Source organism: Salmo trutta, chromosome 23 (genome assembly GCF_901001165.1).
Source record: "Salmo trutta chromosome 23, fSalTru1.1, whole genome shotgun sequence".
In the NCBI taxonomy this organism is placed as follows: Eukaryota; Metazoa; Chordata; class Actinopteri; order Salmoniformes; family Salmonidae; genus Salmo; species Salmo trutta.
In genome coordinates, this window is record NC_042979.1 from 31,269,902 (window position 1) to 31,341,990 (window position 72,089).

Here is a 72,089-nt window from a genome sequence, read left to right on the forward strand (position 1 = left end):
GTAAATTCAATGAAAATGTTAATGGTGTACCAGCAAAATTGCAGTGGTCTGAAGGGACAGGTCCATTCTATGAAGTCTATTTCTATGATTGAAATGACACCCACCCTGTATTCAAGAGCATGTTGTGTCTCAACCGAAGGCGGGCACAACACAAAAAGTAGGGTTTGATGGTGCTTTCAAGACAACTGGGAACAAAAATGAGGTCAAATCATGATGTCAGTGATCTTCAGGTCAGAAAGTCGAACCTCTAGAAAGATGCCTGAGTTTCCGACTTGGAATTCCAAATTAGATGGCCATTCAAAACGATTTTACCCAGTCGGAAGTGTGATTTTTCCGAGTTCCCAGTTGTTTTGAAAGCAACATAAACTACAACATATGCGAATATGAAACAAATCAGAAAATATGCATTTTTAGATAATTGACATATAAGGTTAAATGTGCAAATGTTTACTTAAAAACAAAACTGTTTGTAAGCTTTTAAATTATATCAAACTCAACCGTTTATCTTTCCAGTGATGAAGACATGGATGGTCTCATGGTATGGTATGGTATGGTAGTGTCATGTCTACTTCCGCTCCTCCCCTCCAGCGTTCGACGTCACCGGTTTACTAACCACCGGTCCTGGCATTCATCATTACGCGCACCTAGCATTCATCATTACACGCACCTGGGCTTCATCATTAGGCACACCTGGACTCCATCACTTCACTGATTACCTCCCCTATATCTGTTACTCCCTTAGTTCCATTCCCCAGGCAGTATTGACTATGTGTTTCATGTCTGTATGCTATGTGTGTATGTTGTTATGGTCCAGTTCGTATTAATCTCACCACTTGCTTCCCGACTCCCAGTGTCCATGTCACAGATAGGGTATGCAAAATGGGGCAACTTTGAGCATTTTTATTATCTCCTAAATGTTTTGGCATGGCTAAATGTTTTGGCATGTTTTGGCCAAAATGTTACTTTCTGACCAATTCTTCCATGGGGGATGCTGTCAAAAAGTAATTGAATTAATATGCCTTTACCCTATTCTAATTGCTGGCGCATGCACATTTAAGTGTGCACACACAGACAAACAGAGACAGACAAATATTATGTTAGTGCATAAACTGATCCCTGCAAACTGAAATAAACAAGATTCACTACTAGAAAAATAGTTAATCATCCTCCTATAGTACAATAGACTTCAAAGATCCATTTGTGGGAAGTGAAATATTTAGGAAAAACAAATATCAAGTGAAAGAGTGCATGCTAGGATTGTAATCAACTGGATTAGAATGTGTCCTCAAGTTTAGACTGAATTGCCAGTTTAGTCAGTTAGGCTGTGTTTACACAGGCAGCACAATTCTAATCTTCAAGTTTAATTTGTCACAGATAGAAAAATGTTTCAAACTTGCAAGTCCTACACAACAGTGCAGTATTCCATATCAAAACAGTATAACTAATAAAAACAAACATGGAATAAGAGGAAGCTATGGACAGGGCCAGTACCAAATGTGCAAGGATACTGTGTGTGTGTATAGGCGTGATAGGTGGATATGCATGTAAAGAGGGCTGAAGAGTGACTGGTAGCAGGAATATATAAATATGGTAATATATACAGGTAGACAGGAGTAATAGTGACCAGTAGCAGGATAAATACAATAGATACACTGTTTAATAGAAAGACTCAAAACACCATTGTGTAGTGAAACCATGAAAAGTAGTACACCTAAGCTGAGATCTTATGTTTGAATGTAAACCCAATGTCAGTGTCATGATACACTGAATGGATTTCAAAACAGAATGGAAGTACTATGAAACACCCAATGTGGTTCTTCAATCTGAATATTGGTGTTTTTGAGAGCCTTGTGAAAACCATTGGTGTGTCAGTCGCTGTAAAAGGTAGCATTCAAACACAAAGCATGTTTTGGCAGACTGTCTCTCATATAATCAAATGGTTTTGAAATGCCAATGGTTTATAGTGTAAATATTGATTGATTTGATTTGACAATATTTGAAGCAACATTTTAAAGACACTGGGAATGTAATACTTTTCCTAGGTTAGACAATACCAGTAGTTAAAAGCTACATTTGCCAGGCCCAATTCAAATCAAATCAAATGTTATTTGTCACATGCGCCAAATACAACAGGTGTAGACCTTACAGTGAAATGCTTACTTACAAGCCCTTAACCAACAATGCAGTTTTAAGAAAATACCCCAAGAAAGTAATTAATTAATAATTAAAGAGCAGCACTAAATAACAGCAGCGGGGCTATATACAGGGGGTACTGGTACAGAATCAATGTGCGGGGGTCGGAGGCTGAGCAGTTGCCATACCAGACAGTGATGCAACACGTCAGGATGCTCTCGATGGTGCAGCTGTAAAACATTTTAAGGATCATTTGAGGACCCATGCCAAATCTGTTCAGTCTCCTGAGGGGGAATAGGTTTTGTCGTGCCCTCTTCTAGGGTTTCTGGGATAATGGTGAGCCATGACCAGCCTTTCAAAGTATTTCATGGCGACGTACAAAATTCCCAAATTGTTTAGATTAAAGGCAAAATTAGTACTTCAAACATTGAGCAACTGTACTGGTCAGAATTACCCCAGTCTGGTACATGGAGGTGGAGAGAGGGCATTTGTGTCAGGTTTGCAGGAGTTTGACCATGGTCAAATATAAACACAGGCAAGTTCAGGTCCTTCACAAACTCAGACAGGAAAGAGGACACCAAACGCTCAGGTGAAACTCTACAAAACAATCCAAAAAGGTATGCGTCTATGACAACGTGAGTGCAACATGTTATTACATTGAAACAGAAAAGGAATTCACTCAATAAGAACAGTGGTTTTGAGTAGCATTTCTGCTGCTAATGGTCACTCTATGCTTATAGTACAAGTCAAACAACCATTTTGATTCATTGATTAGTTTTCATTGATTAGTTTTCTTGATTGTTGTTTCTATTTACATATTTCCACTCATTCTATTGATACAATATGTTTAATAATTGTATATTCATGTTGCAATTTGTTAATATTAAAGCAGTTAATAACTGCATTCATGTACTATCGTTATTATTTGCTATTCATGTCTCCCTGGAGAAAAACATACATACACACTACGTTACCCACCGGCTGGCCAACCAAAGCCAATAAACACAAGGATCACAGACTAATGCCAACTAAACTGTCAACTGTCAATCATAACATCTAACTTAACTGTACTGTGAGTCAAGCCATCTGAACAACCTTCCATGTACCATCATCTGAATATTTGATAATTTGTAATTTGTAAATAAAATGTTAAGTATTTGAAGATTTATAATCATGTCTTAAAAAAGTAATTTTGTACTCATTAATTATAAACATGGACAAACGCATTAACTTGTTTTCACAAAACAAAATATTTTCTTGTGTCCTTTGTTTGAGCATAATACCATCTATTTGACCTTTTGGAATTATCAGCACATATAAGAGCAGGGAATATAAAAAAAGTTGAAGGACTCCCATCTACAGTATTTGGAAACTCCAGAAGAAGGGTTGTTATTCTGCACTAGACAGGATTTGAAACACCATCAGTGTTTAGGAGCTTTAAGGAATGGAAACAACACCAAAAGAGAAGGGATCTAATTCTGCATGAAACAGGACTCTAAACACCATTATAATGTTTTCAACCTTTAGCAAGGTGTTGCACAGCTCCTGACACTGGTGTTACAGCACACCATGTCATGTTTCAGAACACCTTAAATCTGTCTCATAAACCCTTACACCCATGTGTTTTAAAACTCCAGGAGAGTTAAGGTTTCGTCTCAATGTTGGTGGCAGCTCAGTTACCACTAGTTTTAGTGTTAAAAACACTATTTTAAGAGTGTAGATAGTAATGGTAATGTAATAGCAATCAATTAACAGCAGTGTAGTGGTAGTAACAGTGGTGTGTATTCATGGTTGCCAAGGGAAGCCAGGCTTCCCCAAAAATGGACAAAAAATGTACAAACTGGGTTCTCACGCGTGCAATACCCCATGTAAAAATGTGCCTGTGTCCTATGTGTTCATTCTCCTATATTTTACTGCAGGGGAAGCATATAGCCTACAGTCGGCAAGTTAATAATTTATTTAATCTTTCTTTGTTTCATAAAGTGCCTTAAGTTCGCAAGAGGCGGAATGTACTGTATGTCACCGGCGAAAGCAAACGAAACAGCACCTCTCTATCTCAGTATCTGTAGCGTCTCTATCTGATGCTGGCCAGAAGGAGTATGATATTGTTGCCGATCTGATCAGAAGGAGTATGATATTGTTGCCAACCATAGCATTGAATGCAAGGGAAGCCAGTGAGCATTTGGCCTCCCTTGATTATACATTTTTAAATATTTAGCCAGTCAGCGTTGAGCTAAACTGAGTGAGTTCAGCTGTGAATGGTTCTGGCACACCAACAAAAAGTGTAATGGGAAGTCAGTTTGGGTTTGGCTTCAGACCAATCACATTACAAGCCAAACATTATTGAGATAATTGTTTTATTGTTGCATCTTGTGTTGTTGTTCGGTGGCTAGCTAGCTAAAATCGGACCTTTCCTAAATTAGCCATGGATGGAGATAGGGATTTCGACTTGTGGTTTTACTTCATTCTCCTTACTGGCCAATAATTGTAATGGTGATTCTGATACTACCATTAATTCATACAATGTGCCACTGGCCTGAGAGGATGGAAGTTCAACATGTAGCTAGATGTAGTATGCTAATGTTAACTAGGTGGCCTGGCGTCTTTGCCCATGAAAGGAAGTTAGGCTAGCGAGTAAGTATTTTAGCCAGGTAGCCTAGGACAACAAACTAAAAGCTTGTACTGTATGAATGAGTCAGACTGTTAATGCGACATGAAAGAGGATGGCATAGGTGTTTCTCTACAGGTAGGGTGAGTCAACATGTTTTTCTACTTGCGTGCGCACACACGCACGCACGCACACACACACACACACACACACACACACACACACACACACACACACACACACACACACACACACACACACACACACACACACATTGACAGCCACATGCTATTTAGCTTATGTTGATTGGACTAATTAGTATTTGGTCTATTTTCACTGTATTAGACTAAGCATAGGTGATTAGATGTTGAAATGTAGAAGTTGAAATGGTGCTAGAATAGTGGCGGCAGATCTGTTTTCTTAGTGACTTGAAGTAACTCTTGGTGGTTCTAAATCAATAGTAGTTTACTAGTCTGAAAATATTGGAAACTTTACCTTGCTTGACGATGCTGTAGGTTATGTAACAACTGTTTTGTTACATGCAATATGTTTTGTGAACCAGAGGTTGCTCTCCGGTTTTGTGATGAAACAAATGTGTGGCTGAATTTATTCTGCCACTGTCTTATTGTCTTGGCCTTTAGGCCTACATATCACGGTGTCAAGGCTTATGAACTAACAGGCTATTGAGCAAACAATGCAATTATCACAACACAGGTTGTAAAATAACTTTCTCTATTGGCTTCCCCTAGTGATTTTACCCACGCACCACTACTGGGTAGTAATAAATAATCAATAATAATTTTAGCAGCAGTAAAGGTGTGAGGAGGAGTAGTAGTTAGCCATTTACAACCTTATGGCCAGGGGATAGAAGCTAATTAGGAGTCTGTTGGTCCCACATGCTGGACAGGAGCATGGAGAACAGTCCATGTCTAGGGTGGCTGGAATCTTTCTTCCACTAATTGGTCTTTTGACCAATAACATCAGATCTTTTCACATCAGATCTTTTTTTTAGTGCTGACGAATTAGTAAAAAAATATCAGAATTGGTCTGCCTGTGCAAATGCAGCATTTGTCAATTCCAATGATGACCCAATAACTTCTAAATTGGAAAGGTTATAAGTTGCTTACCTGACACTTTGATCCATCCTTGATGGCGACTGAGGGACATCTGAAACACAGGGTTGTTGTCCACGGTATCCCTTCTCAAATCCATAACGAAATCTCTTTACTACCAATAGTTATTCCCAACAGAATGGTATGACACTCCCCAACAGAACGGTATGACACTCCAGTTATCTGCTCTGTGTCCTTGTTTTACTACAATGCATGCGCGCTCTGGTACAGGACTGCAGTGCATGTGATCGCTGGACTGATTTTCACTGAGTTCCACATCATAAAGCACACCACAGATTTCACAGCAGAGCTGAGCAGCATGCACTTGCCTTGGAAGTTGTTATTGGCTTGTTCTCAAGATAAAGAGAGCTCTGATTCTGACGCATTAACGTCGATCACTCGAGGCAAATTGGCGGGCTGTTAAGGCTACTTTTAGGAGCATTTCATATTTTGTTAAACTAAACTGAACTGGATTGGCATTTATACACATTGCTAATATGTGGTGAATCTGTGTTTTAGGAAACTGTTCATCTAATCCTAACTAAGAGAGAGAGAGAGAGCGTGTGCATGTGTGTGGGTAATGTGATTGTTGACAGCTGCTCCAGTGACATTGCCAGTTTTCACTGTAAAGCTGAAGAGATATGCCCCCTGTTCTTTGTTCCCTCCACAGAGACCAATGACAGCAGCGACAACACTGTGCTAGTACCCTGACTGACATGGCAGCCTAGACTGTCCAGTCAGCGGTATGCTGTAGCCTATGCTGGGGGATATGCAAGGCACGCCTAACCAGCATGGCTACCACAGCATTCTGCAGCGATATGACATCCCATCTGGTTTGCGCTTAGTGGGACAATCATTTGTTTTTCAACAGGACAATGCCCCAACACACCTTTAGGCTGTGAAAGGGCTATTTGACCAAGAAGGAGAGTGATGGAGTGTTGCATCAGAAGACCTGGCCTCCACAATCACCCGACCTCAACCCAATTGAGATGGTTTGGGATGACTTGGACCGCAGTGAAGGAAACACAGCCAACAAGTACTCAGCATATGTGGGAACTCCTTCAAGACTGTTTGATAAGCATTCCAGGTGAAGCTGGTTGAGAGAATGCCAAGAGTGTGCAAAGCTGTCATCAAGACAAAGGGTGGCTACTTTGAAGAATATAAAATATTAAAAAAATTGTCTAACACTTTTTTAGTTCCATATGTGTTATTTCATCGTTTTAATGTCTTCACTATTATTTTACAATGTAGAAAATAGTTCAAATAAAGAAAACCCCTGAAATGAGTAGGTGTGTACAAACTTTTGACTGGTACTGTATATATAATTCATGGATTATGTTTTAAATGCTCATAATGTTGAGGTAACCATTTTCCTGTTTCAAAAATATATTGTTCAAAACAAGCTGTTCAGTTACATTCTAATCTGCTCCTCAGTGTCTCTGCTAGCATCAGCTCCACAGGCGCATAGGTGTCACGTCCTGACAAGTAAAAGGGGTTGTTTGTTATTGTAGTTTGGTCAGGGCGTGGCAGGGGGTGTTTGTTTAGTGTGTTTCGGGGTTTGTTGGGCAATGTTCTATGTTAGTCTATTTCTATGTCTGTGTCTAATTAGTCTATTTCTATGCTTAGTTTATTGGTTTGACCTTCAATTGGAGGCAGCTATTTCTCATTGCCTCTAATTGAAGGTCCTATTTAATAGGGGTGTTTTGTCCATGGGATTTGTGGGTAGTGGTTTCTCCGTGTAGTCATTTATACCTTACGGGACTGTTGTCGTCGTTGTTTTGTTATTTTGTGTTCACGTCTTTTTTCCTAAATAAAAAGGAAGATGAGTATACATATTCCCGCTGCATTTTGGTCCCATCCTTACGACGAGCGTGACAATAGGCCGTGAAACATTGCTTGGATTGTTTTGCCAGCTTTTTGCTATGAGGGGGAACTGCCCCAATGAAATCGCAGGGTTCACAGGATTTCAAAGCATAAATTATAACAGCACAAAGTAAATAGACCATCCTGTGGCGCTCAAATGTGCATTCAGTCAGAACTTCTGGGTCTGCTCTAATCTCCCTCTTAATGAGTCTCTCGCGCCAGATGGCTTACTTACCCACATGAGACTAAATCTGCTCTATCCAGTACAGATGATGCGAAAGCAAAAAGCTAATTGTGATTAACTTGTAAATAAATAATGGCCATAGGAGCCTCAGACCTGATAAACTAGATATCTACATCCAACAAGAGTCGAAGCACAGAGGGATACACTATCTAGAACCTTGTCATCGCGGATCTGGTAGGACAAAAAAGCATGACTGTGGCTGGCAAATTTGTTTCCCATGGTCTGGACTAAAACAGTGGACTAAAACAGCATAAAAACGGTTGTATCACGAAGCACAATTAAAATAATTAGCCAGCTACAGTGATTTTGAGAAACATTGATAAATAGTTTCATAGTTATTTTTTGGGGCGGGGGGTCAAATTAACCAGTTATCTACCTTTTTGATAAGCAGCTAGCTATAGCTAGGTGGTACTTTGGTAGCAAGTAAGCTCCCATGACAATTTCAAGTCTTTCTGAACTAATATGACTAACTTGGAAATTTGAAGTTATTCCAGAATTAAAGTTAACCGGCTAGCGCATCATGCTTTGTGACATTATGTAAGCTAGCTGTCTCCTGTTAGATAATGTTTTCACTTATTTCATCTGCATGCTTGTTGCATTTTCCCTGGTGCACTCGTTAGCTCGTGAGCTGGCTGCTCGTTCTAAGTATTGTAATCAAATCTGTTCAAAAGAGTGGTAGCATGTGCAGCAGTGGTCATTCAATTCCAACCACCCTGGGCCCTGGGTTTTCAGCCAATCAGCGGCCGCCACTGAGTGAATACACTAATGCTCTAGTAAAGTAAGATGATGCATTGCCAGTTGATGATATATGAAAGGCACTGGAATATGATGGGATGTATAGACATTATGGACAGTATGTAATATATCTGAAGAATATGTAGGATAGAATAGTGTATGTACAGCAATAGTTGAATAGGGTGGCCTTGACTAGAATACAGTATATACATATGAAATCAGTTAAACAGTATGTAAACATTATTAAAGTGACCAGTATTCCATGTCTCTGTATATAGGGCAGCAGCCTCTAAAGTGCAGGTTTGAGCAACTGGGTGGTAGCCGGCTAGAGACAGTGACTAAGTTCAGGGCAGGGTACTGGGTGGAGGCCTGGCTTTGTGGCCAAAGCATAAAATCGAGAAAAAAAAACACAAAAAATTGCTGTCATACTCATAAAGAGGATGAGTTGGACAATCAGCTGTCTATTTGCGTTCATATTTTTAATGCCTGGTGTATGTCCACACCATTTTGTTGTTGGGGTACGCTCACACCATTCCAACACAGAAAAGCTGCCATTTAACATACTTCATTTACATTTTTTGTAAGGAAAACTATTTCACTCATATTGTAATTACTTGTACAGTAGGTCATATTTCATAGAAATCCAGAAACCCTGGGCAGTTACTTTAAGCACTTAGAAATTCGTAACATATTGTACGAATTGGAATTCGTATCATATCATACAAATTGCAAAAAAATAAGTACACAATTCTGCACATTTTTCGAGGAAACATTTGTGCTCGTGAGCACTACTTTCAAAACTCCTGGCTGAAATAATACAAAAGCTCTGGTGCATCACTGTAATGTACAGCTATGATTTATATGTCATCACTATTTATTTGATATCACCATCAGCCTCATGAATAGTGGGTTGAGTTCCTATGAGACTAAATCACATTATTTGCCTTGTTTCAGCTTATTGTGGTGACAGGTTGCTGACTGATCATGCCTACTCCCAGTGAGCACCGTCCGACACCGACGTCCATGGACGTCTATACATTCAAGGATTTCAAATTCTGTTTTCACCATCACTGTACTGTACAGTAAGAGACAGATGGATAGATAGGCCTACTTTCCATTTTGGCTGGCTACATTTATTAAAGGATCTAGGTCTATACATGGAAAATAAAGGTGTTTTAAGTGACTTTGAATAGTTATGAAGCATTTACAGCACAACGTGGAGGATATGACTATAGGCCTAGCCTACTTGGGAAGTGTATTTTAAAAAGTAGGTAATGTTGAATAAACTATTATAATTAAACTTGAAATAATTAGACAAATGCTCTTACCCTGTCATGCTCAAACCTCTGAGATATCATTCACACCCAATGGCCAATAATAAAACCATATGACATATGGCTCAATGTTTTTTGCCTTTGTGTGTAATTAAATTCTCTTCAGGGAACCAACTAGATAACATGGCAATTAAGTAATGGCTACAACACGTCGCCTTTAGTGCGCTCCCGCTGAGTATGTTAATAAAAAGAGGATAAAAATGAACTAACAGCAATTACAATCTCTGCAGAGAAAGAGGGAACCCACTGGGTGGAAAAGCATCTAACCAAGGAGGGAGGTGTTCAATTGGCTTTTACTATTTATCAACATGTCACGTTGTGTCTACATCTGTCTTTAATAACATTTGTGGTGGTGGCCACTATACATGTAACTACTGGTGACCATTATGTCATTCATATTTGTCAGGGTTGCTGAAAAAACTCAAAGCTTCTGTTTGAAACGTACGTTCTGACAAAAAGGAAAAAGCTCAAAACCCACTGGGTCGAACAACTACATAAGAGAAAGACATGTTTACACAAGCACATATATTTATACCCTCTTTCAAGGCGGGTGCTCCTCCTTGCACATCTGTTCCTTCTCACTTCATCTGACCTGACCTCTGCCCGCATTCCTCACTCCTCCCTAACTCACGGCTGTCCTACCTTATCAGTGACTGAAACCAGACTGTTGCCCTTCTCCTCTCCATAGGATACATGACATTTAACAATAACATTTTCTAACAGAATGTAAACGTTCTGTACTCCCCTTTCTCACTCAGTATTTCCATACACCCAGTTCTAATATGGTAACATGAACAAGGATATTTCAAGTTATTTCAAGTTAGAACCCAACAAAACGTTCCTTTTACAGCCCAGTCTTTTACATACTATTTATAAGATATTCTTGTTTCCTTGCTTAATCAAAAGCACTCATACCATGTACAATGTGCATATGCATATTACAAAAGAGGAAGTGAAATAAGATGGAAATCTGTCTGTACACATATTCAAAGGAATTTCACTTTCATGTGAAGGTGTATAATGAGAGGTGGTGTTTCTAGGAAGAGGCACGAGGACCAGAAGAAAGCAAGGCAAAAGGGGGCTTAGACTCAAAACAATGTGAATATGTTTTGTACCTATGTAAATGTAAATGTAAACAACATCTTACTATCATGGCCACAGGAAGATGTTTTGGGTGGGGGAGCTGTCTCATACAGAAGTAATAAAGGCCTAGTGCACTCATTTGGTGAAATAGAAACCAATATTTATTTTTATTTTCATTTTTTATTTGTATTTGTATTTATCAGGGGGTGCTATAGCACCCTCAGCACCCCTACCATCTGCGGCTATGCTTGCTATGTATGCTTGACTTAGTCACACCTGATTTATAACACTGATTTATCAATTCTCTACTGACGTGTTTCTAAAGAGGTATCAGGAATGATGTGATTCAGTGAAGTAAAAGACCTGTGTCTGATAGTCATGTGTATTTGATTACCTGAGTATTGCTGTGTGTGTGTGTGTGTGTGTGTGTGTGTGTGTGTGTGTGTGTGTGTGTGTGTGTGTGTGTGTGTGTGTGTGTGTGTGTGTGTGTGTGTGTGTGTGTGTGTGTGTGTGGTGGGAGGAGAAAAAAGGAGTATGTAAAACACCTTCCCTGTCTCTCCCTAGCACTCAGACTGGTGCTGCTGGGTTGTGCCCGGTCAGGGAAGTGCTAAGCAGCAAACACCATCCTAGGCAGGATAGAGTTTGTACAGTGTAGGAGAACTCATAAATCTGTGAGGGGACATGCCCAGGTGGCTGGAAGGTTTGTTATTTTATCTGTCTGATATTGTGCTCTTGTGTATGTCTGAACTGTTTTCTGATTGTACTCTTGTGCTAATAAAGTGATGGCACAGCTCTATGTGAGCTTAAGTCTAATTTTGTTTATATAAAGCACGGACTGACAGCATCAAAATGGTATGGTACATACACTGTAGTTGGAGGAAACATGAGAAAGTTATGCTGCTTTGAAAGTTGATAAACTTGTAAAACCGCTCAAGGACCATACACATCTGACATTTGTTCACTTGCTGACTGTGTGGTGTTTTTTGGGGACAACCCGCCGATAGTGCCTGACTGCCAACATTTGCTAGCATTTGTAGAGACATTGGCTAGAGACATTTCTACTCTGAGCCAATCAGAGAGCATGGACCATGCGGACACTTCTGTGAGAGGAGAGTGGAATAAAGAAACAATGACAGCAACAAAATAGGGAACTTTCCGGTGCGCAATATTTAATTTAGCTAGTTTGCTAACTGGGTCATTCCACGAAATGAGTGTCTTTTGCATCCCTTTGATATTTTAAGAAGTAATTGTGCACCATTATTGCTTTTTAAAGCCTGTTACATTCAATAAAGTGCCCTTTTAATATAGACAACATGGATAATTCCATAAATCAGATTTTATACCAATAAAGACTAGCTAAAGTGCAAAAACTCTGTATTTTGAAATGTCTCTCAGTGTGCACTCTGTGACTTCTAGGAAGATTTTAGTATTTAGTATTTTATTAGGATCCCCAATTTGCCACGTCTTTCTGGGTTCCAAACAGGAAACAAAACACAACAAATTGTCACGCCCTGACCTTAAGAGATCCTTTTATGTCTCTATTTTGGTTGGCCAGGGCGTGAGTTGGGGTGGGCATTCTATGTCCTTTTTTCTATGCTTTGTGTTTCTTTGTTTTGGCCTTTTGTGGCTCTCAATCAGGGACAGCTGTACTTCGTTGTCGCTGATTGGGAGTCATACTTAGGCAGCCTGTTTTCCTTTGGGGTTTGTGGGTAGATAATTTCTGTTTAGTGTTTTGCACCTGATGGGACTGTTCGGTTGTTCTTTTGTTTTGCTTGTCGGATTTAGTGTTCAGTTTTATCATAAAAAAGGACGAACACTTACCATGCTGCATTTTGGTCTGATTTCTCTTCATCTGAGGATGACAAAGACCGTTACAGATCTACCCACCATAAGAGGACCAAGCAGCGTGGTAAAAAGGAGCAGAGGGTTCAGGATTCGTGGACTTGGGAGGAAATTCTGGACGGAAAGGGACCCTGGAGACAAGCTGGGGAATATCGCCGCCCGAAAGAAGAACTGGAGGCAGCTAAAGCTGAGAGGCGTCGATATGAGGCAAGGCAGTGCAGCAGGCACGAGAGGCAATTTTGGGGGGAACACGAGAAGTTGGCCTGAGTCAGGAAGGAATACTGAGCCAACTTCCCATGCTTACAGGAGGCATCGTAGTACTGTTCAGGCACCGTGTTATGCGGTAGAGCGCACGGTGTACCCAGTACGCGTTGAGAGCCCGGTGCGTTACATCCCAGCTCCTAACATCTGCCGGGCGAGAGTGGGCATCGAGCCAGGTCAGGTTGTGCAGGTCGTGCACTCCAGACCTCCAGTGCGTCTCAAGGACCCGGTCTATCCTGTGCCTGCGCCTAGAACCAGGCCTCCTGCATGTCTCCCCAGCCTGGTGAGTCCTGTGCCTGCACCTAGAACCAGGCCTCCTGCATGTCTCCCCAGCCTGGTGAGTCCTGAGCCTGCGCCCAGAGCCAGGCCTCCTGCATGTCTCCCCAGCCTGGTGAGTCCTGTGCCTGCACCTAGAACCAGGCCTCCTGCATGTCTCCCCAGCCTGGTGAGTCCTGTGCCTGCGCCCAGAGCCAGGCTTCCTGCATGTCTCCCCAGCCTGGTGAGTCCTGTGCCTGCGCCCAGAGCCAGGCTTCCTGCATGTCTCCCCAGCCTGGTGAGTCCTGTGCCTGCTCCCAGAGCGAGGCCTCCTGCATGTCTCCCTAACCTGGTGAGTCCTGTGCCTGCGCCCAGAGCCAGGCTTACTGAAAGGCCCGCCTGTCCGGAGCCGCCAGAGTCGCCCGCCTGTCCGGAGCCGCAAGAGTCGCCCGCCTGTCCGGAGCCGCCAGAGTCGCCCGCCTGTCCGGAGCCGCCAGAGTCGCCCGCCTGTCCGGAGCCGCCAGAGTCGCCCGCCTGTCCGGGCGCAGCCAGAGTCGCCCGCCTGTCCGGGCGCAGCCAGAGCCGCCCGCCTGTCCGGGCGCAGCCAGAGCCGCCCGCCTGTCCGGGCGCAGCCAGAGCCGCCCGCCTGTCCGGGCGCAGCCAGAGCCGCCCGCCTGTCCGGGCGCAGCCAGAGCCGCCCGCCTGTCCGGGCGCAGCCAGAGCCGCCCGCCTGTCCGGGCGCAGCCAGAGCCGCCCGCCTGTCCGGGCGCAGCCAGAGCCGCCCGCCTGTCCGGGCGCAGCCAGAGCCGCCAGCCTGTCCGGGCGCAGCCAGAGTCGCCCGCCAGTCCGGGGCCTGCTGCGAGGGTCCCCAGTCCGTGGTCGGCGGCAAGAGATCACTCTGTAGGGGAGCCATTAAAGTGGGGTGAGCCAGCGGTGGAGCGGGGTCTGCGGCCTGCTCCTGAGCCGCCACCACGGGTAGATGCCCACCCGGACCCTCCTCCATAGGTTTAGGTTTTGCGGCCAGAGTCCGCACCTTTGGGGTGGGGTACTGTCATGCCCTGACCTTAAGAGATCCTTTTATGTCTCTATTTTGGTTGGTCAGGGCGTGAGTTGGGGTGGGTATTCTATGTCCTTTTTTCTATGCTTTGTGTTTCTTTGTTTTGGCCTGGTGTGGCTCTCAATCAGGGACAGCTGTACTTCGTTGTCGCTGATTGGGAGTCATACTTAGGCAGCCTGTTTTCCTTTGGGGTTTGTGGGTAGATAATTTCTGTTTAGTGTTTTGCACCTGATGGGACTGTTCGGTTGTTCTTTTGTTTTGCTTGTCGGATTTAGTGTTCAGTTTTATCATTAAAAATGACGAACACTTACCACGCTGCATTTTGGTCTGATTTCTCTTCCCCTTCATCTGAGGACGACGAAGACCGTTACACAAATAAAATACATAACACTATATAATATAATACAATACAATATAACATGTACTTTAAACTCATTTAACCCCAAAATGTATGCAAGATTCACCATCACTGTAAAACACTAGTTATTTTGCTTTGACAAAGTCATTTCTGAAGAGTATTATTTATTTCATGTAATTAGTGATTCATAAAAAAATTAAAATAATATATACCTCATTTTAAGGTCAACCCTGTTCCGTGATCTGAACTGTGATTTTAATATGGTGAAACTACTCCTCTTAAAAACCAAAATAAAAAAAACTTTGAACTAATATCCAAATCATAGCGTAAAATCAGATGAGCTAGTTCTACCCTTTTTGGCTATTTTCTGGTGTTTTGTGCTGGAAAACTGAGTGGGTCGATAACACATCAAGCATCACAGCGTAGCATCAACGTTACCCATAGATAGACAGGCTAGAAATGTTTTAAAAATGTTTTTAGTCACTTGCATTCATTTGGCACTCCCTGATGCACACAAGTTTCCAATCCCCCTGTCACAAGAGTATTTATGTCTGGTTTAAAATGAAATCATCAACCCTGTTACTTTGTTTGGCACCATATAAATATAGCAGTTTCGTTGCTAAGCTCGGAATGAAATGTCTGTAGTTATTCAGTAACCCCATGGAATAACGTAATTGGCTGAGGTTCTGAGGAGCTGGGGAATCCTTGAACTTGGACACAGCCCTGTGAAGGCCTGTGGCATCAATGTTGTGTCCGAGGTATTCAACCAATGATTGGAAGAATGCACATTTTGTCATTGCAAACTCGCAGTCCGTAGCCTTTCAATATCTGTAAGGTCACATCCAGGTTCTGGAGGTGGTCCTCTTCATCTTTTCCAGTAATGAGGATGTCATGCAGGTAGCGTTGTACTCCTGGCAATCCATTCAAGATCTGGAACAGCGCAGTCGTTGTTGTGATTCCAAACGGTAGACGAGACTACCTGAAGAGCTCCTTGTGTGTCACAACGGTCAGTGGTTCCTTTGAATTTGCATCCATGTGCATCTGCAAGTAGGCTTGGCTTCTGAACTTTGTCCCCCAGCTAAACAACCCATGAAAAGGTAGTCGGTGTGGTAGCGGACAATGCTCAGCAGATAACACAGGGTTAACTGTGACTTTTTAAAGTCTCCACATATCCCTGGTTCCACCATCCTTCTTAAGGAATGGTATGATGGATGTAGCCCATTCACTCATGCTGACTGGCTCCAGCACTTTGTTCTTGACTAGAGCGCCCTAGTCAGCCTTGACTTTTGGTCTGATAGCATAAGGTACAGATCGTGCTATCAGAAACATTGGTTAACTGTCTGGCTTAATATTAATGTAATGTCTTTCATACTACCCAGCTCTCCATTAAAGACTTCTCTTTAAGATGGCAGGTAGATCTGTGTCTCCATGTGTAATTGTATGCACTGATGTCCAGTGTGATTTTCCCCAGCCACGAATGTCCCAGTAGTGATGGATAGTCTCCTTTCACAACGTAGAGTGGCAGCTTTTCAGTTTGCCCGTTTAACTGAACTGTGACCTCAGTGATGTCTCCCAGTGACAGATTCACCTGTATAAGTCTTTAACATGATGTGTGCTGGCTGAAGTGAAAGGTGTTTCAGTGTCTTTTTGTAGACTGTGTCTGACATAAAAGATACAGCTGCCCTGTGTCAAACTCCATACGCACCGGCTGCCTCCTAGCAAGGTGCAGCTCCCCAGCTACAGTCAATATATCCAGTGTGACTTCCTCGTCTGAGTAACTCACATCTGTGTTCTCCTGCTCAAGAGCGTGAACATGTCTCTTTTTCTTTCATTGGAATGTCTCTTTCTTGTTTTCAGTCATTTACGTTTTCTCTGAGCAATTTTGGTTTCTGCAGGCTTGTTTGATGTGGCCCTTTTACCACAGGCTCAGCAATCCATGTCCTTATACCAGCATGTAGATGCCTAATGTCCCGCTTTGCCACAGCAGAAGCATGCGCCTCGATTTCCCCGTCTCTTATTTCAGTTGCAACTCTGTGCACTCGTCCTGACAAACCCAACTGCTGAGCCTCTTTAGCAGCTAGTTCCATGGACACACTCACTTCAATAGCCTTTGCTAAGGTTAGATTACTTTCAGTCAATAGTCTTTTTTTGTGTAGCTGCACTCCATAGCCTACATTCTAGACTGTCTCTAATGGTGTCATTTAGAACATCATGAAACTCCCAGTGCTCTGATGGTTTATTTAATGCAACATCAAACATTGTCACTGATTCTCCCTCTTCCTGACTTCTTCTGTGAAACCTAAACCTTTCAGCAATAACTAGTGGTTTTGGTGAAAAGTGTCCTTTCAGTATTTCCACAACATACATCTTATTACCTGGCCTGTCTGGCTGTAGAATGCTGTGTAGAAGCCTACACAAAAAAATGTAGGCACGCTTTAGTCCTCATATGTCATTTGCAAGAACAACATTTTCAAACTGTTCTGTGGGGTGATTTCTATCTTCTGTAACCTCTTTAGACATTTACATTTACATTTAAGTCATTTAGCAGACGCTCTTATCCAGAGCGACTTACAAATTGGTGCATTCACCTTATGATATCCAGTGGAACAACCACTTTACAATAGTGCATCTAAATCTTTTTTTGGGGGGGGGGTTAGAAGGATTACTTTATCCTATCCCAGGTATTCCTTAAAGAGGTGGGGTTTCAGGTGTCTCCGGAAGGTGGTGATTGACTCCGCTGTCCTGGCGTCGTGAGGGAGCTTGTTCCACCATTGGGGTGCCAGAGCAGCGAACAGTTTTGACTGGGCTGAGCGGGAACTGTGCTTCCTCAGAGGTAGGGAGGCGAGCAGGCCAGAGGTGGATGAACGCAGTGCCCTTGTTTGGGTGTAGGGCCTGATCAGAGCCTGAAGGTACGGAGGTGCCGTTCCCCTCACAGCTCCGTAGGCAAGCACCATGGACTTGTAGCGGATGCGAGCTTCAACTGGAAGCCAGTGGAGAGAGCGGAGGAGTGGGGTGACGTGAGAGAACTTGGGAAGGTTGAACACCAGACGGGCTGCGGCGTTCTGGATGAGTTGTAGGGGTTTAATGGCACAGGCAGGGAGCCCAGCCAACAGCGAGTTGCAGTAATTCAGACGGGAGATGACAAGTGCCTGGACTAGGACCTGCGCCGCTTCCTGTGTGAGGCAGGGTTGTACTCTGCGAATGTTGTAGAGCATGAACCTACAGGATCGGGTCACCGCCTTGATGTTAGTGGAGAACGACAGGGTGTTGTCCAGGGTCAATGAATTTATGAGCGCTCAACACCGTTTGAATATGGCCAGTGTCAGATAATGTCAGCAAAAAAAGCGTAATTAAATTGTTGCCAGCAACACAGTTAGTCACCAACGCTCTAGATAATACGAAAACTGTCTATCCTGCTCTGCTAGGGCGAGTAAAATGGTCAGTGTGATCACTCTCATTTGTGTCTTGAAGTAGCTAGCAAGCTAGCAACGTTAGCTTGGGTGCTTGACTGCTGTTGTAAGGTCAGAATGCTCAAATCAACCCTACTCCTCAGCCCGAGCGTCCAGTGTGCGCTCCGAGAGCGTAACGCTCTTTACAAACGGACAATCTGACAATGCTCTGAATTTATGAGTGCACTCTGGCAACACACCGAAGTCATAAAATGTTTAACTAGTCATTTCTTTATGCTAACTAGCTAGCAAGAGGTTGCATAGCAACAGCATCAACGTCCGGTAGTTCGGCGAAGAGCTATTACGCTCAACTGAAAGGATACTGTTCCGTTTACAGTACACTAAAATGAACTAATAGTATATAGTATGTAGTATATACTCATTAAGTATGCAGTATACAATATGTTAGTACAGTTATTCAAACACAGCTCAGGGTTGAGCTCAATTCCCGGGGGCGACCAGTATGAAAAAACACAGAAATGTATTCTACTATTGTAAGTTGCTCTGGTTAAGAGCGTCTGCTAAATGACAACAAATGTAAAAATCTCTTAGGCAATATACCACTTAAACTAGAATAATGTTTCAAGTGTTAGAAGTCCAAAGTTATTAGATGTGTGTGATGAGTACCCTACAGTAGCAGTGCCCTCTAATGGTATTGCAATATTACTGCAGCATGCACTTGAAAATGTCAAAATAGTGTCTGTAGTGTCCCCCTCTAACCTACAAAACCCAGTCAGTCACTCATTCACGGACATAAATCAGTTAGGACATACTGACCCCTTCCACATCCATCTGCTGACCTTTGGGGTAAAGGGGATTATTGGTAAATCCACATGAACAAAACCTTGCTTAGCGATGTCGGCATTTCCTTTGTGAGGCCTTGACGCCAGAATTGGGGACTAACCCCCATTCTAACTTCAGTGAGGTAAGCGAGTATGGCTGCATGAAATTATAGAATGGTTTAACCAGCATTGGAATGTAAGTCTCAGAGGAAGCAAACAAAACTTCCTCTGACAATTGTACCATAATAAGTCAATCCCCCCAGACTGGGCCTGTTTGAGAAAAATGTTCAGTCAGTCAGTGTACACTATGTTCACTGTATGTGTGTCTATAAACCAGAGCTCAGTACAGTATCCAATGTAAACAGTGACCTGACTGCTTTAATGTGTTACCCAACAGTCCCTGCTTTCACCAGGCCCGGGTCCGTCTGGGACCTGAACAGCTGGACCTTTATTCTCTGTGCTCTGTGTACCCAGGGGGACGGGTTTAATCTGGACACAGCTTCCTCTCTGGATCTAAGAGCCACGGATCACTGGCTAAAGATGCATAAACACAACAAGCTACAGTATACATTGAATTTGAGTGGTAGTGCATGCTCCTAATCTCCTCTTCACGTAAGGCAAAAAAAAACTGAAAATATGGGTAGAGTATATGAATGTGGAAATATATTAAATATTTGTCTTTTAATAAACATTCTCTTTAAAAAAATATTAACTGCAAAAGCTCCTACCCCACCATCAAATTCAACGTATACAGTTGAGGTCAGAAGTTTACATACACTTAGGTTGGAGTCATTAAAACTCGTTTTTCAACTACTCCACAAAATTCTTGTTAACAAACAATAGTTTTGGCAAGTCGGTTAGGACATCAACTTTGTGCATGACACAAGTCATTTTTCCCAAAATTGTTTACAGACAGATTATTTCACTTATAATTCACCGTATCACAATTCCAGTGGGTCAGAAGTTTACAGACAGTAAGTTGACAGTGCCTTTAAACAGCTTGGAAAATTCCAGAAAATCATGTCATGGCTTTAGAAGCTTCTGATAGGCTAATTGAAGCTGTACCTGTGGATGTATTTCAAGGCCTACCTTCAAACGCAGGCCTACCTTTGCTTGACATCATGGGAAAATCTAAAGAAATCAGCCAAGACCTCAGAAAAAAATTGTAGACCTCCACAAGTCTGGTTCATCCTTGGGAGCAATTTCCAAACACCAGAAGGTACCACTTTCATCTGTACAAACAATAGTACGCAAGCATAAACATCATGGGACCACGCAGCCGTCATACCGCTCAGGAAGGAGACGCGTTCTGTCTCCTAGAGATGAACGTACTCTAGTGCGAAAAGTGCAAATCAATCCTAAAAAACAGCAAAGGACCTTGTGAAGATGCTGGAGGAAAAAGGTACAAAAGTATCTATATCCACAGTAAAACGAGTCCTATATCACATTACCTGAAAGGCCGCTCAGAAAGGAAGAAGCCACTCCCCCAAAACCGCCATAAAAAACCAGACTACGGTTTGCAACTGCACATGGGGACAAAGATCGTAGTTTTTGGAGAAATGTCCTCTGGTCTGATGGAACAAAAATAGAACTGTTTGGCAATAATGACCATCGTTATGTTTGGAAGAAAAATGGGGAGGCTTGCAAGCCGAAGTACACCATCCCAACCGTCAAGCACGGGGTGGCAGCATCATGTTGTGGGGGTGCTTTGCTGCAGGAGGGACTGGTGTACTTCACAAAATAGATGGCATCATGAGGGGGAAAAATTATGTGGAAATATTGAAGCAAAATCTCAAGACATCAGTCAGGAAGTTAAAGCTTGATCGCAAATTGGTCTTCCAGATGGACAATGACCCAAAGCATACTTAGAAAGTTTTGGCAAAATGGCTTAAGGACAACAAAGTCAAGGTATTGGAGAGGCCATCACAAAGCCCTGACCTTAATCCCATAGAAAATTTGTGGGCAGAACTGAAAAAGCGTGTGCGACCAAGGAGATCTACAAACCTGACTCAGTTACACCAGCTCTGTCAGGAGGAATGGGCCAAAATTCACCCAACTTACTGTGGAAAGCTTGTGGAAGGCTACACGAAATGCTTGACCCAAGTTAAACAATTTAAAGGCGATGCTACCAAATACTAATTGAGTTTATGTAAACTACTGTCCCACTGGGAATGTTATGAAAGAAATAAAACATGAAATGTATCATTTTCTCTACTATTATTCTGACATTTCACATGCTTAAAATAAAGTGGTGATCCTAACTGACCTAAGACAGGGAATTTTTACTACGATTAAATGTCAGGAATTGTGAAAAACGTAGTTTAAATGTATTTGGTTAAGGTGTATGTAAACTTCCGACTTAAACTGTATGTATCACCTTAAGGAAGAAGGAACGTATTTTTGTGCCATCATATATTACAAAAAGTTATCCTTAGAACACAAATCTCAAACAGTGCTCAAGATTCCCTCTCGAAATGCAGTGCAATCAACTTTTTGGTTCACAGTGAAACGGTAAACAGGGGTGCTGTGTCATCTAGAGAGAAACCAGATAAGTAAAAGGAATGTGATTTAATCTAACATGAATCTGATGTTTTAGGAATACAATGCAATATAAATAATTTTAAATAACAATACTCTAACGTAACTAATACCTTGAATCAACACTGAATATTATTATTTAATGTTTAATGTTGTTTCAAGATAACTATCTGCAGATCTGGAGCTACAAACTCTCAGGTCTGACAAACTGACAATGAACGTTACAGAGGTCATGTCAAGCTCGGAATTTCAATGGCAACAACAGGACCTGTATAAAACAGAGCTATAACAATATCAATGTCATGGTGGGAGGAGCTAAACATTTAGCATCTGTGGATCAAGTTTAAAAGCAAGAGTTTGAACTTGGAACCCCTCAAGCCAATCCAAAGTTTGCTGGTTCCCAGCCAATTCCTGTTGCCTTTCTCTCCAGTTAACCAATAGATTGGAGATTCATGTCCAATAAGATCACAAGTCATTGAGGATATTCTCCCTGATTGGTCAGTCGTCAGGAACAGCCTCATCCACCCACTTCAAATAGGGCAGGCTCCCGTCCTCCACAGGGAAACTAAGCACCTCTGGAGTCTCATAGGGATGCACAGACCTGGGGAGGAGCAACAACACATACATTATGTAGCAGGTGCCTAAGTTAGCATTGCTACTGCCTTCCTGAGACCTGAAGTACTGTTGCCCGAGACCCAACTGCTTGGGATAATTTCTATAAAAAAAACAAATGTAACTTACTTGACATAGTCTATGAGCCTTTGGGTCTTCGAGGTCCTCGTCTTCACCAACTACAATGCAGAAAAATCCTAGTTATTACTCTGGAAAGTTGGTTTCAACTCACAGTGTAATACTGAACGACCGGCCAGAGACATGAAAGCATAGCTCAACCAAATAACTTTACCATCAGAATTTCCGTCGCATCTTGAATCTCCCCTTTCCAGTAATACCTATGGGACAAAAATAAAAACCTTTGGGACATTCACAGTAGTAAACTGTACATGGGTTGTTCAATGAAACTTTGATATTTTAAGTAGAAATTGAGCGCAAATATTGAATTTTAAAAGCATGTGATATTAAATGATGTGCCCTTTAATATAGACCACATGGAACATTCAATACAATTCAGTATTTTGACATGTCCCTTTGTACATCCTCTGTGACTTCTAGGAGGATTTTAACTAACTTAACCCCAACATTTATCCAAGGTTACACCATCATTGTAGTTATTTTGTTGCTTTGACAAAGTCATTTCTGAAGATTATTATTCATTTTATGTGATTCATGTTAACTTGTTATGGATAGGGGGCATTATTTTCACGGCCGGATAAAAAACGTACCCGATTTAATCTGATTATTACTCCTGCCCAGAAACTAGAATATGCATATAATTAGTAGCTTTGGATAGAAAACACTCCAACGTTTCTAAAACTGTTTGAATGGTGTCTGTGAGTATAACAGAACTCAAATGGCAGGCCAAAACCTGAGAAGATGGCCTTCTTTGTCATCTCTATCCAAAACAGAGGATTTCTGCTGTAACTTGACACTTTCTAAGGCTCCCATAGGCTCTCAGAAGGCGCCAGAATGTTGAATGATGACTCTGCAGTCTCTGGCTGAAAAACAGTAGCGCATTTGGATAGTGGTTGATCTGAGAACAATGAGACGGGTGCGCGCTTGCACGTGAAGAGGCCATTTTACACTTTCAGTCTTTGAACGAAAACAACGACTCCGGGTCAGAATATTATCGCTATTTTACGAGAAAAATTGCATAAAAATAGATTTTAAACAGCGTTTGATCTGCTTCGAAGTACGGTAATGGAATATTTTGACATTTTTTGTCACAATATGCGCCGGCGCGTCACCCTTCGTTACCCTTCGGATAGTGTCTTGAACGCACGAACAAAACGCCGCTATTTGGATATAACTATGGATTATTTGGAACCAAACCAACATTTGTTGTTGAAGTAGAAGTCCTGGCATTCTGACGAAGAACAGCAAAGGTAATCCAATTTTTCTTATAGTAAATCTGAGTTTGGTGATTACCAAACTTGGTGGGTGTCAAAATAGCTAGCCTGTGATGGCCGGGCTATCTACTCAGAATATTGCAAAATGTGCTTTCACCAAAAAGCTATTTTAAAATCTGACACCTCGATTGCATAAAGGAGTTCTGTATCTATAATTCTTCAAATAATTGTTATGTTTTTTGTGAACGTTTATCGTGAGTAATTTCGTAAATTCACCGGAAGTGTTCGGTGAGAATGCTAGTTCTGAACGTCACATGCTAATGTAAAAAGCTGTTTTTTTATATAAATATGAACTTGATTGAACAAAACATGCATGTAGTGTATAACATTATGTCCTAGGAGTGTCATCTGATGAAGATCATCAAAGGTTAGTGCTGCATTTAGCTGTGGTTTTGGTGTTTGTGACATTATATGCTAGCTTGAAAAATGGGTGTCTGATTATGTCTGGCTGGGTACTCTCCTGACATAATCTAATGTTTTGCTTTCGTTGTAAAGCCTTTTTGAAATCGGACAGTGTGGTTAGATAAAGGAGAGTCTTGTCTTTAAAATGGTGTAAAATAGTCATATGTTTTCGTGGCTGTTTATTTACCACCACAGACAATTGCTGGCACTAAGACCACACTCAGTCAGCTGTACAAGGAAATAAGCAAACAGGAAACCACTCATCCAGAGGCGGCGCTCCTAGTGGCTGGAGACTTTAATGCAGGGGAACTTAAATCAGTTCTACCAAATTTCTATCAACATGTTAAATGTGCAACCAGAGGGAAAAATATTCTAGATAACCTGTACTCCACACACAGAGACGCATACAAAGCTCTCCCTCGCCCTCCATTTGGTAAATCCGACCACAACTCTATCCTCCTGATTCCTGCTTACAAGCAAAAATTAAAGCAGGAAGCACCAGTGACTCGGTCTATAAAAAAGTGGTCAGATGAAGCAGATGCTAAACTACAGGACTGTTTTGCTATCACAGACTGGAACATGTTCCGGGATTCTTCCGATGCCATTGAGGAGTACACCACATCAGTCACTGGCTTTATCAATAAGTGCATCGAGGACGTCGTCCCCATAGTGACTGTACGTACATACACCAACCAGAAACCATGGATTACAGGCAACATTCACACTGAGCTAAAGGGTAGAGCTGCCGCTTTCAAGGTGTGGGACTCTAACCCGGAAGCTTACAAGAAATCCCGTTGTGCCCTGCGACGAACCATCAAACATGCAAAGCATCAATACAGGGCTAAGATTGAATCATACTACACCGGCTCCAACGCTCATCTTATGTGGCAGGGCTTGCAAACTATTACAGACTACAAAGGGAAGCACAGCTGCGAGCTGCCCAGTGACACAAGACTACCAGACGAGCTAAATCACTTCTATGCTCGCTTCGAGGCAAGCAACACTGAGGCATTCATGAGAGCATCAGCTGATCCGGATGACTGTGTGATCACGCTCTCCGTAGCCGACATGAGTAAGACCTTTAAACAGATCAACATGCACAAGGCTGCGGGGCCAGACGGATTACCAGGATGTGTGCTCCGGGCATGTGCTGACCAACTGGTAGGTGTCTTCACTGCCTTTTTCAACATGTCCCTGATTGAGTCTGTAATACCAACAAGTTTCAAGCAGACCACCATAGTCCCTGCGCCCAAGAACACAAAGGCAACCAGTCTAAATGACTACAGACGCGTTGCACTCACGTCCGTAGCCATGAAGTGCTTGAAACGTTGGTAATGGCTCACATCAACACCATTATCCCAGAAACCCTAGACCCACTCCAATTTGCACACCGCCCAAACAGATCCACAGATGATGCAATCTCTATGGCACTCCACACTGCCCTTTCACACCTGGACAAAAGGAACACTTATGTGACAATGCTATTCATTGACTACAGCTCAGCGTTCAACACCATAGTACCCTCAAAGCTCATCACTAAGCTAAGGATCCGGGGACTAAACGCCTCCCTCTGCAACTGGATCCTGGACTTCCTGAGGGGCCGCCCCCAGGTGGTGAGGGTAGGTAGCAACACATCTGCCATGCTGATCCTCAACACTGGAGCTCCACAGGGGTGCGTGCTCAGTCCCCTCCTGCACTCCCTGTTCACCCACGACTGCATGGCCAGGCACGACTCCAACACCATCATTAAGTTTGCAGACGACACAACAGTGGTAGGCCTGATCAGACAACGATGAGACAGCCTATAGGGAGGAGGTCAGAGACCTGGCCATGCGGTGCCAGAATAACAACCTATCCCTCAACGTAACCAAGACTAAGGAGATGATTGTGGACTACAGGAAAAGGAGGACCGAGCACGGCCCCATTCTCATCGACGGGGCTGTAGTAGAGCAGGTTGAGAGTTTCAAGTTCCTTGGTGTCCACATCAACAACAAACTAGACTGGTCCAAACACACCAAGACAGTCGTGAAGAGGGCACGACAAAGCCTATTCCCCCTCAGGAAACTCAAAAGGTTCCACAGCTGCAACATCGAGAGCATCCTGACTGGTTGCATCATTGCCTGGTACGGCAACTGCTCGGCCTCCGATCGTAAGGCACTACAGAGGGTAGTGCGTTCGACCCAGTACATCACTGGGGCTAAGCTGCCTGCCATCCAGGACCTCTACACCAGGCAGTGTCAGAGGAAGGCCCTAAAAATTGTCAAAGACCCCAGCCACCCCAGTCATAGACTGTTCTCTCTACTACCACATGGAAAGCGGTACCGGAGTGACAAGCCTAGGACAAAAAGGCTTCTCAACAGTTTTTACCCCCAAGCCATAAGACTCCTGATCAGGTAATCAAATGGCTACCCGGACTATTTGCATTGTGTGCCCCCCCCCCAAACCCTCTTTTTATGCTGCTGCTACTCTCTGTTTATCATATATGCATAGTCACTTTAACTATACATTCATGTACATACTACCTCAGTTGGGCCGACCAACCAGTGCTCCCGCACATTGGCTAACCGGGCTATCTGCATTGTGTCCCGCCACCCACCACCCACCCCCCACCAACCCCTCTTTTACGTTACTGCTACTCTCTGTTCATCATATATGTATAGTCACTTTAACCATATCTACATGTACATACTACCTCAATCAGCCTCACTAACCGGTGTCTGTATGTAGCCTCGCTACTTTTATAGCCTCGCTACTGTATATGGCCTGTCTTTTTACTGTCGTTTTTATTTCTTCACTTACCTATTGTTCACCTAACACCTTTTTTTGCACTATTGGTTAGAGCCTGTAAGTAAGCATTTGACTGTAAGGTATACACCTGTTGTATTCGGCGCACGTGACAAATCAACTTTGATGTTATTTGATTTGATTTTTGGGAGAGATATTGGTTCTTGAAGAATTGGTTTTCTTCCATATTGTTATAGTGTTCTTAACTATGAAGATGTTAATATTCTTAGCTTTATCCTTTGAAAATAGACATGTGAAAAGATTCAGTGGGTGAGCATGTGTATCTTCAATAATTACCCATTGTTCCTCTTTAGTGCACTTAACAATAAGTCTTGGGTGGCGAGTTGATATAATTCCAAGTCTCAGTAGTTTCCTTAGCAAAGGATATCCACACTCAGGAAGGGTGTGTGTGTGTGTGTGTGAGTGTGTGGGTTGGTTCTTCTATCCTTGTGCGGACCTAAAATCCCCAAAAGTCCCCACAAGGATAGTAAAAACAAGGATAGTAAATTCTCCCTTGTGGGGAAAATTCCCACATCCCAAGAGGACAAAGGCTATTTTAAGCTTAGGGGTTAGGTTTAGGGTTAGAGTTACAGTTAGTGTTACAGTTTGGGTTAGGGTAAAGGTAAGGGGTTAGGTTTAGGGTTACAGTTAGTGTTACAGTTTGGGTTAGGGTAAAGGGTTAGGTTTAGGGTTACAGTTAGTGTTACAGTTTGGGTTAGGGTAAAGGTAAGCCCCTTACCTTTACCCTAACTCAAACTGTAACACTAACTGTAACCCTAACCCTAAACCTAACCCCTTACCTTTACCCTAACCCAAACTGTAACACTAACTGTAACCCTAAACCTAACCCTTTACCCTAACCCAAACTGTAACACGAACTGTAACCCTAAACCTAACCCCTTACCTTTACCCTAAGGTGTGTGTGTGTGTGTGTGTGTGTGTGTGTGTGTGTGTGTGTGTGTGTGTGTGTGTGTGTGTGTGTGTGTGTGTGTGTGTGTGTGTGTGTGGTGTGTGTGTGTGTGTGTGTCTCAGTTGGTAGAGAATGGTGCTTGCAATGCCAGGGTTGTGCTTGCAATGCCAGGATTAGCTTCCCTTGGGGCAACCAGTAGGGAAAATGTATGTACTCACTACTGTAAGTCGCTCTGGATAAGAGAATCTGCTAAAATTGAAAAATGTGTGTGAGCCAGACTGGCACTGGCAGTACTTACATGGTGGAGGTCCTGGGCAGAATATTGATGCATGCTGCCATCCTCCTCTCCATAATGGCTCTGTGGGAGAGAAGAGGAAGGAAGGGAGAAGAGGAGAGAGACAGCAACAATTATGATATCATTCAGTTATTTTGCAGATGTGTTGTTATTTTAAAGAATATTTGGCCTATTTAGTATATGGCCCAGGGCCGTGCACAGAGCTTTCAGTGGACACGTGCTGAAACTGTACAAATGAATATCTCAAAATTCACAGCATACCAACTGCTTCTGTAGCGAAAATGTTACCATTTTTGAGAATAGGCCTTTTTAATTCTGCAACAGCACACTCACTCATCACAAATTGTAAGCAAGCTAGTTACAGTGCCTCCTAAAGATATGATTGACATCGGGAAAAGATGGTCATTCATATTGATGATTGATTTTAAATCTGCTAGTTAGCTAGCTCAATTTGTTTTATAATTGTGATTTATCTCCAATGCTCTTAAATAATACCTTCATAATATACACTGAACAACATCCAATAATTTCAAAGATTTTACTGACTTACAGTTCATATAAGGAAATCAGTCAAGTGAAATAAATGTATTAGGCTCTAATCTATAGATTTCACATGACTGGGAATGCAGATATGCATATCTTGGTCAAAGATACCTTAAAAAAAGTAGGGGCGTGGATGAGAAAACCTTTCAGTATCTGGTGTGACCACAATTTTCTACATGCAGCACAACACATCTCCTTCGTACAGAGTTGATCAGGCTGTCGATTGTGACCTGTGGAATATTATCCCACTCCTCTTCAATGGCTGTGTGAAGTTGCTGGATATTGGCAGGAACTGGAACACGGTGCCGTACACGTCGATCCAGAGCATCCCAAACCTGCTCAATGGGTGACATGTCTGAGTACGCAGACCATGGAAAAACTTGGACATTTTCAGCTTCCAGGATTTGTGTATGGATCCTTGTGACATCGGGCCATGCATTATCATGTTGAAACAGGAGTTGATGCCGGCGGATGAATGGCAAGACCGTGGTCCTCAGGATCTCGCCACGGTATCTCTGTGCATTCAAATTTCCATTGATAAAATGCAATTGTGTTCATTGTCTGTAGCTTATGCCTGCCCATACCACAACCCCACCCTCACCATGGGACACTCTGGTCACAACTCTGACATCAGCAAACCCGTTCGCACACACGACGCCACACACACTGTATGCAATCTTCCAGGTACAGTTGACACCAAGTTTCATTTGAGAAGTGCACACTTATCCAGAGTGCCAGTGGCCATCAAAAGTGAGCATTTGCCCACTGAAGTCTGTTATGAAGCCAAACTGCATTCAGATCAAGACCCGGGTGAGGACGATGAGCACGCAGATGACCGTCCTTGAGACAGTTTGTGCAGAAATGATTTGGTTGTGCAAACCCACAGTTTCATCAGCTGTCCGGGTGGCTGGTCTCAGACGATCCCGCAGGTGAAGAAGCCGGATGTGGAGGTCCTCAGCTGGCATGGTTACATGTGATCTGAGGTTGTGAGGCCAGTTGGATGTACTGCCAACTTCTCTAAAATGGCGTTGGAGGCGGTTTATGGTAAAGAAGTGAACATTAAATTATCTGGCAACAGCTCTGGTGGACATTCCTGCATTCAGCATTCCAATTGCACCCTCCATCAAAACTTAAGACACCTGTGACATTGTGTTGTGTAACAAAACGGCACATTTTAGAGTGGAATTTATAGTCCCCAGCACAAGGTGCACCTGTGTAATGATCACGCTGTTTAATCAGCTTCTTGATATGCCACATCTGACAGGTGGATGGATTATCTTTGCAAAGGAGAAATGTTCACTAACAGGGATGTAAACAGATTTGCGCACAAAATTTGAGAGAAATAAGCTTTCCGTGGGTATGGACATTTTGGGGATCTTTTATTTCAGGCGATGAAACATGGGACCAACACTTTACATGTTATGTTTATATTTTTGTTTTGTATAAAATTACTAATCTTCTAAATCGATATACTGTATATATGGCTGGCTGGCTATCAACCTTTGTGGATATTTTAGTATATGGTGGTTAGCTAGACGACCTGTGTTGCTGCTCAATATCCTCATTTTGAAAACATTTCCTTAATACTACTGCTTTAACCTGAGAGGATGGATGGAGGGAAGAACATTTACATTTCGGAGCAGCTCGTTTGAAACCTACTCAGTGTTCTCTCCAATTAGGGCCATGTTAAAAAGAGAACAGCTCATCTACATTCACGACAGACCAGGGTTGGGCTCAATTCTAGGCAGTCAATTCAGGAAATAAACTGAAATTCCAACAAAAATTGAATTAAATGTAGATCTTACCATGAAGTGCTTACTTATGAGCTCTTTCCTAACAATTCAGATTCAAAAAGTAAGAAAAAGTAAGAGGTTGAGGTAATTGAGGTAATATGTACAGTTTACAAGTACGTAATACAAGTACAAATATGTTCCTTCTTCCTTAAGGAGATACATACAATTGAAGTCGAAGGTTTACATACACCTTCGCCGAATACATTTAATCTCAGTTCTTCACAATTCCTGACATTTAATCCAAGTAAAATTTCCCTGGTTTAGGTCAGTTAGGATCACCACTTTATTTTAAGAATGTGAAATGTCAGAATAATAGTAGAGAAAATTATTTATTTCAGCTTTTATTTCTTTCATCACATTCCCAGTGGGTCAGAAGTTTACATACACTCAATTACTATTTGGTAGCATTGCCTTTAAATTGTTTAACTTGGGTCAAACGTTTCGGGTAGCCTTCCACAAGCTTCCCACAGTAAGTTGGGTGAATTTTGGCCCATTCCTCCTGACAGAGCTGGTGTAACTGAATAAGGTTTGTCGGCCTCCTTGCTCGCACACGCTTTTTCAGTTCTGCCCACAAATGTTCTATAGGATTGAGGTCAGGGCTTTGTGATGGCCACTCCAATGCCTTGACTTTGTTGTCCTTAGGCCATTTTGCCACAACTTTGGAAGTATACTTTGGGTCATTGTCCATTTGCGACCAAGCTTTAACTTCCTGACTGATGTCTTGAGATGTTGCTTCAATATACCCACATAATGTCCTCCCTCATGATGCCATTTATTTTATGAAGTGCACTAGTCCCTCCTGCAGCAAAGCACCCCCACAACATGATGCTGCCACCCCCAGGCTTCACGGTTGGGATGGTGTTCTTCGGCTTTCAAGCCTCCCCCTTTTTCCTCCAAACATAACGATGGTCATTACGGCCAAACAGTTCTATTTTTGTTTCATCAGATCAGATGACATTTCTCCAAAAGCACAAACTTTGTCCCCATGTGCAGTTGCAAACCGTAGTCTGGCTTTTTTATGGCGGTTTTGGAGCAGTGGCTTCTTCCTTGCTGAGCGGCCTTTCAGGTTATGTCGACATAGGACTTGTTTTACTGTCAATATAGATACTTTTGTACCTGCTTCCTCCAGCATCTTCACAGGGTCCTTTGCTGTTGTTCTGGGATTGATTTGCACTTTTCGCACCAAAGTACGTTCATCTTTAGGAGACAGAATGTGTCTCCTTCCTGAGCGGTATGATTGCTGTGTGGTCCCATGGTGTTTATACTTGCATACTATTGTTTGTACAGATGAAAGTGGTATCTTCTGGCGTTTGGAAATTGCTCCCAAGGAAGAACCAGACTTGTGGAGGTCTACAATTTTTTATGAGAATTAGCCTATCAGAAGCTTCTGAAGCCATGACATAATTTTGGGGCATTTTCCAAGCTGTTTAAAGGCAAAGTCAACTTAGTGTATGTAAACTTCTGACCCACTGGAATTGTGACAGTGAATTAATTATAAGTGAAATAATCTGTTTGTAAACAATTGTTGGAAGAATTACTTGTATCATGCACAAGTAGATGTTCTAACCGACTTGCCAAAACTGTAGTTTGTTAACAAGAAATTTGTGGAGTGGTTGAAAAACGAGTTTTAATGATTCCAACCTAAGTTTATATCAGGTGTGTGCGCCCTGGTAGCGAAGTCGGGTGCAGGAGAGAAGAGATTTGTGAACAGGCGTACACTTTGAGGCAAAAGTGCAACACAGTCACAATAATTATGTTTAACAATAAACATCTTCGTGAAATACCACGGAAAAACAAACCAGTCTGGCGCGTCAACAATAAACATGTAACACAAACAATCTTTCACAAAGACATGATGGGGACAGAGGAATAAATACATGTAGATTGATTGGGGAATGAAAACCAGGTGTGCAGGGAACAAGACAAAACAAATGGATACATGAAAATTGGAGTGGCGATGGCTAGAAAGTCGGTGACGTCGACCGCTGAACGTGGAGAGGAGCCGATTTCGGCGGAAGTCGTGACAGTGTATGTAAACTTCCGACTTCAACTGTACCGTTCAAACGTTTGGGGTCACTTAGAAATGTCCTTGTTTTTTAAAGAAAATCACATTTTTTGTCTATTAAAATAACATCAAATTGATCAGAAGTACATTGTTAATGTTGTAAATGACTATTGTAGCTGGAAACAGCTGATTTTTAATGGAATATCTACATAGGCGTACAGAGGCCCATTATCAGCAATCATCACTCCTGATTTCCAATGGCACGTTGTGTTAGCTAATCCAAGTTTATAGTTTTAAAAGGTAAAATTGGTCATTAGAAAACCTTTTTGTAATTATGTTAGCACAGCTGAAAACTGTTGTTCTGATTAAAGAAGCAATAAAACTGGCCTTTAGACGAGTTGAGTATCTGGAGCATCAGCATTTGTGGGTTCGATTACAGGCTCAAAATGGCCAGAAACAAAGTCTTTCTTCTGAAAATCGTCAGTCTATTCTTGTTCTGAGAAAATGAAGGCTTTTCTGTGTGAGAAATTGCCAAGAAACTTAAGATCTTGTACAACGCTGTGTACTACTCCCTTCACAGAACAGCGCAAACTGGCTCTAAGCAGAATAGATAGAGGAGTGGGAGGCCCCGGTGCACAATTGAGCAAGAGGACAAGTATATTAGAGTGTCTAGTTTGAGAAACAGACGCCTCACAAGTCCTCAACATCAACAGTGAAGAGACGACTCCTGCTGGCCTTCTAGGCAGATTTGCAAAGAAAAAGCCATATCTCAGACATCTGACCAACATTCTGAAGGCACAGGGGGGAAAGGAGATCAAAATCCACGGCCAGTCCATTCGATTCGTCCAGGACCTGTCTGCTAGGCTTAAGAAAAACAATGCAATCAATACATTCTGATCAGACAGTCACTGGAGGGAAAAGGAATCAAATCTCAACTCTGCTTCCTGGCAATGCTGTGGGTATGGAAGGGAACGAAAAGGATGGAATTCACAAGCACTGATGAAGCTTCAACTGGCAGATTCATTGAATAGTACCGGCAAAACACCATTCAACACCATCAACAGTGAAGAGGCGACAGTCACGACCGTCGTATGAATAATTGGACAGCGTGAGTAGAGCGTGAGTAGAGTTCCACATTTTAATGATAGTGAAACTTCCAAAACAAAAAAGATATAACGATCGTGAAATACACTGCACAAAAAAATAAAGGGAACACTTAAACAACACAATGTAACTCCAAGTCAATCACACTTCTGTGAAATCAAACTGTCCACTTAGGAAGCAACACTGATTGACAATAAATTTCACATGCTGTTGTGCAAATGGAATAGACAACAGGTGGAAATTATAGGCAATTAGCAAGACACCCCCAATAAAGGAGTGGTTCTGCAGGTGGTGACCACAGACCACTTCTCAGTTCCTATGCTTCCAGGCTGATGTTTTGGTCACTTTTGAATGCTGACGGTGCTTTCACTCTAGTGGTAGCATGAGACGGAGTCTACAACCCACACAAGTGGCTCAGGTAGTGCAGGTCATCCAGGATGGTACATCAATGCGAGCTGTGGCAAGAAGGTTTGCTGTGTCTGTCAGCATAGTGTCCAGAGCATGGAGGCGCTACCAGGAGACAGGCCAGTACATCAGGAGATGTGGAGGAGGCCATAGGAGGGCAACAACCCAGCAGCAGGACCGCTACCTCTGCCTTTGTGCAAGGAGGAGCAAGAGGAGCACTGCCAGAGCCCTGCAAAATGACCTCCAGCATGTCACAAATGTGCATGTGTCTGCTCAAACGGTCAGAAACAGACTCCATGAGGGTGGTATGAGGGCCCGACGTCCACAGGTGGGGGTTGTGCTTACAGCCCAACACCGTGCAGGGCGTTTGGCATTTGCCAGAGAACACCAAGATTAGCAAATTTGCCACTGGCGCCCTGTGCTCTTCACAGATGAAAGCAGGTTCACACCGAGCACGTGACATACGTGACAGAGTCTGGAGATGCCGTGGAGAACGTTCTGCTGCCTGCAACATCTTCCAGCATGACCGGTTTGGCGGTGGGTCAGTCATGGTGTGGGGTGGCATTTCTTTGGGGGGCCGCACAGCCCTCCATGTGCTCGCCAGAGGTAGCCTGACTGCCATTAGGTACCGAGATGAGATCCTCAGACCCCTTGTGAGACCATATGCTGGTGCGGTTGGCCCTTGGTTCCTACTAATGCAAGACAATGCTAGACTTCATGTGGCTGGAGTGTGTCAGCAGTTCCTGCAAGAGGGAGGCATTGATGCTATGGACTGGCCCGCCCGTTCCCCAGACCTGAACCCAATTGAGCACATCTGGGACATCATGTCTCGCTCCATCCACCAACGCTACGTTGCAGCACAGACTGTCCAGGAGTTGGCGGATGCTTTAGTCCAGATCTGGGAGGAGATCCCTCAGGAGACCATCCGCCACCTCATCAGGAGCATGCCTAGGCGTTGTAGGGAGGTCATACAGGCACGTGGAGGCCACACACACTACTGAGCCTCATTTTGACTTGTTTTAAGGACATTACATCAAAGTTGGATCAGCCTGTAGTGTGGTTTTCCACTTTAATTTTGAGTGTGACTCCAAATCCAGACCTCCATGGGTTGATAAATTGGATTTCCATTGATTATTTTTTTGTGATTTTGTTGTCAGCACATTCAACTATGTAAAGAAAAAAGTATTTAATAAGATTATTTCATTCATTCAGATCTAGGATGTGTTATTTTAGTGTTCCCTTTATTTTTTTGAGCAGTGTATGTAGCGCACATAGGCACTCATACAAAACAATATCCCACATAGCATGTGGGAAAAAGGACACACTAAGTATGATCCCTAATTAGAGGTAACGATATTCAGAAACCTCTAATTGGGAACCATATACACACACACCAACATAGACATATAATACCTAGAAACCCCCGTAGTCACGCCCTGACCTAAAACACCATAGAGAACCCCGAGGGCTCTCTATGGTCAGGGCGTGACAGTGACTCCGGGATGCTGGCCTTCTAGGCAGAGTTGCAAAGAAAAAGCCATGTCTCTGTTCAGTGTCGGTTCTTTTGCCCATCTTGATATATCTTTTTTTATTTGCCAGTCTGAGATATGGCTTTTTCTTTGCAACTCTGCCTAGAAGGCCAGCATCCTGGAATCGCCTGTGTTTTTTACAATGGATAAAAGTAGAGACTCAGAGCTAGAAAATAGTATGTCATACAGTACAGTTAAGGAACAATGAGAAAGTAATTCTGCTTTTAAAGTTGATAAACTTGTAACCTCACCTTTGAGAAAATGGCCCTTGAATGTTTTGGTAAACCTACTGGAGTACTCTTCTTTGTTTACACACATTCAGCATCTTTCACACCCTCTTGAACCTTAGCCCCGACCCCACCCATCTCTAAGGACTCATGTGAGGCCATTTACTAAACAACCAAAGTTTCAAGACTAAAGGCTGGTTTATACTACGTCTATCGACAGTTGTCGCAGTGACATCATGAATATTATATTGTCTTCCAAAATCAAACTTGTCGTTGTCGTTATAAAAAGTGCAAACACAAAAACTACAGGCTGCATGACATCAGCAACTTGGTGGTCCAAAATAGCATAACTAGTGTATTTTAACACCAATAAACCCACCCGCTTAAAAAATGTATTTAGTATATGTCAATCTAGCAAACCAGGCAACTAAAAGCAACTTTCTTAACAATGTTTTGGTTAGTTTCTAGCTTGTTAGCTAGCTAGCTAATGTTAAGTAAACTGGCTAGCCAATTCAAATAATGATCATATCCTGTAGCTGACAACATCTTCACTTTAGCTCATTTGTCTTCATTATTACAGGAAAATAAACTTACAACAAGATCATTATTTACAAGTTTATGGAAAGCCAATTACAGAAAATTGCTTATGGTTGTGAGTGTGACAAAATAAAAGCAAGGCATTCTACCTGAGAATTTTAGGACTTGGACACTGTCTCGTTGGCCTAACATTATATACTAATTTGACTTTGTTGTGATGTTTTTCACATTACCATTTCTCGTAAACACATACTATATAAAATAAAATCAAAGTTAATGTTTTTACATGCACAGGATACAGAAGGTGTAGTGAAATGGTAACTTGCATAGTGGAGTCTTTTGTTTAGACATGTAGCTAGCTAGCTAGCTAAACAATAAACCATAATCCCAACTCATAACATTACTACCCTGAATCTGCAGATAGCTATCCAACCAGGAAAGGATTACCTACACATACTGAACAGCTCATGTTATAGACATAAGCATGCTACATGGCAGACAAACATGAACTCATCTCTCAATATGTCCAGCCCATCCATTATCTCAGCCAATCATGGCTTGCGGGAAAGTTCCTGTCTCTTTCCGTGGCTAAATCAACTAGACTCATAATTTAACAGTTTTATTCATATTTACAGATGGCATACAAGGTTGTTATTAAGGTATATGAAAGTTCACATGTTCCAGAAGGCATTTCTGCCCAAAAACGAAGTATACCTTCAAATGGCTCTCCTGAGAAGTATTAACACATGACATACACCTAGTTTCCTAAAACAAGTCCCTTTCAGGGGCATCTATTTTTAATGACTTCTCAATGACCTGAAAAAGAGAAGCTATTTATGTCAATATTTTTTATTCAAATTTAGTCTATTGCAAAAGTTATATTGAATTCTGTTTTATTGTCAATGCAACCAAATATCAACATTTGAAGGTGATGTACCTTCTGCTTGGATAGTTCCATCTGTGCCACTGACTTAGTCTGGCTTTATTTCCAGCTTGTCTACAAATATGTTGGATTCATGTCTCCATCTTAGCCAAAAATCGAATTTGAAGAATAGGGGCAATGTTGTTACATCTAATGCCTGTTTACCTGAGGCTGATGCCACTCAGGTGTTTGTACGCGTGTACACATGCATATACACACACTCTCATTCAAACGCACACACGTGCACATACACAGACACACACACACATACATACATACATACATACATACATGTAAATAGTGCCATACACGCACTCAAACGTATTCAGGGTGCCTTGCTGTTAGGATTTTTGTTGTACTTGATGTCTTTTGTTTTTTGCATTGTTGTTTTCTGTTTTTGTTAGTTTTTCTCTTTCTCTTTTGTTCCTTTTGGTGGTTGTTGGTGCATTGGGGGACGTGGGGATTGGTGCTTGGAGGGTAGGGAATGGAATGATTTTATTCTATTATGACTTTTCTTTATCTCGGGGGGTGGGACTGTGGGGGGGGGTCTCGGATAGTAGAGGGGCAGCTCTCAGGAAACTGTGGGGGGGATTTTAGAGGGCTGGTCGCCTGGCGGTTGGGAGCTTGGGCCGGTGGCTGATAGGTCACTGGTTCGGGTCCCCGTTTTTTGACCTTGTTGGAGATCTGTCAACGTGCCCTTGAGCAGGACGTTGACCCTGGTTGCTTCTGTGGGTCACTCTGGATGGGAGTCTGTTAGACGACTGAATGTAATGTTGAGCGGCTTCACTGCAAGTAAATTGTATGTTTTAACATCATTTTTTTTTTAAGTTAAAGAATAAGACTAAATCAAATCAAACTTCTGCGACGAGTGACAGATTTATTTACAGAGCAATTCAGTTGAGCATTTCCTGTTGACATATCAGTGCAACATAATGTAAAGTGTGACCTAGGTTATTCTGAATTTTGAAGCCCACATACTGTATTCTCAACAATTTGAGACCAATTTGAGACCTCTTATGGGATAGATATTTTCACACAGCCTCATCATTATTTGTTTAACAATTTCTCAATTACTTTTCTACAGTCTAGCCAAATATGGAAGGTTTATTTCAATCTGGTAATGTTAAAAATATATTTGAACTAATTTCACTTCTGCAGAAAGTGTCTCACTGCCCTCACGTTTGACCATTTCCTTATTTCTGTCCACTGAAATGGTATAATTGTTAAAGAGAGATATCCTCTTTTTAATAAGTGTCTGGTGAGTGGCAGAATGAGTCAGAAATGATGTTGTAGCTTAGCTGAGAATATCTGCTTGAGAAAAAAATGTTGTTCTGATACTCTCACTCTGAAAGTTTTAAAGATGTACTATGCAGGAATTGCTGCGCCATTTCCTGGTTGCTAAAATTCGAATAGTTCAGTTTATGTGACAAAACAAGCAAGCATAGTGTAGAGAATCATGTACCATCTATACCACTGTGAAATATATATTCCAAAACCAAAAATATAGCATTTTCAGCTGTTTGAAGCTGGTGTACAAAATCAAAAGTAAAAGATTCAAAAAAACGAAATTTAAGAATGGGACACAAAGAAAAAGCACACATTGAATAGACCTACTACTTTGTTAGATTTGCTTTCAATGAGAATGACAGATCTAAACATTTTTGTGTGAATTTGATCGGGTCGCCCACAAAGTTACGTATCGCAGCTTTATATATATATCTATAAATGTTATATTAATTCCAGTTTGTCTACAAATTAATAATTGATAAGTTGGATTTACGTCTATATCTCAACCAAAACTCAAGGTTAAAGAATAGGACTAAATGGTGATGCAACAGAACAACAACCCAAAAGACAGAAGTAAATTGTCACATCCTGACCATAGTAAGATGTGATTTTCTATGGTAGAGTAGGTCAGGGCGTGACAAGGGGTGTTTTGTGTTTTTCTATGTTTTCTATTTCTATGTTCTTAGGTTCTAGTTTTTGTGTTTCTATGTTGGCTTGTTTCGGATGATCTCCAATTGGAGGCAGCTGGTCCTCATTGTCTCTAATTGGAGATCATATTTAAGTAGGGGTTTTTCTTCCTGGGTTTTGTGGGTGATTATATTTTGAGTAGTGTTTGTTTCTCTCTGCGTCACGGTTTGTTGTTTTGTCATTTTCAGTTATTTGTGTATTGCAAAGTTTCACGGATTTAATAAAATGTGGAACCACGCTGCACTTTGGTCCGCTCCTTTCGACAGCCGTGACAGAATCACCCACCACAAAAGGACCAAGCAGCGTGCCCAGGAGCAACAGAAATGGACCTGGGAGGAAATTCTGGACGAAAAAGGACCCTGCAGGCTGGGGAGTATCGCCATCCGAGGGAGGAGATTGAGGCAGCTAAAGCGGAGCGGCGTCATTATGAGGCGCTGTACCAACAACGAGGCAAGGGCGAGAGACAGCCCCAAAAAATGTTTTGGGGGGGGCAGACGGGGATATTGGCAGAGTCAGGTTGGAGACCTGAGCCAACTCCCCGTGCTTACTGTGGGGGGCGAGTGATCGAGCAAGCACCATGTTATGCTGAGATACGCACTGTGTCGCCAGTGCGCAGCTACAGCCCGGTGCGCTCGGTGCACCTGGCCTCCAGTGACGTTCCCTAGTCCAGAACTCTCAGCGACGTTCTCTAGTCCGGTGAGACCTATTCCAGCTCCACGAAAGAAGCCTCCAGGGATAATCCATGGACTGGAGCCTCCAGTGATGATCCATGGCACAAAGCCTCCAGTGATGATCCATGGCACGGAACCTGTAGTGATGATCCATGGCACGGAGCCTGCAGCGACGGTCCCCAGTCCAGAACCTCCTGAGACGCTCCCCAGTCCGGAGCCTCCTGAGACGCTCCCCAGTCCGGAGCCTCCTGAGACGCTCCCCAGCCCGGAGCCTCCTGAGACGCTCCCCAGCCCGGAGCCTCCTGAGACTCTCCCCAGCCCGGAGCCTCCTGAGACTCTCCCCAGCCCGGAGCCTCCTGCGATGCTCCCCAGTCCGGAGCCTCCAGCGACGCTCCCTAGCCCTGAGCCTCCAGCGACGCACCGGAGCCCAGAACCTCCAGCAATGATCTACAGTCCGGTTCTTTCGATGACGATCCACGGTCAGGTGGTAATAAAGCAGAAGGATCAGCAGATGGAGCGGGGAGTACGCCCCGAACCGGAGCCGCCTCCTCTGCTGGAGGTTAAGGTTATGTGGACTGCATTTGAGCCGCAATAGACAATTGTTACCCTCCCTACCCTCCCTTTTGTTTTGTGGTTTCTTTTGTTTTAGGTGCATTCGGTTTCTTTTGTTTTAGGTGCATTCTGCACCTTTGGGGTGGGGGGGTACTGTCACGTCCTGACCATAGTAAGATGTGATTTTCTATGGTAGAGTAGGTCAGGGCGTGACAGGGGGTGTTTTGTGTTTTTCTATGTTTTCTATTTCAATGTTCTTAGGTTCTAGTTTTTGTATTTCTATGTTGGCTTGTTTGGGATGATCTCCAATTGGAGGCAGCTGGTCCTCGTTGTCTCTAATTGGAGATCATATTTAAGTAGGGGGTTTTCTTCCTGGGTTTTGTGGGTGATTATATTTTGAGTAGTGTCTGTTTCTCTCTGCGTCACGGTTTGTTGTTTTGTCATTTTCAGTTATTTGTGTATTGCAAAGTTTCACGGATTTAATAAAATGTGGAACTACAACCACGCTGCACTTTGGTCCGCTCCTTTCGACAGCCGTGACATAAATCAACAAAAGAATGGCTTGAACAGAAAAAAATGCGCCTTCTGGAGTGGCCCAGTCAGTCCTGACCTCAACCCGATTGAGATGCTGTGGCATGACCTCAAGAGAGCGGTTCACACCAGACATCCCAAGAATATTGTGGAACTGAAACAGTTTTGTAAAGAGTAATGGTCCAATATTCCTCCTGACTGTTGTGCAGGTCTGATCCGCAACTACAGAAAACGTTTGGTTGAGGTTATTGCTGCAAAAGGAGGGTCAACATGTTATTAAATCCAAAGGTTCACATAATTTTCCAACCTGCACTGTGAATGTTTACATGGTGTGTTCAATAAAGACATGAAAAATTATAATTGTTTTCGTGTTGTTAGTTTAAGCAGACTGTTTGTCTATTGTTGTGACTTAGATGAAGATCAGATGCGTGCTTCTACACCTGCATTGCTTGCTGTGTGGGGTTTTAGGCTGGGTTTCTGTACAGCACTTTGAGATATCAGCTGATGTAAGAAGGGCTTTATAAATACATTTGATCAGATAAAATGTTATGAGCAATTTATGCAGAAATCCAGGTAATTCGAAAGGGTTCACATACTTTTCATTCCCACTATATATATATTGTCTTTTTTTTGTTGAATCCTGGATTGAATTTAAATAATAGCTGTATACTTATGCTAAAATGTTTATTATATTCTATTGAGCCATTTACTTTATATTCATATTCTTATCTTTTATAATTTATTGTTGTTGCATTTTCGATAAGGAACCTGCAAGGAAGCATTTCGCTGGACTGTAATAATTACTAAATAAGTAGTAATTTTTATTAATTTATTCTTTATTCTATTTAGTGAGACATCTACAAACAGGAGAGAGCTGAAGCATTGAAGCATTGTGGGAATACTAATTACTTAGCATATATTTTGGTTAGTGGTTTGTCACATCACATGTGATATAAATAGGGCCAGGTGTTTTTCCTGACCAAGCAACCAAACCAGGAAAATCTCTGGGTCCTAGTTATGGCTTGTGCAGAATAATTGTAACTTGATCACAGGAATCTGCTGAGTGTCACGTCCTGACCAGTATAGGGGTTATTTGTTATTGTAGTTGGTCAGGACGTGGCAGAGGGTATTTGTTTTATGTGGTTCGGGGTGGTGGTTTGTTTAGAAGGGTGTTTGATTTATTATTTACGGGTTTTGGGTTATGTTTTATGTTTTTGTATTTCTATGTTCTTTCTAGTTTAGTATTTTCTATGTTAGGTAATTGGGTGTTGGACTCTCAATTGAAGGCAGGTGTTTGTAGTTGCCTTTGATTGAGAGTCCTATATATAGGGATGTGTTTTGTTTGTTAATTGTGGGTAATTGTATTCCGCACTGCTAGTTGTCGTAGCCTGTGAAACTGTCGTCTGGCGTTCTCTTTGTTTATTGTTTTTCCGTGTTCACATTTATTTAATAAATAATAATGATGAACATGCAACCCGCCGCGCCTTGGTCCTCACTTCACGAAGACAGCCGTTACACTGAGAGGAGGATGGCACATAATAATGGCTGGAATGGAACAATTGGAAGAGCATCAAACACTTGATGCATTTGATACCATTCCGTATATTCCGGTCCAGCCATTATCACGGGCCTGTCTTCCCCAATTAAGGTGCCACCAACCTCCTGCGATCTTGATGTGTTCTGAAACATACACTATGTGGCCAACAGTATGTGGACATCTGCTCGTCAGACATCTCATTCCAAAATCATGGGCATTAATATGGAGTTGGTCCCCGCTTTGCTGCTATAACAGCCTCCACTCTTCTGGGAAGGCTTTCCGTTAGATGTTGGAACATTGCTGCAGGGATTTGCTTCTCATCAGCCACAACAGTATTAGTGAGGTCAGGACTGATGTTGGGCGATTAGGCCTGGCTCGCAGTCGGCATTCCAATTCATCCCAAAGGTGTTAGATGGTGTTAGATGGGGATGAAGTCAGAATTCTGTGCAGGCCAGTCAAGTTCTTCCACACCGATCTCAACTAACAATTTTCCTGATACGCGAATGCAGTAAGAAGCCAAGGTAAGTTGCTAGCTAGCATTAAACTTATCTTATAAAAACAATCATTCAATCAATCATAATCACTAGTTAACTACACATGGTTGATGATATTACTAGTTTATCTAGCCTGTCCTGCGTTGCATATAATCGATGCGGTGCACATTCGCGAAAAAGGTCTGTCGTTGCTCCAACTTGTACCTAACCATAAACATCAATGTCTTTCTTAAAATCAATACACAAGTATATATTTTTAAACTTGCACCTTTAGTTAATATTGCCTGCTAACATGAATTTCTTTTAACTAGGGAAAATGTGTCACCTCTGCAACAGAGTCAGGGTATATGCAGCAGTTTGGGCCGCCTGGCTCGTTGCGAACTGTGAAGACTATTTCTTCCTAACAAAGACAGCCGACTTCGCCAAACGGGATGATTTAACTAAAGCGCATTTGCGAAAAAAGCACAATCGTTGCACAACTATACCTAACCATAAACATCAATGCCTTTCTTAAAATCAATACACAGAAGTATATATTTTTAAACCTGCATATTTAGCTAAAAGAAATCCAGGTTAGCAGGCAATATTAACCAGGTCAATTCTCTTCCTGTCACAACGTCCACAGAAGGTGGCGCCTCTCCTCGGTTGGGCGGTGCTCGGTGGTCGTCGTCGCCGGCCTACTAGCTGCCACCGATCTATGTTTCAGTGTCTGTTAGTTATGTCTGTTTTTTGATTGCACCTGTTTCGTGTTAGTCATTAGTGGGGGGGTATTTAGTTTGTCTGTGTTTAGTTAGGATTCGTGCGGGATTGTTCATTGTTACGTGTGGTAGGGGTTGTGTTGTTTATACGTAGTTGGTTTACTACTTATTGTCTAGGCATTAGGGTTGCCGGGCTGCGCCCCGTCTGTCTTTTCGAGTGGAGCTTCCCTCTAATCTTTTGACTGTTGTGCTCCCAGCCTTATATGGATTTTTCCCTTGGATTTATTAAATCACGTTTGTTCCAACGGACCTCAGCCTCCTGCGCTTGACTCACCCTTAAACTGTTCTATCCGCCCGTGACACTTCCGTTCATTGCATGCAGAGTCGGGGTATATGTAACAGTTTGGGCCGCCTGGCTCGTTGCGAACTAATTTGCCAGAATTTTACGTAATTATGACATAACATTGAAGGTTGTGCAATGCAACAGGAACATTTAGACTTATGGATGCCACCCGATAAAATATGGAACGGTTCCGTATTTCACTGAAAGAATAAACGTGATAGTTTCCGGATTCGACCATATTAATGACCTAAGGCTTGTGTTTCTGTGTGTTATTATGTTATAACTAAGTCTATGATTTGATAGAGCAGTCTGACTGAGCGATGGTAGGCACCAGCAGGCTCATAAGCATTCATTCAAAATAGCACTTTTGTGCGTTTGCCAGCAGCCCTTCGCAATGCATTGCGCTGTTTATGACTTCAAGCCTATCAACTCCCAAGATTAGGCTGGTGTAACCGATGTGAAATGGCTAGCAAGATAGTGGGGTGCGCGCTAATAGCGTTTCAAACGTTAGTTGTTTCCCATGCTCTGCATGGGTAACGCTGCTTCGAGGGTGGCTGTTGTCGATGTGTTCCTGGTTCGAGCCCAGGTAGGAGCGAGGAGTGGGACGGAAGCTATACTGTTTCACTGGCAATACTAAAGTGCCTATAAGAACATCCAATAGTCAAAGGTATATGAAATACAAATCATATAGAGAGAAATAGTCCTATAATTCATATAATAACTACAACCTAAAACTTCTTACCTGGGAATATTGAAGACTCGTGTTAAAAAGAACCACCAGCTTTCATATGTTCTCATGTTCTGAGCAAGGAACTTAAACGTTAGCTTTCTTACATGGCACATATTGCACTTTTACTTTCTTCTCCAACACTTTGTTTTTGCATTATTTAAACCAAATTGAACATGTTTCATTATTTATTTGAGGCTAAATAGATTTTATTGATGTATTATATTAAGTTAAAATAAGTGTTCATTCAGTATTGTTCTAATTGTCATTATTACAAATAAAACAAATAAAAAAATAGGCCAATTAATCGGTATCGGCTTTTTTGGGCCTCCAATAATCGGTATCGGCAACGGCGTTGAGAAAAAAAAGCATAATCGGTCGACCTCTAATGGAAACCCATTTCAAGAGACTCCCGACGAACAGTTATTGTGCTGACGTTGCTTCCAGAGGCAGTTTGGAACCCAGTAGTGAGTGTTGCAACCGAGGACAGACAATTTTTCCACGCTACGTGGTTCAGCACTTGGCGGTCCTGTTCTGTGAGCTTGTGTGGCCTAACCCTTCACGGCTGAGCCACTGTTGCTCCTCGACGTTTCCACTTCACAACAACAGGACTTATGTAAATTTGATGACCTGACTTGTTGGAAAGGTGGCGTCCTATGACGGTGCCACGTTGAAAGTCACTGAGCTCTTCAGTAAGGCCGTTCTACTGCCAATTTTTGGCTATGGAGATTGCATGGCTGTATGCTCGATTTTAAACACCTGTCAGCAACGAATGTGGCTTACCACACTGCATCCCACTGCTGGCTTGCTTCTGAAGCTAAGCAGGGTTGGTCCTGGTCAGTCCCAGATGCTGCTGTAAGTAGTGATGGAGGGCCAATAGGAGGCACCCTTTCTTCTGGTGTAAAAAAATATCACAACGCCCAGGGCAGTGATTGGGGACATCGCCCTGTGTAGGGTGCCATATTTCAGATGGGACGTTAAACGGGTGTCCTGACTCTCTGTGGTCACTAAAGATCCCATGGCACTTCTCGTAAGAGTAGGGGTGTTAACCCCGGTGTCCTGGCTAAATTCCCAATCTGGCCCTCATACCATCATGGTCACCTAATCATCCCCAATTTACAATTGGCTCATTCATCCCCCCTCCTCTCCCCTGTAACTATTCCCCAGGTCGTTGCTGTAAATTAGAAGGTTTTCTCAGTCAACTTACCTGGTAAAATAAGGGTAAAAAAAGAGCCAAACCCACTAATTTGAAGGGGTGTCCACATACTTTTGTATATATAGTGTATTATAAAGGGAGAGTAACCCTGCAGTACCACAAAAAGAGTCAAAATACTGTTCACACACTTCTAATACCCCTTATTCCTAATCCTCCAAAACAATGACAAAACATAATTTTCCTCCCATCTAAATCATTCTGTCCTAAAATAGTTATTCAACACTGCCGTGCCGCTCAGCCTCTCTAACCACTAACTCAATATCTAGGTTGAAGGTACCCAGGTTAGGACAAGCTAATAATTCCATGAGGAAGCTTTTGAAAATGAACAGATTCATGGGACCAGCGCCAACTAGCATCGCTGGTCCCATTTTTAGAATTCTTCCTCATTTATGCAATGCATTATGGGATATTAGAATCTTCTTGTTTTAACCTCTGTTATCTTCAACCTAGCTCATTCTCAGAAAATGCTCTAACCCTAACTCTACCTCATCAAAAGATGACATAGTGTATGAGTGATCCTGTTTTTAAAAATTTTATTTCACCTTTATTTAACCAGGTAGACAAGTTGAGAACAAGTTCTCATTTACAATTGCGACCTGTTCATTCATCCCACACAGTCGAAATTGCATTCAAGGGTTTTCCCCTCATTTTGTTTGGGTGCATGATGTTGTTTAACACAACCATCACATTGATTAGCCTAGAAGCATTTCACCATTGATTCATTGTGTAGTTTGTGTGTGGTGGGGTAGTATTGTTTAGTTACAGTGTGATAATGGTAGGTTGGACTGTAGCCTACCGGCCGATGTCCTTGGCTGCCTGTTCGTTGGGGCAGTTGATGAGGAGAACAGAGTGGTGTCCAGGTAGATAGCTCCCTGTGAAGGAAGAATGGAGCTTTCCACCCAGGAACCTCAGCATGGGATACATAGACATAGTCAACACCATTCCCTGGAGAAGAGGGAGGAGGAGGAACAGCAACACAATTCATTTCCCACCCACCTTGTGATCAGATTTTTTTAATTGAACCTTTATTTAACCAGGCAAGTCAATTAAGAACAAATTCTTATTTGCAATGTCGGCCTGACAAGAGGCAAAAGGCCTCCTGTGGGGATGGGGGATAAAAAAAACAACAACAAAAAACAATGTCAAACCAAATGGACAACACAGACAGAAGACACTGGCAACAGCACAAATACAACAGCAAACAAACCGTGGATGTTTGTGTGAAGTATAACAACATGCTTCCTTACATAAGGCAACGCAAACTCCTGACATATGGTGACAACTAGAAACAACTACGTCTCAAAAATCTATTCATCTATGTGTCCTTTGAACTCCTCCAGGGACACCATGTCCTGGAGTTTTAGGGAATTCCAAGACCAGGGGGCTGAGTAATGACAGGACCTTTTTCCATGCTCGGTTCTAATGTTCGGGACCGTTAGCATAAAACAAGATTGAGATCTAAGCATGTATGTGTTTTCATTTCGAGCTAGAAGAGAGGATGGGTAAAATGGCTGTTTTCCTAAAATGGCCTTATAAGTAACAATGTACTGATGGCATGCCACTTATGCCACATAACAAGTGTAATGCTTTCACATATCACACCAGGTAGAACAAATTGTCCTTAAAGACAGATCTAGGAGCAGATACCCTGCATCAGTTGTTAGGCTATTGGGAAAAATCCCACCTACTATAATCACATCTCTGAGTTGAGGTCACTTCAGGGCAAGTTGTGGAAGGAGTCAGGACATGGTCCCTGATGGTCATTCATTGGTCAGTGAACAATGCCAGGTATTATCCCTGCTGTCCCATCAGAATGCTGTGTCCGGGCTTAATCTTGGTGACTCTCTCTGTTCTCTATTCTCTTATTATTGTGCTCCCACAGCTGACTGGCTAGTTGGAACAGACAGCGGCCAATTTATAATCCTCTCTCTCTCGCTGCAGCCTCTCTCTGTATCTCTGCAAGCAGCATGGCATGAGATGGAGTGATTGGCATTTCACTAAATAACAGTGACCACTCCCCCAAAAAACATCTGTCAATAATTGTTTTGTATGAGAGAAGCATTTCACTTTATTAAAATACATCTGTGACTATTTGGGGAGGGTTTTTCCCCCAGATATTGTATTGTTATAGGTAACTGATCTTATATAGACATTTGTGAATTATTGCAACAAAACTACATTCCAAAACATGATTAATTTGCCATCTGGATACATTTCTATAATTGTATTCAACAAAAATAATGAACTTACCATACAGATCACGAACAATCCCAAACGACAGAGAGTTTGAGCTAGGGACTGCTTGTGATATCGCAGGGACAGGAAGTCCATTTTACTGCCAGCAACAAATGTCATTCCGACCAAGAGTTATTCAGACTGTCAGGCCCGGGTTTGAGAGGGAGAGAACAGATGGCGCCTTGTGCGCTCAACTTGACCTGGAGAGGGTGGAGAGGATCTATAAGCAGCTATGCGCTTATACCCTCACCAATAAAGTTCTCGCTTCATAGTCCGTTGCCCATTTCTTGTGAATAATAGTCTATTTTTTAATGTGCTAAATCTGCAAAGTTGAACTTTTCTGCTGGTGAAGCCACATTTTTGTGGATAGATAAACGCAGTGACAGGTAGGTCGGATAGGACGGTCAATGACAGCACAGGAATCCGTGCTTGTCATTGGATGTTTGACACTTCCGGATACACCAGCGTCCAACCAAACACCGGCATTGAACATAGGGAGCGCCACCCCCGAACCCTGGCCATAAGCGGCTTTCGCTCCCTAATAAACATAAGTGCTTTTCACTGGATGCGAGGTAGAGGCTAGAGAGGTAGGCCTGTGTTGTGTGCAGATTAAAAATATAAACAGTTTTATTTTAGTGGGTGAGTTAATACTGTGGGGGGTGGTCTTTTTGCCCGAGATGCAGATGGCGATATTGGTCTGCTAATACAGGACTGTTAAAGGCCCAGTGCACTACTTTATTATTTTATTATTATTATTAAGATTTTACAGGGGTGCTGCAGCACCCTCAGCACCCCTGCTTCCCGCAGCTATGCCCGCTCATTTGAAAGGAACAATTGAGTAGATCTGCCAAAATATATAGACCTATGATAAGACATTTCCATGAACCTGTTCAGAAAACCGCATCAAAACATCAACAACAGAACCATGGTTAAGTTTATTGAACAGGCAATTTATCATTATAAAATAGAGAACATGTTTTATGATAAGAAAGTACATGCCCTAAACATATTGATATACAGTAACTCACCTGTTGCATCATTGTAACAAAGAGAGTCACACACAGAGAATACATCAATGTTAATTTGAGGAACTTGTTTTCCTTTTCAGACAATACTGTTGTTCCTTTATTCATCAAGACAATACTGGTTTTGTCCCAAATGGCACCCTATTCCCTATTGGCCTTTGTCAGAAGTTATGCACCATAAAGGGAATAGGGTGCAATTTAGGACACAAACACTGTCTTCCTATAACCCTCAGAGAGGAGGCACATTTAGGGCATGGTCGAGGAATTTGACAGGGCACACCCTTTTACTGCACAAACACAGATATTGTAACTAAGATCCTACTGGAAGATGAGAGGTTTACATCAAACACTGTCTGTGGTGTGATAGTGTAAGTCAGATGTTATAAACTGACTCCAATAATTATATGACTAGGCCTATATGCCATTGTTAGTGTTATGCAGCCGTTATGACGGTGATACAAAACCGACAAAGCAGAGAAGATGATAAGTAAATGGATAATAAACAGCTCCATCATTTCCCCTGGTTGAGTTATAGTTGATAGCAGACAGTCAATTGACTTCTGCTTTTCAGGAGGATGAACCAGAACCAAACACCCGTCACAAAGAGTCTTGTCTAGAAGGGATACAGTTTGTCAAATTGAGGTTAAAATATGTTTTTTTTTTGCATTTTAGCTCACCCTAACCCTAAATATTTTTCTAACCATAACCTAATTCTCCTAACCTGCTATGTTAATTATCCTAACCTGCTATAAAAAAAGTAAATTTTTACATTGGTTGTATCCCTTCTAGACAAAACTGTCTCAAAGCCTCAAGTCAAATCTGTGGTGCCAGAATGCAGAGTGGCCACTAGATGACGGTGTGGGTTCACATATATTCTCCTTCAGTCTAATCCTGCCTCCCAATGTAAAAACCTGACATTCAGGGTACTCAATCCCCATTTCAAAATAGGCAATAACCAGAATATTCTGTAACGAAACAAGGCTTGTTCCAAGAAATAAACTAGTGTGACTCATCCGTCCTATTCAATCTCCCTCCCCACCCCTGTGCTTGTGTGTGCATGTGTGTTTGGCTGGCTGTCTCATCCTGCTAGGGGGCAGATCAGAGAGTTCACAGCAGGGTGCGCCATCAAGGCCACAGCCCCCAGAACAAACCAATTCACTTTCCCTCTTAGCCGACTCACAGGCTTCATTTGAGAGGCCTGTCAGAAAGCTCAGCCACTTAAGCCAGTGTTCCGCAACATGAAAGAGGATGACCGAAATAGAGGGATGGGTGGGTAAAAAAGAGAGAAAGGGAGAAAAGGGAATTAGGGAGAGAGGCGTTTGATCTACTCGTTCTGGGGCGTAGCTTGGGGGGAGGGGTTATGTTCACTCTGTTTATGGTCCCTTGAAATGTGTCATTCAACAAATCCTTTTTATTTATTTATGTTTTTGTGTATTTCATCTGTTTTTACCAGCAGACTTAAAGTGGAATGTGGAGAGGCAGATAATGAGGCCACAGGTCTAAACATACAAGTGAGGAATAAGTTAAAGAAAGAAGAGGGGGAAGAGGGATGAGGGGAAAAATTGAGAGAAGGATTGACAAAGGAGAGGAGAATAGAGAGAGAGAAAGAAGAAAGGAATCATGAAAAGAGCAGTGGAACAGTCAGAGAAGACAGGGTGATTAGTAAGAGCGATGTAGAATCTTTCAATACTTCAATCTCCTCCCTCTGTGTGTAGGTTGAGGAAGGGATGGTAGGGGTGGAAGGGGGAGTGGTAGGGGGTCAAGTGGGACCTAACAAAAGGGACTCCCCAGTAGTGATTAGAGATTAAGTAAGAGGAGGCTGCTCCTCCCCATTGAGATAGGCAGGGAGTTGTTTTTCTCATCACTACTCTGACCCCATACTCTGACTCTAACCACCTTTGAACCACCACCAACGTCCTCCTCTTGGACAGAGTGAGTGAGCCATCCATCATGTTATTCCTGGGGTGGGTTGGCTCCAGCCTTGCTGCCTATACTTCTTCAGTCCCTGAATGATGACTCAACCACAGCCACAACAACCACTGACTGACTGGCTGTGACAATAACAATGACAATAATGCTACTGCTCTGTGCAATGACCACCAGCATTTTCAATGACATTCCTCCTCAATCCTGCACACATTTGGCAGACCATTTCTTCTTGTGATAATGAACAATTGAATTTGTGCATTTTCATGTCATGTTATTTATTTGGTGACCACAACTACCATGCTTTAAAAAAACATCCTTCCTGCTAAAATGTCCACCTTTCAAAAATATATATATAAAAAAATCCCGCTATTTGGTTGAGTGGTGCCAGGAAAATAACCTCTCCCTCAACATCAACAAAATGAAGTATCTGATTTTGGACTTAAGGAAACAGCAAAGAGAGCGCACCCCCATCCACATCGACAGGGCTACAGTGGAGAGGGTGAAAAAGCTTCAAGTTCCAACCTGAAATGGCATATCCACACAGATAGTGTGGTGAAGAAGGCGCTGCTGTGCCTTTTCAACCTCAGGAGGCTTAGGAAATTTGTCTTGGCCCATCAATGCCTGGTACGGCAATTGCACTGTCTGTGACCGCAGGGCTCTCCAGAAGGGGGTGCAGTCAGCCCAACGCATCACCTGTGTCACAGGAAGGCCAAGAAGATTGTCAAGGACCTCTAGCAACCCGAGCTACGGCCTCTTCACCCTGCTACCATCTAGAAGGCAGAGACAGTACAGGTGCATCAAAGCTGGGGCCAAGAGACTGAAAAACAGCTTTTATCTCCAGGCCATCAGGCTGTCAAATAGTCACCACTAGCCCAGTACCCTGCCCTGAACGTAGTCACTGTCACTAGTCGGCTACCAACCGGTTCTCTGCCCTGCACCTTAGAGACTGCTGTCCTACGTACATAGTCATGGAACACTGGTCACTTTAATAATAGAACACTGGACATTTTCATAATGGAACACTGGTCACTTTAATAATGTTTACATACAGTTTTACCCACTTCATATGTGTTTATACTGTATTATAAACTGAGTGGTTCGTGCCCTGAATGCTGATTGGCTGACAGCCTTGGAATATCAGACCATATACCAAGGGCATGACAAAACACTTATTTTTACTTCTCTAATTGCATTGGTAACTAATTTATAAGAGCAATAAGGCACCTCTGGGGTTTGTGGTATATGACCAAGATATCATGACTAAGGGCCGTATCCAGGCAATCCGCGTTGCATCGTTAGCCGTGGTATAGTGGCCACATACTACACCTCCTCGGGCCTTATTGCTTAATTCTAGTCATGGCTCATCCTATATACTGTAACTAGTGCTGTACACACCTTTCCTATTCATATACAGTGTTGGAAAAAAGTATTTGATCCCCTGCTGATTTTGTACGTTTGCCCACTGACAAAGAAATGATCAGTCTATAATTTTAATGGTAGGTTTATTTGAACAGTGAGAGACAGAATAACAACAAAAGAATCCAGAAAAACGCATGTCAAAAATGTTATAAATTGATTTGCATTTTAATGAGGGAAATAAGTATTTGACCCCCTCTCAATCAGAAAGATTTCTGGCTCCCAGGTGTCTTTTATACAGGTAACGAGCTCAGATTAGGAGCACACTCTTAAAGGGAGTGCTCCTAATCTCAGCATGTTACCTGTATAAAAGACACCTGTCCACAGAAGCAATCAATCAATCAGATTTCAAACTCTCCACCATGGCCAAGACCAAAGAGCTCTCCAAGGATGTCAGGGACAAGATTATAGACCTACACAAAGCTGGAATGGGCTACCTAACCATCGCCAAGCTTGGTGAGAAGGTGACAACAGTTGGTGCGATTATTCGCAAATGGAAGAAACACAAAGAACTGTCAATCTCCCTTGGCCTGGGGCTCCATGCAAGATCTCACCTCGTGGAGTTGCAATGATCATGAGAACGGTGAGGAATCAGCCCAGAACTGCATGGGAGGATCTTGTCAATGATCTCAAGGCAGCTGGGACCATAGTCACCAAGAAAACAATTGGTAACAAACTACGCCATGAAGGACTGAAATCCTGCAGCGCCCGCAAGGTCCCCCTGCTCAAGAAAGCACTTATACATGCCTGTCTGAAGTTTGCCAATGAACATCGGAATGATTCAGAGGACAACTGGGTGAAAGTGTTGTGGTCAGATGAGATCAAAATGGAGCTCTTTGGCATCAACTCAACTCGCTGTGTTTGGAGGAGGAGGAATGCTGCCTATGACCCCAAGAACACCATCTCCACCGTCAAACATGGAGGTGGAAACATTATGCTTTGGGGGTGTTTTTCTGCTAAGGGGACAGGAAAACTTCACCGCATCAAAGGGACGATGGACGGGGCCATGTACCGTCAAATCTTGGGTGCGAACCTCCTTCCCTCAGCCAGGACATTGAAAATGGGTCGTGGATGGGTATTCCAGCATGACAATGACCCAAAACACACGGCCAAGGCAACAAAGGAGAGGCTCAAGAAGAAGCACATTAAGGTCCTGGAGTGGCCTGGCCAGTCTCCAGACCTTGATCCCATTGAAAATCTGTGGAGGGAGCTGAAGGTTTCAGTTGCCAAACGTCAGCCTCGAAACCTTAATGACTTGGAGAAGATCAGCAAAGAGGAGTGGGACAAAATCCCTCCTGAGATGTGTGCAAACCTGATGGCCAACTACAAGAAACGTCTGACCTCTGTGATTGCCAACAAGGGTTTTGCCACCAATTACTAAGTCATGTTTTGCAGAGGGGTCAAATACTTATTTCCCTCATTAAAATGCAAATCATTTTATAACATTTTTGACATGCGTTTTTCAGGATTTTTTGTTGTTATTCTGTTTCTCACTGTTCAAATAAACCTACCATTAAAATTATAGACTGATAATTTCTTTGTCAGTGGGCAAACGTACAAAATCAGCAGGGGATCAAATACTTTTTTCCCTCACTGTACTGTCCACACACACACACACACACACACACACACACACACACACACACACACACACACACACACACACACACACACACACACACACACACATATATATATGTATACATACGCAGTGCCTTCTAAATGTATTCAGACCCCTTGACTTTTTCCACATTTTGTTACACTACAGCCTAAAATGGATAAAATTAAACTTTCCCTCAATCTACACACAATACCCCATAATGACAAAGAGAAAACAGATTTTTTGAAATGTTTGCAAAATGTCAGAGCAAAAACCAAGCCATGATGTTGAAGGAATTGTCCGTAGAGCTCAGAGACAGGGTTGTGTCAAAGCACAGATCTGGGGAAGGGTACCAAAAAGGTTCACCTTCCATCAGGACAATGACCCTAAGCACACAGCCAAGACAAGGCAGGAGTGGCTTCGGGACAAGTCTCCGAATGTCCTTGATTGGCCCAGCCGGAGCCCGGACTTGAACCCGATCGAACATGTCTGGAGAGACCTGAAAATAGCTGTGCAGAGGTCTGCAGAGAAGAATGGGAGAAACTCCCCAAATACAAGCTTGTAGTGTCATACCCAAGAAGACTCGAGGCTGTAATCGCTGCAAAAAGGTGCATCAACAAACTACTGAGTAAAGTGTCTGAATACTTATGTAAATGTTATATTTCAGTTTTTTTTTATTTTATAAATTTGCAGAAATTAAAAAAAACTGTGTTTGCTTTGTCATTATGGTGTATTGCGTGTAGAATGAGGGGAAAAAACAATTATATCAATTTTAATATAAAGCTGTAATGTAACAAAATGTGAAAAAAGTAAAGGGGTCTGAATACTTTCCGAATGCAGGCAATACATGCTGCATCAAAATTGTCAAGAAAACAGCAGAATTCTTCACCAGGGTTGCAACCTGAACCCCGCACTCTTCAATATGTACATCAACAAATTGGCCACTATTCTAGAAAAATCCTCAGCCTCTGGTGTTCGTCTCCACAATTCAGAGGTTAAATGCCTGCTCTTCGCAGATGACCTGTGCCTGCTGTCTCCCACAGCACACGGCCTACAGCAGAGCCTGGACTTGGGCTCTGGCAGTAAACCCCAAAAAGACAAAATAATGATTTTATATTGAGTACTGCAAACACTACATTTACTTAGGTTTAAAAAATAAGCTCAACTGGACACCTAAATGAGGCAGTGAATGAACTGAGAGAGAAAGCATTAAGGGCATTCTACACCATAAAAAAAATGTATTCAAATTGAAATTTTAACATTTGGCTAAAACTAATTGAATGTGTCATTGAACTAATTGCACTTTATGGCTACGAGGTGTAGGGTCCTTTTGCAAAACAAGCTTTCACCCAATGGGACAAATACCCAAATGAAATCCTGCATGCAGATTTCTGTAAGATTCTCCTACATGTCCAGAGGAAAACTACACACAAGGCATGCAGGGCAGAATTAGGCCAATATCCACAAAAACTGAAAAAAAAAGAGCATTTAAGTTTTGGAAACATCTAAAATACAGTGACCCCCTCTAATATCATTGCCAAGCCCTGCAATGCCAATAACAACAGGCTGAGTTCACAAACCTGTTCTACTAACACACTGAAGCCTCAGGACCAGAACATCCAATCAATCAGAATAAACCAAATTACAACACAGTCAAAACAAGACTAAATGACCTATTGGGAAACACAAGGACAAGCACAAAAGCAAAATGCAGTGCTATCTGGCCCTAAATCGACTGTACACCACGACAAGCTATTTGACCATGGTTACTGATTAAAACTTTTTAAAAACCTTGACAAAGTACAGGCTCAGTGAGTACAGCCTTGCCATTGCGAAGGGTACAAACAGGAAAACCTGGCTCCCTGTAGAGGAAAAGCTGTGCAACCACTGCACCACAGCAGAACCTGAGACAGAGCTGCATTTCCTGACAAAATGTAAAAAATATAAAACAATTTAGTGTCATTTCCCCAAATTTGAAACCCTTATTCAAGGTTTCAAAGAACTATATGATGAGAAAGGGCTACCCGTCCTGTTGGGGGAAGATGCAGAGAGCTGTGGGTTGGCAGCGCACTACTTGCTGCCTGCCATAAGATGAGGGACAGTGTCTGACAGACCAACCAACCTGCACATGTCCTCTATGACTGTTATTGTCTATGATATGATTATTTTTACCCATGGTTATTGTTGTTACTGATTGTCCCGTTGACAAACTTGATTATTATTGTTTTAATTATGTTAATATTGTAAATTAATCACTTAATCTCCAAAGTAGGCTTTGGCAATATGTATACTGAACAAAAATATAAATTACATGCAACAATTTAAGGTTACTGAGTTATAGTTCATATGAGAAAATCAGTCAATTGAAATAAATTCATTAGGCCCTAATATATGGATTTCACATGACTGGGCATGAGGGCATAGGCCCACCAAATGGGGAGCCAGGCCCAGTCAATCAGAATTTTCTCAACAAAAGGGCTTTATTACAGACATAAATACTCAGTTTCATCAGCTGTCCGGGTGGCTGGTCTCAGACGACTCCGCAGGTGAAGAAGCCTGATGTGGAGGTCCTGGGCTGGTGTGGTTACACGTGGTCTGCGGTCGTCAAGCCCGTTGGACGTATGGGACAGCTCCAGTCATCTGACAGCAGCACAGAAGGATTGACACTGTTCAACACAACCACCTTGACACATCCACATAGACAATGCTGTCACAACACAACCACACACACACACACACACACACACACACACACACACACACACACACACACACACACACACACACACACGCATGTGCACCCACATGGACATGCGCAAACACACACACAGACAAACACAAGCAAGCATGCAAGCAGGCAGGCAAGCACACGCACTCACATTTTTTCCTTTGGGATCTCTTGTTGTCCAGTATGACTTCCCTCCAGGTATCACAAGTCTGGGTTATGGATATAGCTGGCCATGGGTCTGGAGATGATTAAATAGACCAATCCATGTCACAGTGGGGCAGGGATGGTTCATCTTGTGGCCAGAGCTTGTTGTTACTGGCACACACACACACACACACACACACACACACACACACACACACACACACACACACACACACACACAGATGATGGAGATTTTTTCTGTCAGTCAGTCCGGTTCAGGACGCATACAAAAAATTGTCCAAGGCAAAAAATATTCATGACTGTGGTGTGTGTGTCTATCTGTGTGTGTGTGTGTGTGCAGGTGCGTGTGTTGCTGCTGCTAATGTATGTGTGAGTCTGTGTGTGTGTGTTTGCACACATATGTGTATGTGTGTGCACCCTCTGTATCATTAAAGCCAGGGGCCTCAGGCTTACCCGGGGCCAAACCTCTCTCTACATAATCAACAACCTATTACCTATTACCTTTCATCACCCCACGTCTCACCCAATGACTCACCTCATTCACCCAAACACACGTTGACCACCTCTTCTTATCTCTCTCTGCCCTCCTCCCCTCTGTCTCTCTTTGCCCTCCTCTCCCACCTCTTCCCAAACAAACACGAGCCCCGTTTCCTGTTTTAATTGTCCCCTAAGTGGCCCCTGTGCTGGTGGTTTATTATGCAGCCTCTCTCTGCCAGGGAACTGATAACCTCTACCATTGTATCCTAAATGGCACCCTATTCCCTTATAAGGCACTACTTCTGACCAGAGCCGTATGGGCCCTGTTCAAAAGTAGTGCACTACATAGGGAATAGGGTGCCATTTGGGACGTAGTCTTCTATTGCTGTGAGCAATTAAACCAGCACACCTACCGCTCGGAATGAAGAATCAGAGAGAGGAGGGAGAGGAGGATGGAGGGGGGAGGGGGAGAAGGGGAGATAAAGGAGATAGAGAGGGGATAAAAAGGAGAGATGGAGGAAGAGAGTGAGAGGGGAGTGAAAAATATAGATTGAGAAGATCGATAAATAGAGCGGTCATTCCACAAAATGAGTCCCTTTTGGGTGGTGTAACTTGGTGAAAAAAACTGCTTGATTTCACTTTTTTTTTTGTCATGAAGAGCACACCTTCATAAAAAACATGTTTGCCCATCTTAAGTGGTAAATAAACAAAAGTATTACAGTAAGTGCCAATTGAGTGCCAAATAAAGTAACAGGATTGACTGTAACGGGGTTGACTATTTCATCCACAACCAGCCATAAATCCCTTCGTGACAGGGGGAATGGATACTTGTTGTGTGCAACAGGGAGGGGCACTTGAATGCACGCTTCACCCAAAACATTTAATTGTAAAAATCTAACGTGTCTTTCTATGGGTAACAGGGTTAACGTGTCATGCGCGACCAGGGAGGTGCAGCTCAGTTTTCCACCACAAAACACCAGAAAATTGCCAAAAAGAGTGTAACCAGCGTGCCTGTTTTTACACTATGATTTGACTATTAGATGTTCAATCTTTCTTTTGGAAATATTTTAAAAGGAATAGTTTCACCGTATTATAATGAGAGTTCATTTCACGTAACAGGGTTGACCTTAAAATGAGGGACAGGTTATTTTTCTTCCTTAAAATGAATCACTAATCATATGAAATAAATAATAATCTTTAGAAATGACTTTGTTGAAACAACCGAATAAATAGGGCTTTACATCTAGGAGTTAAGTGGGATAAAATCTTCCTAGATGTCACAAAGTGCACACAAGGACATGTCAAAATGCTGAGTTTTGGCACTATAGCAAGTCTTTATTCATATTAAAAAAAATCTGATTTATATAATTTTTTGATGTGGTCTACGATATATTATATGCCACTTCCTTTAATATAACAGCCTTTAAAAAAATGTCTGTATAGAATATCAAAGGGACACAAAATGCAAATCTTTTCGTGGAATGACCCAGAGAGTGGAAAGAGAAAGAGAGAAGAGGGCAGGGAGAGAAGAGGGATGGCCATAGGAGTTTTTTTTAATGGTTATTCAAAGGGAAATCAATGCTAATGATTGAGACTGTTCATGCTGCTTGGTGACAAGGAAACAACCCTCAGAGAACGCAAGGTGCTGAGGTGTGTGTGTAGTGTTTGTGTGTGTGTGAGACTCCAACTCAGTTACTGATAAGGCGAGTAGCCAGAATGGAGAATGGACAACGTGACACCAGTGTGGCTGCTACTGTATCTAGACCCATTAAGCTCTGGTCACAATTAAAGATTTGGTTATTGATTATGAACAAAGCAGCACTGGACTGATGACAAAACGTTCACTAAAGATGTCCTCCCTACTTCCTTATCGTGCACAGTAGTTCCAAAACACTCACTAAGCAACAGAGCTGAAGTCTAATACAGGTATACCTGTATTTGTTTTCTTTCAAATAATTTGAGCGCCTGGATCAATAAAATACTTTGAGCGCCTGGATCAATAAAATACTTTGAGCGCCTGGATCAATCAAGCGAAGCTCAAGTGTTTGATCTGCTTCTACCTTGGTAGCCATAGGCCATGTGGGCAGATCTGGTTAACTTCCAGGCCCTAGTGTTATTGCGATAAAACAGCCTTGTATTGGATAGATGTAGATTTAAATCCAGCTGTGGCTCTCTCAGCTCTGTCATGCCCTGCGTCCTCTATTGAGGTTCCCATCCAGCTGTTATAGGGGGCCATTGACATAGTAAGATAAATATCAACTCTCCCCTTTTAACATTTACATTTAGGCCTACATTATAGTAATTTAGTGGCACTTTTTTCCAGAGGGACTTTGGTTTTAGATGCCCATTGTAACAGCACAATCATAGTCTGGTGTGGTTTTAATGATGATTACAAATAGTTTTAAATGAGCAGCTATCAGGTGTTTAAATACGCAGAGGGGCTGTTTTCTGTTTTCTGCTATGATAAAGATAATTACAGTGGGAAGGTGTGAGAGAAAACAGCTACAAAGTGTGGTCTCCTGTGGAAAGAGATCCACCATTTTGTGGGTTTGCAGAATAAATATGTTTACTCTAGCTGTTTACCTCCATGTGGTACTAGCTGCTGCCTGGCTGCAACGCTCCCCAGCCCCAGACTCAGCCTAGTAATAAACAAAGGGGGTGGGGGGCAAAGCAGGAAACTGTTGAAAAAGAGTGTGGTGGAGATCAAACGGTTTTATTTCTGTTGTTCCGGGAAGAAGGGGCCTCTTTCTCTGAATCCTCCGGGAGTAGTGCTCCAGATTCAAAATCTTTCCTTTTTTTTCCACTCGTGGTCCTTTGAAATATTTAGTGATTTTAGCTAGCTATCTCCCCACAATACACACACACGCAGGTACACACTCACACACACATGTACAAACATTTAAGACATTTGTGTGCTGTCACGCTTGTGTGGAGAGACGGACCAAGGCGTAGCGTGAAATAAGTTCCACATCTTTATTTTAGTGAAACTTAAAACAAACCAAGAAACAAACAACGAGGTGACACGCACTCTGTAGCCCCCACCCAGGCCCTGGATCCGGCCATCGCCCCAGGCTGAACGCCGTGCCTGGACTGGGCATCGGCGCAAAGGAGGGCTCTGGCCATGGAGCTGGGTTGGACGCCGTGCCTGGACTGGGCAACGGCGCAGAGGAAGGCTCCCGCCATGGAGCGGGACTGGACACCGTGCCTGGACTGGGCACCGGCGCAGAGGAAGGCTCCGGCCCTGGAGCTGGACTGGACGCCGTGTCTGGACTGGGCATCCTGCCATGGAGCCGGACTGGACACCGTGCCTGGACTGGGCATCCGGCCATGGAGTCGGACTGGACACCGTGCCTGGACTGTCCAGTCCGGCCATGGAGCCGGACTGGACACCGTGCCTGGACTGGGCATCGGCGCAGAGGAAGGCACCCGCCATGGAGCGGGATTGGACACCGTGCCTGGACTGGCCACCGGCGCAGAGGAAGGCTCCAGCCTTGGAGCGGGATTGGACACCGTGCCTGGACTGGCCACCGGCGCAGAGGAAGGCTCCAGCCTTGGAGCTGGGTTGGACGCCGTGCCTGGACTCTCCGGACCGTTGACCGTCGCAGGAGGTTCCGGACTGTGGACCGACGCAGGAGGTTCCCGGACTGTGGACCGTCGCAGGAGGTTCCCGGACTGTGGACCGTCGTGGGAGGTACCGCACTGTGGACCGTCGTGGGAGGTTCCGGACTGTGAACCATCGCCGGAAGCTCTGGACTGTGAACCGTCGCCGGAAGCTCTGGACTGGGAATCGTCGCCGGAAGCTCTGGACTGGGAACAGTCATCGGCAGCTCTGAACTGTGAACCGTCGCCGGTAGTTCTGGACTGTGAACTGTCGTCGGAAGCTCTAGACTGTGAATGCGCACTGGAGGCCTAGTGTGTGGAGCCGGTACAGGTGGCACCGGACTGGTGACACGCACTTCAGGGCGAGTGCGGGGAGCAGGCACAGGACGTACCGGACTGAGGAGGCGCACTGGAGGCCTGATGCGTGGGGCCGGCCCAGGTTGCACCGGACTGGTGACACGCTCTTCAGGGCGAATATGGGGAGCAGGCACAGGATGTACCAGACTGGGGAGGCACACTGGAGGCCTGATGCGTGGGGCCGGCACAGGTTGCACCGGACTGGTGACACACTCTTCAGGGTGAGTACGAGGAGCAGGCACAGGACGTACTGGACTGGGGAGGCGCACTGGAGGCCTGATGCGTGGGGCTGGCACAGGTTGCACCGGACTCGTGACATGTTCTTCAGGGCGAGTGCGGGGAGCAGGCACAGGATGTATCGGACTCGGGAGGCGCAATGGAGGCCTGATGCGTGGGGCCGGCACAGGTTGGACTGGACTGGTGACACGCTCTTCAGGGCGAGTACGAGGAGGAGACACAGAACGTACCGGACTGGGGAGGCGCACTGGAGGCCAGAAGCGTGGAGTCGGCACCAGACTGCTAACCGGATCCTCTGGTTGGAGGTTGAGCAGAACACACTTGCACAACAGCTCTCTCATCTCTCTCTCTCCCAACTTCCCCATTGCCTCCCTGACGGTCTCTGGATCTTCAGGGCAAGTGCAGGGAGCAGGCACAGGACGTTCCGGGCTGGGGAGGCTCACTGGTAGCCTGGTGCGTGGAGCCGGCACAGATGGTACCGGGCTGAGAAGGCGCTCTTCAGCGCATCTGCGCTGCAGCATACTCCTCGCCAAAACCTCTCTCCGGTATCCCTAGTTGAACTCCTCCAGAGTTTGCCATTCGGGCTCTGGCACTCCCTGCTGCTCCGCCGACCGCTCCATGTGCCCGCCCCCCCCCAAAAAATTATTGGGGTTTCTGTGGCTGTGGTCCCCGGCGCCGTCGCTCTCCCCCTATGCTCCTTGGCGACTCCCGCCAAGTAAGGGTCTCGTGTCCAAAACTTCCTTACATCATTTTCACGCTGCTTGGTCCTTTGTTGGTGGGATATTCTGTCATGCTCGTGTGGAGAGACGGACCAAGGCGCAGCGTGAAATAAGTTCCACATCTTTATTTTAGTGAAACTAAAACAAACCAAGAAACAAACAACGACCGTGCAGTACTGAGGTGCACATGCACTCTCTCAAAAAACAATATCCCACAAAGCAGGTGAAAACAGGGAACCCTTAACCCTTTCACACGTACCATCACACGGGGTGTGATCGTTCTACAGTGGTCCCTGAAGCGTACGATCACACCCCGTGTGATTAGAACACTCATTTAGAACGCTCATTTAGAACGGCCAGTTTCGAATGACGCAACAATCAACATTTGAGCTGGCCACACTTTTTTCAGAAACTATTTACACAAACAGTCCTTACGTAAACTATACCATGAATTAGCTAATAGCAATTACTATGTACAATTATTGAAAGTAATCCGACAATTAGTTTCAGCGCGCAGCTGGCCACACTTTTTCAGAAACTATTTACACAAACACAGTCCTTACAAAGTTATGTCCAGAATGTGAGCAGTTTATTTTGGGATGCAATGTTCAGATATTCACAGAAGTATCTATAGCATAACACAATCATCCTAACCGGAAAAATGTAGGCTACATTTGTCCTAGAGCTGAGGAAAGATTGACGCAACACAAGCGGTCATATTTTCTAACTCTCGGCTGACATAAACTACACTATGAATTAGCTAATAGCAATTACTATGTACAATTAATCCCATCACTAATTGAGTAAAACACTTTCTAGAAATCGAAAGTAATCCGACGATTAGTTTCAGCGCGCAGCCATGCATTTTTTTCCTTACAGAAACCGAAGATAATAACAGACAAGATGAGTTCGGTCTGTTTATAGTATGCACGTTGAAGGGGTGTGTCTACCGTCGTTCACATCCCACCATTCATTTCCAGAAGTCCTCAAAAAATGAGTGAACTCTTACTCACCTCATTTTGTTATAACATCTTTGGTCAGACGATTACGTGAAACCCAGAATGCATTGTATGTCAACAAACATGGCTCCATACACATAGCTGGAATTAGCTTAGCTCATAATCAGTATAACCTTCAAATAAGTATTTTACACACATAATATGTGCCCTTTACAATCTATGCAAGAATCGGAATGCATGATTTGTCACCTAGAATTGAAAACATGTGAATAAAACAGTAAATACACAAATAATTACCACACAAAACATTTTCTGATGGTGATTTATTGATACAAGTGACGCATGCCGGCAGTCAATCACGTCCCCTCTCACTCTGAGCCATTCAGTATTGTTGTTTATGTATGTAGCTAGTGAGCTAAGCTGTAGCATTAGCAATGTCTTTCAAAAGGAGACAACTCACAAATGTGGAAATTCTGGAGATTTTTTTAAATTCTGACAATGAGTCTGAGTATGAAAGTCAGGAATCAGATTCTGACAGCGACAGTGAGGAGCTGCCCCCCAACCTTGTAGCCATTGAGAACCCTGAATCTGAGGTTCCCTTGTCCACTGACCAAGTACCAGGTCCCTTTGAAGATGCTGGTGGTGATGGAGGCAGAACGACAGTGGATGAAGTACAAGAGTTCTGTGGTAGCTGGAAGGCCACCAGTCATTTCACCCCTCCTGGCCCTGCTGTTTGCTTTGACGAGTCCCAGTCTGGAGTGCAACGCCCCTTGCCATTTCCAACTGAGGCAGAGTGCTTCAAGTTGTTTCTGACAGAGGAGCTCGTGGGAAACATAGGACAGGAGACCAATCGCTATGCCTTGGAGCTACAGGAGAAGAGAGAGCCAGGAGTGAGGGGGAAACTCGCTAAATGGGTGACAACCACAATTAGTGAAATGTATACCTTCCTGGTGACAGTCCTCCTCATGGGGATAGTAAAGAAGAACTCCCTAAGAGACTACTGGAGCACAGATCCTATGTTTGCAACTCCCTTCTTTGCAACCCTCTTTTCCCAAGACCGCTTCCTAATTCTGCTGCGTGCTGCGATGCCTGCATTTCGTCAACAATGCTACTGCCATCCTAAGTGACCCGTTATACAAAATAAGAATTGTTCTTATCAGCCTGACATCAGCATTTGGTCGGGTCTTTGTGCCATACAAGGACCTATGCATTGATGAGTCCCTGATGTTATGGAAAGGTAGGCTGGCGTTCCGTCAATATATTCCCTCCAAAAGGCACAGGTTTGGGGTCAAGTTCTTTGTCATGTGCGACGTGAAGACAGGATTTGTCCAGGATATTATAGTTTACACAGGGTCCACCACTGACATCAAACATTATGAGGGGCTTGGGGTGTCCGGGTCCGTGGTGATGACCATGCTGGCTCCTCATCTCGGCAAGGGACACACTTTGTACGTGGACAATTGGTACAGCAGTCCCACACTCTTCCAGCATCTGCTCTCAAACAGCACAGGGGCCTGTGGCACAGTCAGGTCAAACAGGAAGGGGATGCCGGCATTCGGATGCAGGAAGATGCAGAGAGGGGAGGTGGAGTTCCAGGAGAACGGTCAACAGCTGGCAGTAAAGTGGCATGACAAACGAGACGTCCATGTCCTCTCCACTGTCCATACAGCAACCATGTCGGCCACAGGGAAGGTGGACCACCTGACGGGAGAGAGAAAGATCAAACCAGATTGTGTGCTAGACTATAACCTCAAAATGGGGGCCGTGGATAAGGCGGACATGATAAACAGCTTTGTGGAATGCACTCGGAAAACGACCAAGTGGTATAAGAAGATATTTTTCCAGCTGATCGACACTGCTGTCCTCAACGGCAACATAGTTCACCGCCAACTAACAGGTGAGATGATTACTGAACAAGGTATTTTGGTAATTGGATGTACAGTTCACATACAAATCCATTATGCAATTACAGTGACAATATCTCACCAACCTACCCACTGCCTCATCATCCTCTAACTTTCCTCATCCTCCCCACTCCCTCATAGGTAAAGTAATTACCTACCAAAAATACAGAGAGAACCTCATGAGAGAGCTGTTGGAGGAGCACCACACCCCTCGGCGCCCCTCCACTGGGGGTCGCCCTGCTGTAGACAATCCCCTACGCCTCACTGCACGGCATTTTCCCTGCAAAGTCCCTCAAACTGCTGCTCAAGGTAGTCGCACACGGAGGCACTGCAAAGTCTGCCTGTCTGGCGCCAGGAGAAGTAAGCAGAGGAAGATGACAAAATACATGTGTTTAGCTTGTGATACACCTCTATGTATTTCACCATGCTTTGAGGAGTATCACATGCTCAAGCATTATTGAGCACATCTGCAGCAATAAGTGACTGACTGACCTGACAGGTGACCTGCCATGATACTATGCCTTTAGAGGTGGGGGTGGAAATGCAGTTGTTATTCAGTCACTGCATGAATATTAAATATGGGTTATGCATATTCAATTTTTTTGTCCTCTAGTAAAACAAATTGTTGTTGAACCAACTACCAATACTTCAATAAAATAGGACGACTATTACATATTGGCCTATGTGTTTTCTTGCTGTGTTTTCATCCAGTAAAACTGTTAAGGAGTGTACGTTAGCATACAAAAGCTGTCCTCAATCTTCAGCTGGAAAGATGTCCAGTTCCAGTTATGATATTGGCAAATACTGTTTGTGGTTTCTGAAAGTACAGAATAAAGAGGAATTATTAATTAGAATACAATATAAGGATATAGCAATAAAACAATATTACAAATAACATAATAAACACTGCTATAAAAATAGTTTATTGCATTGACAAAATCACAGATTTGAGTTATAACAGTAAGAAACTAACTTTTGAGCTCCACAAGGGGGCAAGGCAGGGCAGAACAGAGCTATGCTGAATAGACCAAATAAACAAACCATGGTCATATGTTTTATTTTATTTAACTAGGCAAGTCATTTAATTAACAACAAATTATTATTTACCTATGATGGCCTACACCGGCCAAACTCGGACAACGCTGGGCCAATTGTGCGCTGCCCTATGGGACTCCCAATCACAGCCAGTTGTGATACAGCCTGGATTTGAACCACGGTGTCTGTAGTGATGAGATGTAGCTCTGAGATGCAGTGCCATTGACCGCTGCGCCACTAGGGAGTCATAAGGCCAGGGTAGCTTCAAAATACAACACAAGCTAATACTTCTCCGACGCAACTAGCATTGTTTTACAGAGCTAATAGAAGAATGTAGCTAGCTACCTAAGCACGATTGAATATAACATAAAGGTTATAAAATGAGTAACGTTACCTCACGTGTCCGCGGTTATAAAGAATATACACAAATCTATTATGCTCCATACATACAGTACGCTACAATTACAACGTAATACTGCACTTACTTTGATAGAAACGCACACATTTCCAAAGTTATTACTAGTAACGAAAACAATGAGGGCAACAGATGGAAAATGTGAACACGTGTGCAGATCCTGTTCTGACGGCAGATTAGCAAATGTCTGCAGACTTGAACTGCACAAACAATTGGAAAGTGCTTGGGGAATTTTGTCCGGGTCAGAAATGTCCCAAAAATTAAATTGTCCGCAAAAGAAAAAATGACTATTTTTATGTGAATGAATGAGGAGGCGGAACACACCTAAATTCAAACTGTTCTTAGAAAATAAAAACTTGTTAGAAAATCATTTGAAATTGAAGTTGAAACAGCCTATAAATAAAAACAGTCTGCGTGCTTTGGTTTGAGGACAGCGCGGATTAAATGCACTGTTACGTATCAATCACATCCTGGAATGGAGAGAACGTTCGAACATCACGTGCATAAAAAAACTCACGCTGGGGCGACCGTTAGAGATATTTGGAACTCACGCGTGAAAGGGTTAAGTATGATCCCCAATTAGAGACAACGATAATCAGCTGCCTCTAATTGGGAACCATACTCAATCCCAAAACATAGAAACAAAATGACTAGAACACCCCCCTAGTCACGCTCTGACCTAAACATCATGGAGAACCAAAGGCTCTCCATGGTCAGGTCGTGATATGTGCTACCTTTTCAGAGCATCAAGCAGTCAACATGTGGACTTGGACAGGCTGTCTCCCAGACCAGACGATTTCAGATCTGCCTTCTCACCATAACGTTCATCCCAAGGGAGTCCTTCTCAGAACCCTCAACTCTACCCTTCATTCCCCTTCACCGTACCCCACCCCAAAACCCCTTAACCATCACCACCAGCACCACTACAGCTCCCTCTCTTCTCTCCTCTCCACTTTCATCTATAGAGGTGTGGAGCGGGAACAGAGTTGCTACCTTCAGATCATTAAATGCTTGCAGGCTTTTACAGGAAAGCCGATGGATTAGCTGTTATTGGGGGAAATGTCAGAGGGGCCAGACTGCAGTCACCCAAATACACTTCCAGAACAAACACTTCAAGGTAAAGTTCAAAGCAAATTGAATCAAAAGAACATTGACCTACTGCTGTTGTTGCTGAGAGACAGAAAGTATTACGACGCAAAGTAGTGTTAAACGAGAGAGAGAAACAACACGTTATACAAGAAAACGACAGATCATCCTGACATAGCTGTTTGTAACATTGTAATATACAGAACACACACCATCACAGAGACCCTTTAACTCACTGCCTACAGCATGTTATAAAAGATCACAACAGGTCAAGGTTGATATGTTAGATTGTTGAATGTGTTGTATACAGTTCACACACCATCATAGGGACTCATTAACTCAATGCCTCACACTTACCAACAGCCTCAAAGAATAACCCTGAAATCAGTAGCAACCCACACTGACAGGCATATGCAGCGTGTTGTATTAGTAACCCTAATGCATGTCTTGTTATCCATAAAGACGAGAGAGGGGAATAGATCAAGCAGATTGTCTGGGAGAGAGAGAGACAGAGGACGCCACAAACACAACACCATCACACACCCTGAGACACAGAGACGTGTTCACAGTTTTGACGTCAACAACTAACAGCATTCCAATTCCACTCAATTGGCCTTCATTTCCTGGCTTGGTACCAGGGAAACTGTGTTTAGGCTATGCCAGCTGTATGTATGGTAGGGTATACAGCTTGCCTGGTGAGATTTCATATACTGTAAATAGTGATTATGTAGTAGAGTTAAAATGGTTATTCCAGCAAACTTCAAATTATTAGAATAGTACACAACGCAGAACAGAACAATCAGGTTGAGGGTCAGTGGCCAAAGCCCGCGAACAGGAATATTCCAAGTTCAGACAGAAGGGGGGAGTCAGATCGCCAGGAACTTTACTTTTGGTTTCTAATTTTAATTGTTGCGCTACTGGTGATGCCTGTTGATGTTAGGTAGGCAGCTACAGTAGCTGAATGATGTTAACATCTTCAGGTTTTGTTTCATTAAATGTATTTTATTTTATCTGGGTGCTTACGTCACCTACTAACACCCTGGTACTACCCTTAGCTCCCGCTCTCCTCAGTCTGAGAAAACACTGAGAGAGAAAGGTACGGGTTGCAGATTACTCCTTTGTAGAAGTCCGTAACGTGAAATAAATAAAACGTCCCAAGGTTAATGCTGTAGATATTGTTATAAGGGGATGTGAGACTATCGAAACACGTAACTTTCAGAGTTTTATTGTTGTTATTAATATAGTTACAGAGTGCTAAAAGTGTTGCTAGCTAGCATGACTTTCTGTGATGCAGAAGGCTAGTTGAGCTGCCGACTAGTGATGGTGGTGCATTATGGGGGATGTAGTTTTTGCCCTCTAAGGCGATTTTACGTTGTAACTTGTTTGTGTTGCAGTGGTTTTGTACATGAGTTGTTGTATTTTGCTACTATCAACACTGAAAGTATCTAGCAATGTATTGGGGATGTGAGACAGGATATGTGTTTTACCTTTCTTCATGCTCCTGTGTAGAACAACTTGTCAGGCGTTGCATTGGAGACTGATGTGTTCCTGTCCTGTCGTTTCATAATACTATTGCAGGTATGGTTCTATTGTCTAAGAATTAAGATTATACATTCTTTGTATTAAGGACTGGTTATTATTTTGTACTATACATTATGGCTTTATGTATAAGTGTGATTGTGAGAGTCTGAGAAAACACTGAGAGAGAAAGAACAACTTGTCAGGCGTTGCATTGGAGACTGATGTGTTCCTGTCCTGTCTTTTCATAATACTATTGCAGCAGATAAACATAAAAGCCTTAAAGACAGCCGTGGTGTCGCTCTTCAATTCTGGGTTCTCCTGTGGTGCATAAGAAACCCGCTACAGATTGGTGCCGTGACCCGGATCAACAGATCAGCTGCAGCAGATCGCCGGGGGACTCCTACACAGAACTGGATCGACATCACACGTTTAAAACATTTGAGGGCAAGGTGAACTTTGGACAATATGTTGCATATGCCTCAGTTGTGTGAGATTACAGAACAGGAGAGAGAAGACATATCAGGTGTTGGTGATAACAATGTACATGTTACTCCGGTTGGTGTTACTGTGAGAGGTTCACAAGGTATGGCCACTGGGGTGGGGCGGGGGGCTCAGTTGGCCAGTATGGGGGAACATAGTGCTAGAGCCAGTCCTCTTAGATACCCAGCAGTCGACACTAGAGTGCCAAGTGTCAGTAGTAGCCAACCAGAGCATGTTAGCAGTAGCCAACCAGGCAACGATGACAGTGAAGAGTCCCAGAAGGCCATAGGGGGTGAAAATGAAAACCGAACCCAATTGCAAGCCCTAGCAGAGTTAGTCAAACAACTGGGCAGTGAAATAGGTAATCAAGTTGCCGCTAGTCTAGCAGGGGCTGGTCCAAGCACTTCCCTCCCCAACCAATAGTAGAAATACCTGATTGGTCAAAGGTCAACCTAATTCTGAAGTCAGACGTCAGAGAACCACCCCACTTCCGGGGTGATAGCACAGACCGGTGCACAGTGACTGAATGGCAAGAACTTATGCAAGCTTACTTGAAAAAGAAGGGATGCAGTATATCAGAACAGGGGCAAGAAATACAGGACAGACTAATGGGGCGGGCTAAAGACATAGTCAGAATTGGGCTCCGTGGAAACCCTCTTGTTAACATAAGCAGAGATCCTGAAACCATACACAATATCTTGAGGCAGCACTTTGGAGAGGCAATCTCATCAACAATCCCATTAGGATACTTCTATGAAACCTTACCAAGACAGTCAGAGAGCTGCTTGGATTATTGGGTTAGACTGAGCAAGGCAATTGACCTTGCCAATGAGTGCTTGCAAAGACAGGGAAAAAGAGTGGATGACCCAGGTCACGAGGTGACCATGATGTTTTTTAAGCACTGCCCTGATCCGGCACTATATGCCGCTCTTAGGTGCAGGCCTATTGAAAATTGGACCGTTGGAGATTTGCAGGCAATGATTGACAGCCATCACCGAGACAAACAATCAGCCAGACACAGGGCGCAAAGTACTGCCAAGGTAGAAGTTGTGATGACCCCCGACGCTTGGTGTATGACTCAACAACAAGCAGTCGGTCAAAATAATTCAGCCACACCCACTAACAGTGATCAAGCTCCATTGAACAAAGTGATTTCTCTCCTGGAAAAGCTCCTGTCAACCCAGGAACAAAATCAAAGGAGAACTTCAGCCAGAACGCCACAAACTAATACTGCTGCTGGTCCCTGTAGAATTTGTAAGGCCTCAGACCATTCAACTCAGTCGCACTGCTTTAAGGAGGGGTTATGTTTCAAGTGTCACAGGACAGGCCACAGAGGCTTTGAATGTCCAGCAAGAAAACAAGTTGGAGAGGCAAGTGCCGAGGCTCCCCCTGGCCCCGCTTTAAACTAACATGCTCACGCCAAGAGGGGGGCGGTGTGGGCGAACATGTTACACCTCCACAGAACACTACAGATATAAGGACTGGAAACACAATGAAAACTGAGGTGATTTATCCAAAAATAGAGAGTAATGACAGTCTTTTCTATGTTCCAGTAATGGTGCAAGAAATTGTAGAACTTCAAGCTCTGATAGATAGTGGGTCTATGACCTGCACGTTAAGTGAGTCAGCTGAAGACACACTTCTGAGATGTAATGTGATAAAACCAGAGTCTAGAAAGCCAACTCAAGTAGTTCTTGTAGGCTGTGGGGGCAACCAGGCACAGCCTAAGTATGAATATGACTTGAACATTGATCTTTTAGATTGCAAGATGGCAGTGTCTGTTTTAGTTGTACCTGGACAGACAGATGACATGATAGTTGGATCGAACGCCATAAAACACATAATGCAACAGGTTAAGAAAACAAAGTGGTATTGGGACAGCCTCTCCAAACCTGCCAAAGGAGATTCACATGGACTTTTACTCAGCATGCTAGCCAATGTGAACCGTTGGCACGGTGACAAAATACCAGACAAAGTGGGAACTGTAATGCTCAAGCAGAGTGTGACTCTCATGCCTCAACATGAACATTTGGTCTGGGGAAAACTGAAAGAAAAGGTGCCGCTATCAGTCGGTAGTACTGTAGTCATAGAGGCCACTACAGCACGATCTGCACCAAGAAATGTCCTAGTAGGACGCACTGTATGTCCTTTGAGGGGTGACAAGTGGGTCCCCATGAAAGTGATCAACATGTTGGACCACCCTATTATTCTCCGCCGTAACACCAAGTTGGCCGATGTGCACCCATGCCTAGCCCTAGAAGACCTAGAGCTCTATGCCAGCCATGCTGAGAACCCCAGTAAGGTCCAGTCTGCCCTTCAGAATG

At 43.3% G+C, this 72,089-nt stretch overlaps 2 protein-coding genes and 1 long non-coding RNA gene across 3 annotated transcripts in view; 1 reads left to right on the top strand and 2 right to left on the bottom strand.

The window, feature by feature from the left end:
* LOC115160300 (ras/Rap GTPase-activating protein SynGAP-like) overlaps positions 1-6,007 on the bottom strand; it is a 189,932-nt gene extending 183,925 nt beyond the window's left edge. The window contains exon 1 of the mRNA XM_029710663.1: positions 5,869-6,007. Within this exon, the coding sequence (XP_029566523.1) occupies positions 5,869-5,953 (85 nt within the window). The 5' untranslated portion in view covers positions 5,954-6,007. The remainder of the gene's footprint in view (positions 1-5,868) is intronic.
* A 15,756-nt stretch (positions 6,008-21,763) lies between these two features.
* Positions 21,764-48,280, bottom strand: LOC115160239 (protein CutA homolog). Its single transcript, XM_029710623.1, has 6 exons — positions 48,128-48,280; positions 46,674-46,822; positions 28,073-28,132; positions 22,559-22,604; positions 22,396-22,445; positions 21,764-22,255 (listed from the first exon to the last, which is right to left on the bottom strand). Exons 1-6 carry the CDS (start codon positions 48,230-48,232, stop codon positions 22,153-22,155), a joined length of 513 nt encoding a protein of 170 aa, XP_029566483.1. The 5' UTR covers positions 48,233-48,280; the 3' UTR covers positions 21,764-22,152.
* A 21,304-nt stretch (positions 48,281-69,584) lies between these two features.
* On the top strand, positions 69,585-70,826 carry LOC115159793 (uncharacterized). The gene is made up of 2 exons (XR_003868954.1): positions 69,585-69,734; positions 70,700-70,826. It is a non-coding gene; the product is annotated as an uncharacterized LOC115159793 (long non-coding RNA).
* Positions 70,827-72,089: the final 1,263 nt, after the last annotated feature.

Excerpts from the sequence above, each read along its gene's own strand:
- LOC115160239 (XM_029710623.1), bottom strand. The coding sequence starts at position 48,232 with ATGACATTTGTTGCTGGCAGTAAAATGGACTTCCTGTCCCTGCGATAT. Across the intron at positions 46,823-48,127 it reads GATTGTTCGTGATCTGTATG|GGAATGGTGTTGACTATGTC; the intron begins GTAAGTTCATTA and ends CCTCTTCTCCAG. Across the intron at positions 28,133-46,673 it reads GCAGCCAAGGACATCGGCCG|AGCCATTATGGAGAGGAGGA; the intron begins GTAGGCTACAGT and ends TCTCTCCCACAG.